The following is a 52611-nucleotide window of genomic DNA, read 5'->3' as shown; positions in this document are numbered from 1 at the left end:
TCATCCTCAAGCCTCGCCAGTCTTCCACACCTCATCCTCCCTCTCGACAACTTGTCTTGACCTTGGCGCCCCTTTGGTCTTCGACGCCATCAACCTGATTGAAGACACAAGTATCCTCCCAAATCTGTGGCGCACCATACATATCACCAGTAAAAGCTGAGTAAGACTACTTTGCATCATATGAATCCAATAAGATTGAAAGCTACTGACATACTTGCTCCTGAAAACACCAATGTCTTCTTCCCTTGAAAAACAAGAATTTGCCCTCTCCAGTGAACAAGCAACACTTGTGCTAGCTGTGTGAAGCTAGCCAAAAACTTATTTCGGCAGTTTACAATCGCGGCAGAAATAATGCAGCCTGCCATGACAAATATCAAAAATTTTGGGAAGGCACGACAGTGCCAGGGTGTCGAGCAAGTGCCGGGTGGCGTGTTTAGGGTCGTCGACACGGCAGTGCGGTCTCCTGACGGATCTGACCTTCTTCCTCGCGATTTTTCTGTCGGCGAAGAATTCGGCGAACTCACGTCGTGGCGAGCTTGAGCAGCGTTCCTCCTTCTTCCCCCTTGCAGCCACCACCTCCGCATGCCACGAAGGCCATGAGGCACAGGCTCTCATTTGCCCACTTCCTTCTTCTTGATCTTCACCAACACCATGGCGACATACCCAATGGTAGCTACAGCAATCGAGCAAGAACAGCGAGCAACAAACCAATCTGCAGGTGATCAACCTAGCAATCTGATACCACATGATACGGTTGGTTGTCCGATCTTTACGGTGCACCTTGTTGATCCATAGGACCGATGGGTGTAGAACTCCCTCGGCGGACAGGATACTCAGCACATATGATTACCTTGACAGACTCAAGCCGCTCACATCTTTATTGGACTACAAGTCTTCGAATAAGACCCGAACCCAAAACCTTCCATGTAGTAGGGAAACCTACCCAAGTGGGATTCTGATGTCTACGGGAGCTTCTATTCTTGTAGACAGTGTTGGGCCTCCAAGAGCAGAGGTTTGTAGAACAGCAGCAAGTTTCCCTTAAGTGGATACCCAAGGTTTATCGAACTCAGGGAGGAAGAGGTCAAAGATATCCCTCTCATGCAACCACTGCAACCACAAAGCAAGAAGTCTCTTGTGTCCCCAACACACCTAATAGGTGCACTAGTTCGGCGAAGAGATAGTGAAATACGGGTGGTATGAATAAGCAGTAGCAACGGCAACGACACCGAGAAAAGTGCTTTTCCCAGGACGAGTAAACAAGCGAGTAGTAATGTAGCGAGTAGTAACGCAGGTAAAACGAGTAAACAAGCGACGATAGCGATATTTAGGAACAAGGCCTAGGGAATAGACTTTCACTAGTGGACACTCTCAACATTGATCACATAACGGAATAGATAAATGCATACTCTACACTTTTGTTGGATGATGAACACATTGCGTAGGATTACACGAACCCTCAATGCCGGAGTTAACAAGCTCCACAATAATGCTCATATTTTAGTAACCTTTAGTGTAAGATAGATCAAAAGACTAAACCAAGTACTAGCATAGCATGCACACTTGTCACCTTCATGCATATGTAGGAGGAATAGATCACATCAATATTATCATAGCAATAGTTAACTCCGCAATCTACAAGAGATCATGATCATAGCATAAACCAAGTACTAACACGGTGCACACACTTGTCACCTTTGCACACGTGCAGGGAGGAATAAAACTACTTTAATAACACATCACTAGAGTAGCACATAGATAAATTGTGATACAAACACATTGCAATCATAAAGAGATATAAATAAGCACCTCACTATGCCATTCAACGAGTGAATAAGTATTCGTGAAATATGGCCTAAGAGACCCACACGGTGCACACTCTGTCACCTTTACACACGTGGGACAAGGAGTCTCCGGAGATCACATAAGTAAAACTCACTTGACTAGCATAATGACATCTAGATTACAAGCATCATCATATGAATCTCAATCATGTAAGGCAGCTCATGAGATTATTGTATTGAAGCACATAGGAGAGAGATGAACCACATAGCTACCGGTACAGCCCCGAGCCTCGATGGAGAACTACTCCTCCTCATGGGAGCGACGGCGGTGATGAAGATGGCGGTGGAGATGGCAGCGGTGTCGATGGAGAAGCCTTCCGGGGCACTTCCCCGCTCCGGCGGGGTGCCGGAACAGAGACTCCTGTCCCCCGGATCTTGGCTTCGCGATGGCGGCGGCTCCGGAAGGTTTTCCGTATCGTGGTTCTTCGCATCGGGGTTTTCGATCCGGGGGCTTTATATAGGCGAAGAGGCGGCGCGAGGAGGGCTGACGGGGGGCCACACCATAGGGCGGCGCGGCCCCTCTCGGCCGCGCCGGCCTATGGTTTGGTGGGCCCGTGGCCCCCCTCCGACCTCTCGGTGTGTTCTGGATGCTTCCGGGGATTCTAAGATCTTTGGCGTTGATTTCGTCCGATTCCGAGAATATTTCGTTACTAGGATTTCGAAACCAAAAACAGCGGAAAACGGAAGCGGCACTTCGGCATCTTGTTAATAGGTTAGTTCCGAGAAAATGCACAAATATGACATAAAGTGTGCATATAACATGTAGAAATCATCAATAATGTGGCATGGAACACAAGAAATTATCGATACGTCGGAGACGTATCAGCATCCCCAAGCTTAGTTACTGCTCGTCCGAGCGAGGTAAAACGATAACACGGATAATTTACGGAGTGACATGCCATCATAATCTTGATCATACTATTTTTAAAGCATATGTAGTGAATGCAGCGATCAAAACAATGTATATGACATGGGTAAACAATCGAATCATAAAGCAAAGACTTTTCATGAATAGCACTTCAAGACAAGCATCAATAAGTCTTGCATAAGAGTTAACTCATAAAGTAATAATTCAAAGTAAAGGTATTGAAGCAACACAAAGGAAGATGAAGTTTCAGCGGTTGCTTTCAACTTATAACATGTATATCTCATGGATAATTGTCAATGCAAAGCAATATAACAAATGCAATATGCAAATATGTAAGAATCAATGCACAGTTCACACAAGTGTTTGCTTCTTGAGATGGAGAGAAATAGGTGAACTGACTCAACAATGAAAGTAAAAGAAAGGTCCTTCAAAGAGGAAAGCATCGATTGCTATATTTGTGCTAGAGCTTTGGTTTTGAAAACATGAAACAATTTTGTCAACGGTAGTAATAAAGCATATGCATCATGTAAATTATATCTTATAAGTTGCAAGCCTCATGCATAGTGTACTAATAGTGCCCGCACCTTGTCCTAATTAGCTTGGGTTAACACCGATCATCATTGCATAACATATGTTTCAACCAAGTGTCACAAAGGGGTACCTCTATGCCGCTCTGTACAAGGGTCTAAGGAGAAAGTTCGCATTGGATTTCTCGCTTTTGATCATTCTTCAACTTAGACACCCATACCGGGACAACATAGACAACGAGATAATGGACTCCTCTTTAATGCATAAGCATGTAGCAACAATTATTATTCTCATATGAGATTGAGGATATATGTCCAAAACTGAAACTTCCACCATGAATCATGGCTTTAGTTAGCGGCCCAATGTTCTTCTCTAACAATATGCATACTCAAACCATTTGATTGTGAAAACCGCCCTTACTTCAGACAAGACGAACATGCATAGCAACTCACATGATATTCAACAAAGAGTAGATGGCGTCCCCGGGAACATGGTTATCGCACAACAAGCAACTTAATAAGAGATAAAGTGCATAAGTACATATTCAATACCACAATAGTTTTTAAGCTATTTGTCCCATGAGCTATATATTGCAAAGGTGAATGATGGAATTTTAAAGGTAGCACTCAAGCAATTTACTTTGGAATGGCGGGAAAATACCATGTAGTATAGGTAGGTATGGTGGACACAAATGGCATAGTGGTTGGCTCAAGTATTTTGGATGCATGAGAAGTATTCCCTCTCGATACAAGGTTTAGGCTAGCAAGGCTTATTTGAAACAAACACAAGGATGAACCGGTGCAGAAAAACTCACATAAAAGACATATTGAAAACATTATAAGACTCTACACCGTCTTCCTTGTTGTTCAAACTCAATACTAGAAATTATCTAGACCTTAGAGAAACCAAATATGCAAACCAAATTTTAGCATGCTCTATGTATTTCTTCATTAATGGGTGCAAAGCATATGATGCAAGAGCTTAAACATGAGCACAACAATTGCCAAGTATCACATTACCCAAGACATTTATAGCAATTACTACATGTATCATTTTCCAATTCCAACCATATAACAATTTAACGAAGAGGAAACTTCGCCATGAATATTATGAGCTAAGAACACATGTGTTCATATGAACCAGCGGAGCGTGTCTCTCTCCCACACAAGCATGATGTAATCCAATTTATTCAAACAAAAACAAAAACAAAAGCAACACGGACGCTCCAAGTAAAGCACATAAGATGTGACCGAATAAAAATATAGTTTCAAGAGAAGGAACCCGATAATTTATCGATGAAGAAGGGGATGCCTTGGGCATCCCCAAGCTTAGACGCTTGAGTCTTCTTGATATATGCAGGGATGAACCACCGGGCATCCCCAAGCTTAGACTTTTCACTCTTCTTGATCGTAGTATATCATCCTCCTCTCTTGACCCTTGAAAACTTCCTCCACACCAAACTCGAAACAACTCATTAGAGGGTTAGTGGACAATAAAAATTAACATGTTCAGAGGTGACACAATCATTCTTAACACTTCTGGACATTGCATAAAGCTACTGGACATTAATGGATCAAAGAAATTCATCCAACATAGCAAAAGAGGCAATGCGAAATAAAAGGCAGAATCTGTCAAAACAGAACAGTCCGTAAAGATGGATTTTATTAGGCCACCAGACTTGCTCAAATGAAAATGCTCAAATTGAATGAAAGTTGCGTACATATCTGAGGATCATTCACGTAAATTGGCATAATTTTCTGAGTTACCTACAGAGAATTAGACCCAGATTCGTTACAGCCAAGAAATCTGTTTCTGCGCAGTAATCCAAATCTAGTACTTACTTTACTATCAAAGACTTTACTTGGCACAACAAAACACAAAACTAAGATAAGGAGAGGTTGCTACAGTAGTAAACAACTTCCAAGACACAAATATAAAACAAAGTACTGTAGCAAAATAACACATGGGTTATCTCCCAAGAAGTTCTTTCTTTTTAGCCATTAAGATGGGCTCAGCGGTTTTAATGATGCACTCGCAAGAAATAGTATTTGAAGCAAAAGAGAGCATCAAGAGGCAAATTCAAAACACATTTAAGTCTAACATGCTTCCTATGCATAGGAATCTTGTAAATAAACAAGTTCATGAAGAGCAAAGTAACAAGCATAGGAAGATAAAACAAGTGTAGCTTCAAAAATTTCAGCACATAGAGAGGCATTTTAGTAACATGAAAATTTCTACAACCATATTTTCCTCTCTCATAATAACTTTCAGTAGCAACATGAGCAAACTCAACAATATGACTATCACATAAAGCATTCTTATCATGAGTCTCATGCATAAAATTATTACTCTCCACATAAGCATAATCAATTTTATTAGTTGTAGTGGGAGCAAATTCAACAAAGTAGCTATCATTATTATTCTCATCAAGTGTAGGAGGCATAGTATAATCACAACAAAATTTACTCTCCATAGTAGGTGGCACCAAAAGACCACTATCATTATAATCATCATAAATAGGAGGCAAAGTATCATCAAAGAAAATTTTCTCCTCAATGCTTGGGGGACTAAAAAGATCATGAAAACCAGCTTCCCCAAGCTTAGAACTTTCTATATTATTGTCAACAATGGTGTTCAAAGCGTTCATACTAATATTACTACCAGTATGCAAATAAGATTTCATAGGTTTTTTAATTTTCGCATCAAACAATCCATGTTTTAAATCAGGAAATAGAATAAGAAGCTCATTGTTGTCCATTATGCCAAACTAGTGTAAACAAGAAACAAAAAGATGCAATTGCAGGATCTAAAGGAAATAGCTTCGAGCACACACACAATGGCGCCAGAAAAGTACTTTACCTGGGACCGGAGTGTGAGTGCCTTTTACCTTTCCTCCCCGGCAACGGCGCCAGAAAAGTGCTTGGCGCGTAGTTGACGAGGGAGGAAAAGTGCTTAGTTGCCGGGCTTGCCAATGTGTGAGTGCCGTTTACCTTCCCTCCCCGGCAACGGTGCCGGAAAAGTGCTTGATGTCTACGGGAGCTTCTATTCTTGTAGACGAGTGTTGGGCCTCCAAGAGCGAGAGGTTTGTAGAACAGCAGCAAGTTTCCCTTAAGTGGATACCCAAGGTTTATCGAACTCGGGAGGAAGAGGTCAAAGATATCCCTCTCATGCAACCCCGCAACCACAAAGCAAGAAGTCTCTTGTGTCCCCAACACACCTAATAGGTGCACTAGTTCGGCGAAGAGATAGTGAAATACAGGTGGTATGAATAAGCAGTAGCAACGGCAACGACACCGGAAAAGTGCTTTGCCCGAGGACAAGTAAACAAGCAGTAGTAATGTAGCAGTAGTAACGCAGTAGAAACAAGTAAACAAGCAGCGATAGCGATATTTAGGAACAAGGCCTAGGGAATAGACTTTCACTAGTGGACACTCTCAACATTGATCACATAACAGAATAGATAAATGCATACTCTACACTTTTGTTGGATGATGAACACATTGCGTAGGATTACACGAACCCTCAATGCCGGAGTTAACAAGCTCCACAATAATGCTCATATTTTAGTAACCTTTAGTGTAAGATAGATCAAAAGACTAAACCAAGTACTAGCATAGCATGCACACTGTCACCTTCATGCATATGTAGGAGGAATAGATCACATCAATATTATCATAGCAATAGTTAACTCCGCAATCTACAAGAGATCATGATCATAGCATAAACCAAGTACTAACACGGTGCACACACTGTCACCTTTGCACACGTGCAGGAGGAATAAAACTACTTTAATAACACATCACTAGAGTAGCACATAGATAAATTGTGATACAAACACATTGCAATCATAAAGAGATATAAATAAGCACCTCACTATGCCATTCAACAGTGAATAAGTATTCTGTGAAATATGGCCTAAGAGACCCACACGGTGCACACACCGTCACCTTTACACACGTGGGACAAGGAGTCTCCGGAGATCACATAAGCAAAACTCACTTGACTAGCATAATGACATCTAGATTACAAGCATCATCATATGAATCTCAATCATGTAAGGCAGCTCATGAGATTATTGTATTGAAGCACATAGGAGAGAGATGAACCACATAGCTACCGGTACAGCCCCGAGCCTCGATGGAGAACTACTCCTCCTCATGGGAGCAGCAGCGGTGATGAAGATGGCGGTGGAGATGGCAGCGGTGTCGATGGAGAAGCCTTCCGGGGCACTTCCCCGCTCCGGCGAGGTGCCGGAACGGAGACTCCGTCCCCCGGATCTTGGCTTCGCGATGGCGGCGGCTGCGGAAGGTTTTCCGTATCGTGGTTCTTCGCATCGGGGTTTTCGATCCAGGGGCTTTATATAGGCGAAGAGGCGGCGCAGGAGGGCCGACGGGGGGCCACACCATAGGCGGCGCGGCCCCCCTCCGGCCGCGCCAGCCTATGGTTTGGTGGGCCCGTGGCCCCCTCTCGACCTCTCCGGTGTGTTCTGGATGCTTCCGGGGATTCTAAGATCTTTGGCGTTGATTTCGTCCGATTCCGAGAATATTTCGTTACTAGGATTTCGAAACCAAAAACAGCAGAAAACAGGAACTGGCACTTCGGCATCTTGTTAATAGGTTAGTTCCAGAAAATGCACAAATATGACATAAAGTGTGCATATAACATGTAGAAATCATCAATAATGTGGCATGGAACACAAGAAATTATCGATACGTCGGAGACGTATCAGATTCCCACCCTTCCATGTGGGGGGGGGTGGCCGGCCCCTATGGTGGAGTCCACTTGGGACTCCACCCCTCTTAGGGTTGGCCGGCCATGGTGGTGGAGTCCCTCCGGGACTCCGCCTTCCAAAGTGATTTCTTCCGGACTTTTCTAGAACCTTCTAGAACCTTCCATAAATACACCGGATCATTTCCAAACTTGGAATATGACTTCCTATATATGAATCTTATTCTCCGGACCATTCCGGAACTCCTCGTGATGTCCGGGATCCCATCCGAGACTTCAAACAATACTTCGAACTCCATTCCATATTCAAGTTCTACTATTACAACATCAAACTTTAAGTGTGTCACCCTACGGTTCGTGAACTATGTAGACATGGTTGAGAACTCTCTCCGACCAATAACCAATAGCGGGATCTGGAGATCCATAATGGCTCCCACATATTCAACGATGACTTAGTGATCGAATGAACCATTCACATACGATACCAATTCCCTTTGTCACGCGATAATTTACTTGTCCGAGGTTTGATCATCGGTATCACTCTATACCTTGTTCAACCTCGTCTCCTGACAAGTACTCTTTACTCGTACCGTGCTATGTGGTCTCTTATGAACTTATTCATATGCTTGCAAGACATTAGACGACATTCCACCGAGAGGGCCCAGAGTATATCTATCCGTCATCGGGATGGACAAATCCCACTGTTGATCCATATGCCTCAACTCATACTTTCCGGATACTTAATCTCACCTTTATAACCACCCATTTACGTAGTGGCGTTTGATGTAATCAAAGTACCTTTCCAGTATAAGTGATTTATATGATCTCATGGTCATAAGGACTAGGTAACTATGTATCGAAAGCTTATAGCAAATAACTTAATGACGTGATCTTATGCTACGCTTAATTGGGTGTGTCCATTACATCATTCATATAATTATATAACCTTATTATTAATAACATCCAATGTTCATGATTATGAAACTAATCATCTATTAATCAACAAGCTAGTTAAGAGGCTTACTAGGGAATCATTGTTGTTTACATAACACACATGTATCAATGTTTTGGTTAATACAATTATAGCATGGTATATAAACATTTATCATAAACACAAAGATATATTATAATAACCATTTTATTATTGCCTCTTGGGCATATCTCCAACAGGTTGAAGACGCTAAGCGTCCCAATCCTCCAACTAGTTGGGCACTAACGATATTCGCATATCCATGAAGTGATTGTCCTTAGTATGAACCGTTGCTAAGACTCGTCGTTTCGAAGCATCACGTGATGATCGGGTGTTATAGATTTTACATGTGCATACAAGGGGTTCAAGCCAGGTTTGCACATGCGAATACTAAGGTTAAACTTTACGAGCCTAGCATGTACATACATGGTCTCAGAAAGTCGTCATGATTTGATGGATAAAATTATGAGTGAAATTGTTCATCACATTAAAAGGTTACTAATAGTGAAATCTGGAACACTTTTCATGTGATGATCAACTTCAAAGTAAGAACCTCAAGGTAATTGGTATTTGACCAACGGACCTAGAAGTTATTGAAGATGAAGTGTTTTCTGAAAATGAGAAAGCTAAAAGAGAAACTACAAAAGATTTTGGCAGAAAGAAAGAAAAGACTAGAAAGTCTAGCTCAGGTGTATATAGATGATATACATGTTATGAATGTATTCCTTGTTTGGTCACACAATGAAATTCTTGGGTATTTGTACCATATTGGTTGGTATGAGGTGTCATACAAAACAACGCAATACAAGAATACAATGGCCTAAGTGACTGACAAGGAATATGGTAGGAATGCACGTCTAGAACAAAATAAAGTGTTATTGTGTTTGTCGTTGGCATTCTACCTAGCCCTTCAGATTTATAATAAAGAAATTTGTAATTATTGTTTTGTTCTGGTCAAATGAAAACAATGAGTTGTTCAAATTATGACAGTATTCCATGTACGATGGATAAGTTATTATAAATCTTTATGGTGATCAAGCACACATGCATAACACTGAAGCTAAAATGCCATAAGGCAAATGATGTGAATTCCACTTGTTAGTGGAACCGCCACTTAGGTCATGTTAGAAAGGAACGCATGAAGGAACTCTATGCAAATGGATTTTTGGAGTCAGACGATTTTCTGAATCGTTTGGCGCTTGCAAATCTCTTCTAAACAGAATGACTGAAATACCGTTCATAGGCCAAGAGTTGAATGGGCAACTAACTTAGTGGAAACATACATGATGATTATGTGGTTCACTGGGCATAGTTGTGTGCGGGAGATTCTTCTACTTCATGAAAACTTCCAACAATGAATTGAGTATATATATGTGGATATATTTATTCGATAAGGAAGAAGTTTGAAACATTTGAATGGATTCAAATAAATTTAAGCATGAAGTGGAAATCATCGTAATAGAAAATGTCAAATATCTATGATTGGATCATGGTGGAAATATTTGAATTACGAGTTTTAGCGAACATCTAAGAGAGTTATGAAATTGTTCTACCACTCACATTTCTTGGAGTATCATAGTGATGATGGAGTATCCGAGAGACGTATGCAAACCTTGTTGGGTTAATGATGAGATAAAATAAAATGATGCCATTATATTTTTGTGGATTATGCTTTAGAGGCTACCGCTTTTACACTGAATAGAGCGTCATCAAAATCCGTTGGAATGAAACCATACGAGTTATGGCATAGGCATAAACCCTAATAGTCCTTTCTTAAATTTTGGTATGCGTAGCATAAGTAAATGAGTTTACAACCAAAACCGGATGAATGTCTTTGTTGTTGTTGTCCCAGAGAACAAATTGGAAATTCTTTTCACTATGAAGTAAAAGACAAAAGTGTTTGTTAATGTTACTTGCTTATTTCCAAGAAATTGTTTTCTAGCGAAGTATTTGAGTGGGAGGACAATGGAACTTGATAAGGTTCATGAACCTGAGCATGATGATCAGAGTAGCGCAGCATCAGAAATGGTTCGGGAAGCGGCCACGACGATGATGGCTCCCATGTCTACAAAGTGTTATAGTCATGGAGATCAAAGTACCTATTGAACCTTGTAGATGTGGTTTATTTTGTGATCAAATAAATGATTTGTGGATAAAGGATTGATTTTGAACAATGAAAAACCAACTACATACAAAGAAGTTATGATGGGCCTTGATTCCGTTAAAATGGCTATGCGCCATGAAATCCAAGATAGGTGCATACTTTTTGAAAGTAAATGGATCTATAAAATTGATGGACTTGGATGGAATATCCTTGAAGAAGCTCGACTTGTCAAAAAGTTGTTTACGACAAAGTTTAAAGAGTTGACTAAGATAAGATTAGATCTTACGTAGCGATGCTTATAGTCTATGTGGATTATTCTAGTAATCGCTACATATTTATTTTATGAGATATGATAGTAGGATGGCAGAAATACATTCCTTACCATAATTGTGTATAAAGGATGTATACTAGATATAAACCAAGAGTTTTGCTAGTCCGTGGAATACTAGAAAGGTATACAAACTTCACTGGATGAAGTAAGTATCACGGACTTGGAATCTTCACCGGATGAAATAATCAAAGAGTTTTGATTTCATCAGAAACGATGAAGATGCTTGCATTTGCAAGAAATTAAGTGGGAGCGCTGAGACATAGTTATAATATTATATGTGGATAACATATCAGTGATTATAAATGATGTAATTTGATTAAAAGGTTTCATTGAGAATTAACTTCAATGAAAGGATATGGACTGAAACATATTTAGTGTCAAGATCTATGAAGATAGATTGAAACACATAATAAGTTTAAGTCAAAGTAAATAGAATGAATATTGAAGTAGTTCAATATAAAAATATTAAGAAGGTGTTCTTTTCCATGTGAAGGTTTAACAAGTCTTGAGTGTAGTTGACACTCGATGAGTAAAAACACATGAGCGATTTTAGATCACGAATAATATGTACACAGTCAGATGCCATGTGCTCTAAAGAGTTCTGAGCAAATATCAAAATATCCTTGAGTATTTTGGAAGAGCCAAGGATATATAGTTTTGTATGAGGTAATAACAAACAAATCGATGTAAGGTGTTGCACCGATATTAGTTTGGTCACATATAAAAAAATCAATCTCAATTAGGCTAAGTGTTCATTAAAAGGTAGCACAATGAGCTAGAAGAAGTCTATGCTAGATTTAGATGAGTTCTAAATATTGTGACGGATTCTACAAACGAAGGCAGAGTATGTCATTGTTTTGACAATGACCGAGAGTGTTTGAGTCGAGTAGTTCTTTGATAACTTGGTGTAGTTTCGATAGTGTCAGAACTTTGAAGCTATATTGTGTGTGACAATATTAGTGACTTATTTCAGACTGCGGAATTAAGGTTCCATCAGAGGACTAAGCATATACGATTAATGCCGACTCATTTGGAAAATGAGTGATGCGTGGAGATGGAAATGAATTGCAAAATATATACGTTTCTGAGCGTGTCAAAATCGTTGACTGAAACCTCTCCCGTGAGAAAAACATGATAAGCACCAGAAGGCCAAGGTGTTATATCTTTGCAAATGTAAACTAGATTATTGACTCTACTGCAAGTGGGAGACTGTTGGAGATATGCCCGAGAGGCAATAATAAATTAGTTATTGTTATGTCTTAGTGTTCATGATAAATGTTTACACCGCATGCTATAATTGTATTAACCGGAAACATTAATACATGTGTGTTGTGTAAACAACCAGAGTCCAAAGTAAGCCTCTCGTAAAACTAGCTTGTTGATTAATAGATGATCATGGTTTCCTGATCATGAACATTGGATGTTGTTAATAACAAGGTTATGTCATTGGGTGAATGATATAATGAACATACACCCAAATATGCGTAGCATAAGATCAAGTCATTAAGTTCATCTTGCTATAAGCTTTCGATACATAGTAACCTAGTCCTTTGACCATTAGATCATGTAAATCACTTATACCGGAAGGGTACTTTGATTACATCAAACGCCACTGCGTAAATGGGTGGTTATAAAGATGTGATTAAGTATTCGGAAAGTATGAGTTGAGGCATATGGATCAAGAGTGGGATTTGTCCCTCCCGATGACAGATAGATATACTCTGGGCCCTCTCGGTGGAATGTCGTCTAATTAGCTTGCAAGCATGTGACAAGGTCACAAGAGATGACATACCACGGTACGAGTAAAGAGTACTTGTTGGTAACGAGGTTGAACTAGGTATGGAGATATCGATGATCAAACCTCGGACAAGTAAAGTATCGCGCGACAAAGGGAATTGGTATCGTATGTTAATGGTACAATCGATCACTAAGTTATCGTTGAATGTGTGTGAGCCATTATGGATCTCCAGGTCCCTCTATTGGTTATTTATTGGAGAGGAGTCTCGATCATGTCCGCATAGTTCACGAACCGTAGGGTGACGCGCTTAAGGTTCGATGTTGTATAGTAGATATGGAATATGAGTTGGAGACCGAATGTTGTTCGGAGTCTCGGATGGGATCCAAGACATCACGAGGAGGTCCGGAATGGTCCGGAGAATAAGATTCATATATTGGAAGTCATTTTCAAGGTTACCATAAAAGTTCAGGATTTTTCGGTATTGTACCCGAGGTTCTAGAAGGTTCCGGAGGGTACCATAGTGGGGCCCACGTATCTTGGACGACCAACATGGACCGGAGGGGTCGCATAGGCCCACATGGGCCAGGCACACCAGCCCCCAAGGCCCATGTGGCTGTACCAAGTGGATAAGATCAAATCCCTTGAAAATAGGGACTTAACTTGGGGGGAAGTACCCCCTTGTTTTGGCCGACCCTAGGGCTTGGAGGAGGGGCCAAGGCAGCCCCCCATGCCTATATAAGAGGGAGGGGAGGGTTAGGGCGCAGCACATCATCCCCCCAAACCCTAGCCGCCCTCTCTCCATCCTCCTTCCTCATGTGCAGGCTTGGCGAAGCCCTACAGGAATTTCTCCTCCACCACCACCACCACCACGCGTCGTGATGCTGGGATTCCGAGGAGATCTACCACACCTCCGCTGCCCGCTAGAACGGGGAGAGGACGGGCTTCATCGGCACCGTACGCCTGACCAGTACGGAAGTGCTGCCGGATTGCAGCACGGGACGATCGACTACATCAACAACGAGATCTAATCTGTAAGCTTTGGAATCTTCGAGGGTTAGTTTCACATACATATCGTTGCTTCGATCTTGGTAGATTAGATCTTGCTTCTTCCTAGAATGGATCTTGGTTTTTGTTCATGTTCACGGTAGAAATTTTTTGTTTTCCATGCAACGAACCCATCAGGAAGAACTACGACCCAAAGTCAAGTTCCCAAGACGACGCCTCCATGGAGGGTACGTCAAGGAGGTCATAGTCGCCCGATTTGGCAAGCCAGATCTGAGGTTTTCACCCAGAACATGAGACCCTAGGCGAGGGAGGTGTCGAAACTCCTCGGTGACGCCACAGAGGAAACATCGCCCTCAGGCGTCGCCATCACCGGCCCTGAAAGGCAGGGATTTCGTCCAGATTATGGTACCTCACCGCCACAAGCACTGTCTGTTCTTCACCTAGAGCTCTCGCGCTGACCCTTTCCACTCAAAGCACTAGCCTTGCCAGGGCAACCCATCAGTAGCACGTCCCGTGCGCCATGTCGGGGGCAGCCATGCCCACAAAGGGACAAGCCTCTTGATAAGAGCATCACCGAGCCGCAAGCCGCGCATGTGCATCCATGGGAGGAGTCGATGCATGTCTGCACACATCCACCTAAGAGAGCATCGTCGGCCACCCAACACCGCCCACCTTGACGCCAGCACCACACGGATGCCTCGAGCCGCCACGCCAATATGGCGTTGGGCTCTCCTCAAACCGTCCAGAGCAGCACCACCCATGCGCTCGGAGCCGAGGAAGAGGTGCCTGACCGCACCCAGGCGCAGGGGGCTAGAACGGCCAGGAGCCGCCCCTTTGGGTCTAGACCAGAGCCAGCAAACCCGCGCCGCCATGGCGCCATCTCCGTCCATCCAGCACCGCCTGCCGCCAACGCCATCACCCTCATCCCCAGCGTCATCCCCGCCCACCCTTCTCCCGGAGAGTGGGCGGGTGGTGGAGACGCCCGTCGTCAGCGGTAGTGCGTGGGCTTTGCCCGGTGGTTGCCTCTGTGTAAGCAATCTTTATATGTACTAGATGACCCGTTGCGCCCCGGCGCAAAAAGCCCGACACATCGAAACCGTAAGCACCTAATCTACGATAATATTTATTTGCACGCTAAGACTCATATTTTGTAACCTTAAGTTATAGTCTTTTGTAATTATGATGAAAACATTATTTTTTTGTGATTGGGGTGCATACTCTTGTTGGAATCCTGATTGTGCCATGTGTAGGGAAAACATAAACACAAGAAGGAACGATGGTCTTGGTACGTGCTCTCATTCTAAAACTGAAACACTCGAATTAAAGTGCAGGTTCTTATCAAATACCCTATACCAAACACAGAATATTCAAAAAAGAGCTAAAATTTACATGAAGACCTTACTAATCTTTAATCACATCCCAAGCAGCCAAGTCATAGGGACACATGAGAAAGTAGTGCTCAGACCTTTCCTCACATCTGCAAAAGTGAGCCAGTGCCCAATATTCAGGCAATCATGTGCCAAACGGCAAAGGTTTCATCTTGTGGGTTTGACAGCCGATAGCATCTGCCAGTGTTTCTCCTCGCACACAAAAGTTTGGAACCTGAAGTACTTTTGAACACGAAGGGAGGCTCGTGCCAGCCTGTCAGGTCATAGGTTGACTTGACTGAATCTGAATAAACGCCACCTTTAGTACGTGGCCATGTGGCAAATTGTAAAATCCCCCGAAAAAGGGTATCTGTGTGATCTTGGTTTCCATGCCGAGGAGAAGAATACACTGACAGTGTCCGATTCCCTTTTGCCTGATTCAGGATTAATTATGCATCCACCTTATGTCATTCTGGACTTAGAAGAATTAGAGACACCAGCCCCAGACGTTCGTCAGCAACCCACCTGTCACACAGATTCGCAGACTTGTCACGGAATTAGAAACAAGGACTAATTAAGTGTTATAATAAATATGACCAAAATTTATATCAACTTACAGTTCTATATGGTTCCAACAAGCTATGCAAACCTGACTTGCAAAAAATACAATATAAAATGAAGGATTGTACTGAAGCTACAAAAATATCTAACATGATCACAAAGGCACCATATTTCAGTTAACTACTCATATTTATTGGACAGTTTGAATCATACCACAAGAAAAGGAAGCTTGCATGCCTGATTTGTTGCCTCCAAAAATACTTGGCGCAATACATAGTATAACCCAAAAGTTGATCTGTGTCGTGCTATATATTGTGCGATTCAAAATAGAGTGGTCAAAACAAAATAGAAATCCTTAAGATTCATACATGGTCAAGCAAACAGGTTTTTATTGACAATTCATTGAACAACAGGAACTCGAGTGGTCGGAATTAGAGAGGGATGAAACATAGAAATATGGAAGCTTACCAGCAACTTAGTGTGTGTCTGCTGCATCTTTGAAACAGATATTGCAACCAATTCCTCCATGATAGGCACATGCTGCCGCCAAACCAGAGGGCCTCAAACCTCCATTCAGCATTGCCACTGTCTTAAACCCAATCTGGCCACCATCTTCCCTAAAACACACAGGGTGCTACCTTTTCAATGGTCTTGTGAGATACGAACATCATTAACAGCTCTCAAATAATTCAGATGAATTACATTAATCTAAACATTTATAGTTGATAACAAAACATCACCGGCCACAAGCTGCACCACGTTTAATATGCCATTAAATTAAATAGAGCAAACAAGTTAATTCCCAACAGTTTTAGGCATGTCAGTGAGCAGTGCATATCTAGCTAGACGCTACTACTATTCTTCACTTAGAACTGGATGGAGATGGTAACACCACAAGTAATCAGGGGAAAACCCTGGCATATCCAAAATCAACAAGTTTTCAATATTAAATGATCATTGATCCTAGGTGTCTACTCCCTAGACTTTTAGCACAGTAATTATAGACATAATTAAACCTCTCTGAATACTTGTGGTGTTACCCTGGCACAACTATCTGCTTCTGTGGGTGTTCCTTGCTCCCTATAAACCACTGCTCTTCCTAATTATAGACATAATTAAACCTCTCTGAATACTTGTGGTGTTACCCTGGCACAACTATCTGCTTCTGTGGGTGTTCCTTGCTCCCTATAAACCACTACTCTTCCTAATTATAGACATAATTAAACCTCTCTGAATACTTGTGGTGTTACCCTGGCACAACTCGGTGCTTCTGTGGGTGTTCCTTGCTCCCTATAAACCACTGCTCTTCCTCCTACCAAAGAAAATCTATAGACATATAAATAGAGAGCAAACGTGGTGATGTACCTTGCTGCCTTGCCATGCCTGACATGGAGGGGGGTATAGAGGTGCTTGAAAGTTTGCAGAAAGAAGTAGCTATGGTAATCAACCGAGAGCAGCAACAATCACACCCGAAAAAAGGGAAAAATGCTCATCTGTTATAGCTTTATCAACGCTTCCAGCTTGCTCCCTTCCTGTTCACAAAGCAGAGAGAGCCAATCCTAAGGGGAAAACATAGAAGGATGATTTATATAATTCTAATTTGATTTGTTAAATATAGATTTAACAATGACAGATTATACTTTCAGCATGAATTATGCGCTGTAAGAATCTCAATCGGCCATGCCATTCTCTGCATGGAAATTCACCAATCAACTTGACTTAAATGTAGCATACAGTGCGATATATGGCACGTGCGTACTATCTGCAAATTATTTTGAAAAATATTTACAACAAGGAGATGCTGTCAGCACGCAATAATGTCAAATAAAGGTATGTCCGTAACATTATGTGACATATGGCACGCTTCAAACAAATATTGGCCGGCCGCTAGGAATCGGATGCCGATATTTTGCTTCCGATCGGACCTGTGCTTGGCCGTAGGATTGGAAGCAGCTCGGTCGTACGATTTTCAACAGGCCCCGCTTCGCTCTTTCCGCGATTCGTTGCCGACCGTGATTCCAGGAAACAGGAAACAGCTTGCATGCTTTCCGTCTGAACTGCCACCGTGATGCACGTCCGGTTTATCCAAAACAATAGCTTATTTTCAGCGGAACGATTTGGGAAATTATGAGTTGTAACCAATTACGATTTTTTCCAATGACAACAGCATAGTTTTGTACCTGGGAAGCATTTGTATTCAGCACTAGAAGCCCCCCTTTGTTGGGAAAAAATCCTTGTTATTTTTTTTTGAATAAGCATGGCATATCCAACTCTTATTTCTCAGAGTTGACAATTTATTTTCAACAACTTAATATAGCTTCCTAGGAAGAATGTTTTGCTTCTCTTGGCCAACTTGATTGCTTCCAAGACAATTGTTACTTCCTAGTATTTCATTTCCGCCATATAGAAAAGATGCAACAAATATTCATTTATTTTTTTCATTTATATTAACATTGCTTCCAGCCAATAACATAATTTTGTTACGAAGGACATAGTGTTTGCTTACAATGTGACACCATTTGTTTCTATCAACATTGGTTTCAAGAGAACATATAACTGCTTCCAGAAGAAGTAGTATAAGCTTGAATGAAACAAATGTGTGCTTCCATCATCATTGCTTCCTAGGGCACAATTGCTTCCAAAAGGAGGACATATTTTCTTGCAACTAAAATAACTTTTGCTTCAAGTAATATTAAAATTTGCTTCTATATATAATACGAATCAGTCAGAGGGTTTATATCGTCCGGCACAAGGCCCGCCGTCCACCTCTCATAGCAATGGAACATGCGCATCCACGAGAACATAAGAGGGTCGTTGATGACATGTAACAACGACCGAGGGCTCTGAGGTACTAAGAGTAGCACATTAGTATGCTTCCAATAGCGTGAAGAAGTCGCTCGCCCCACTGGTGGTGCTTCACAAAAGAAACGTTGACCAACGCAATCTCGTGCTCAAGTTGTAGCCGGAGGATGGCAGCCATTCAGAAAGAAAGCTAATCTGAAATGTGTTCACTTCAACCATGAGCAACATATATGATAAAAAAGGAAGCATGGGGCAATGTTTAAAATACAATGCTATTGACAATTTGAAAAACAAATTAAAAAGGTAGAAGCATGGTACTATTTATGCAAACTTTCAGGAAGAAACACATAAATGGTTTGGAAGCATCAATGTTGTAACTAGTATCATGAGGATAATATTTAAATTACAATGGTAACGAAGATGACATACCAAAAATCAACAAGCGTGAAGCATGGTTATATGAAGCAAACTATCCAGACTAAAGAAAGAATATAATGTACATATGAAGCATGGTTATTTTGAAGCATGATATTAGTGCCATCCCATGCCAAATCATAAATATTGGAAGAACAGAAATTTCATATACCCTTTCACATGCAGCACATAGCAAGAGATTAGTGCCATCTAAACATAATCTCAACATGAAGATCTAAATCGGAAGCACAAAAATTTCATATACACTATCCCAATAGTATAAATTTCATATTAGCACTATCTCAACGGACTGGTCTTGTGGATGCGTAATTATATGATAATTACCAGTATAACTTCAGAAAGATCTAAGCCCAAGATTGGGACATAGGTCAGTTGCAAATACCTACGTTAGTTGTTCAAGGAAGTAGCCTCCCAGTCCAGCCTGCTCCGTGCGGTCTACATACGGTCGTCCCTCCGGCCTGCAGCTTCGTGCGGTGTGTAGCCTCTAGACCTTCGGCCGGCCGCGGCCAGGGACGCCTCAACGACGACTCCCCGCGACGGAGCGGCGCCGATGCAGGGCTTGAACCAGGTGAAGGCGCAGGTCACCACATAGATGGGAGATGGTTGCGCCGTTGGGAGAGGAGTGGCGGCGCGATGAGGTGGGGGGTGGAGCTGGGGCACGGTGGGAGAGCAGAGGCGGCGGCATCAGATCGATTTTGGGAGGAGCTCACCGATGGAGAATTTTGGGAAGGTGCCAACTGCCGGAAATTTCGGGCGTGACGGTGGTCAACATGCGAGATTAATGGTCTCGTTTTTTTTCTTTGAGAAGGCTTGATGCATGCGGGTCGTGCGATGAAATTGGAATGGGTGGCATCGGATCAGTCCGACGTTTTCCTTTACATCGGACTACGATAGATAGTGTTTACCATAAAAAATCGTAGAGTGTTGACAGAGAACGAACTGAAAGGCATAATCACCTCAACATCGCTACCAAGGTCGACGGAATCCATCATAGCACGAGGCACCACAAACACGTATGAAAACGCTACGGAGAAGAAAACGGCAGTCGTGTAGACCATGCTGGGATCCGCCTCCTCTACCCGTTGAGGCGTCAAACCGCCGCGCTCCCTCCTCTGAAGTATCCGGCCGCCGTTCCCTACAGTTGTGCCCTCATCCGTGAGATAGAAACGAGAGTGAAAGATGAGAGGAGGGAGAAGCAAACCTGGACGAACATCAGCCCCGTGCTGTCGCCTCACGTCGACCCCTCCTGCTGCCCCTCCACGGCCGCCTCAGGTTGGTGATGTCGCAGAGCGTTTTCCTCCTCGCCGCCGGCAGCTTACGCATCGACGCCATCGCCGGGAAGCTCCCTGGTCTGCGTTCCCGCCGCCTATATCGGGTTCACGTGCTGGGGCACCAGAACGACGGCCTCCAGCCACGGGAGGAGGAGACCAGCCGCGGGAGAGACGAATGGCGGCGTGGAAGGCGGGGCTAAGGAGGATGCAAGCATGGGATTGGGGAGGAGGGCGAGGCGGCTGATTGGGGGGCGGGGTTGTCCCAAGCTCCGATCTAGGTTTTCACCCACGCGAATAAAGGGAAACGACTGGAATGAGCGCGCGTGGCTGCCTCCGACCGGCGGTCCCCGTAAGTAGCTGGCCCTACACATCATTGACTTGCTGCGAAGATGAACAAGTGACAAAAAATTCACTGCATCGAACGGCTGTGAGTAAAAGTGGGTGAATTTTTTTACTGTGGCATGGCAAAGGGACGATCAGGATGGTTTTGCCCCTTTTGTTGCCTTGGTTGGCCGAGTAGCCTAGCGGCATTTAGAGATAGAATTAACCGATGGAAAAGCAGAGGCTCCCCCATGTCGGAAAGAAATAACAAGTCTAAAACGAAAAGAAACTACATGTGCTAAATGGGATAAGACCGAAAACATATGCCATTGTCTTTCTCTTCTGCAATGATGACGACTTTCATTCACTTACTTTGTACCGGTCACAGTTAGTCAGAATCACTATAATAGGTCAAGATATTGTACTCAAAGTTAGGCATTGCTTTTCCACCTGAATTCAAACGCTCTGCCAACCCACGGGCGGACTCACGTATACACACCATTCACTGGCTAGGATTATCCTCCTTTTCACATAAAAATAGAGCACCATTCTTAATCCGAAGCGCTATTATACCAGGGTATATATGTGGTCAAACTTTCTCTAAGACTACCAATTGTGCGTATTATAAGGAGTATCATACATGCCACTTTGGCAAAAATCTGATGTGGGGCTATAATTAATGAGGAGAGATATGCTAGTGGTATCATAATATGATACTGTATCATAGCACATGAAACTAGACAATTTAATGTCAAATACATCCTATACACATAATTGCATTAAGATTCTACAAATAATTAAATATCATGAGAATATGATACTACTAGATGATACTAACCACTATAAGGGTAGTATCATAGACTGGTATCATATGGATGATACCACTCCATGATACTTTGCACTATGGTCAACCTAAGCGTTTTATGGCACATGCACCAAATATTACCAGCTCCGACTTTATCTAGATACGGGAAACATATCTTTTTACTAGAAAACATAACATTTTTCAGTGGTTGCGCCCCGTAGCCTAAGGAGTCATCAAGGAGGCGACCAAGGAGGTCTATGTGCTTCGTTGGTTTCGAGAACGCACCACTGCCCTGCCAATGATCATTGGTTTTGCTTTTCAGCTTCCGAGTCAATTGCTTTTAGCATTTGTATGACTGAAACCATAGACCTTTCCAAGACCCGGTAAACATTTCAGCGTCAGATCAGGTTCACATGCAACCATTGGTCTGTTTTTTTTTAAGTTTGCAAGTCGATTTATTTCCACACTTCTACCACTAAATACTGAAACCATAGACCTCGCTCTTCTTTTCGCTATTGATAATTAGGTACATTTACTTAAGAGCTAGTCACTCCGTCAAAATCACCAGAGCATTAGCTAATACAGATAGGAACGGGATGTCTTCTCTTTCTTTTTTCAGGATTCGCACAATTCCGAAAAAATGTTTACTTACCTACAAAATGTTGATAAGAAACTCTTTAGTATCTGAAATACGAAAAATAGACAAATTTATGGATTTATAAATCAACAAAATGTTGATAAGAAACACTTTAGTATGTGAAATACAAAAAATAGACAAATTTATTGATTTATAAGTTTGTGTATGTGCTAATAGTAGCCCTCAATTTTCCCCACAAAAAAATTAGCCATCATCAACTTAAAAGCTTTCTCCCAAAAAAAAAATTGTGGAGAAAGAGAGCCAAAGCAAAAGTTCATACAAGGGGAAATTAAGTAGAGTTACCAGCACAAGTATTTGAGCATAACAGAAAACACAGATCATCAGCAGCTGAAGCAAAATAGAATATATATATTACATGTTTCCGCATGGAAGTACACAAGGCTCAGCAAACACAGTAGATTATTTTATATACAGTACAACTACACCCATAATTGCACTTTTCTCACAAGTTAATGCATCATCTCGTGCATTACATCACCACATTCACTCATCCTCCTCGGAGATTGCAGTCACCTCGGATGACAAATGGTAAGAATCCTCAATATGGATGTGCTCTTCATCACAGAAGAATGGCCTAGAAGGCATTTGCAAGCTATCAACGCTACCTTCCAGCATCTCTATGACCGCGCTCATCATCGGGCGATCTTGAGACCTCATCTGAATGCACCACAGTCCAACAATGCATAGCTTCTTCTCCAGCTCATGCATGTCAGCAACAGGAGATATCTCATACCCCTCTGGGACAGTTAGCCTATCATACACCCAGGATGGGTAGTATGCCTGACTTGAGTTTGTTGTGCTCGGATCAGCGTTTTTTCTTCCTCCAGCCATCTCGAGCAGCAGCATTCCAAAGCTATAAACGTCGGACTTGCTAGATATGACGCCAAAGCTACGTGATATCATCTCAGGAGCTATGTACCCAACAGTTCCCCGCAAGGCACTCATTGGCACAAAACTATCGCCTCTTGGGTACAGTTTGGCGAGACCAAAATCAGCAACTTTTGGGACCAATTGCTATCAAGAAGGATGTTGTGGGGCTTGATGTCGAAGTGTAGAATTTGCATCTCGCACCCCTGGTGTAGGTAGTTAATCCCTTGGGCAATGCCCAAAGCAATCTCATTGAGCTTATCCCAGGAAAAACTCTTCTCAGCTGAGAAGATGTACTTGTCGAGAGAACCTCCAGGCATGTACTCGTATACTAGAGCCCTCCTCAGTTCTTCCGAGCAGAATCCCAAAAGATGAACCACATTGACATGATGGATCCTGCCGATGGTGGATACCTCACTGATGAAGTCATCTCCATTACAGTTGGAGTTAACCTCTAGCATCTTCACCGCGACATGAAAACTGCCTGGCAATAGCACACCCTTGAACACGGATCCATAGCCTCCTTGACCCAACTTATCTCTGAAATGGCCTGTGATTGCGGTGATGTCGGTGTAGGCGTACCTTGCTGGGCCAAGAATTTGTTGCATTTGGAGGAACTTCTCGACTGCATCGATTGTTATCCTTGTTTTCCAGTACTTGTAGGTGAGGAAAATCAACACAGCCAGGGGCGCCAAAACGAGCCTGCATAGTACTGTCAAACAAGGCAGCAGGTATGTATAGGTTACATTATATGGATGATGCCTAAAAAATATGGCTTACACAATGTAAGTTAAATCATGGTACAATAGAAAAACCCCTCCCGATTTCCATGACTAGAAAATGATTAAAAAAACTTACACAGAACAGACTAATAAAGAAAGCACATTGTGTTGTTGGTAGAAAATTTTCACGTACCAATATATAACTTGATGATGTTAATACCAGATTCGATGGCTTCCATTCTGAAAAATATCTTGGTTGGCTTGCAGTAACCGTAATTATTACGGTAATAACTTATGCAATTTAAGAAATGTATGTCACTCCAGAAAAAGGCAATAGGCCACTTCAGGATGTTTGCATCAGATATTTGCTCCTTGAAATAGCTGCAAGGCACACCATTATACAAACAGGATTTAAGAGGGGGACACAGTTCTTAGATAAGAGTAAACTGCCCCTCACCACCTAGTTTAAGTGTTCAGTAAAGCCTCCAAGTGTGATGTTTGTGGGTTGTGTTAGTTGTCTAAAAGGCAAAATCAGTACGTTTGATTTTCTGAGCACAGAGCACAATGTAATTCAAGCAGCTTGGCACTTTGGACTCGCTTTTATATTAAACATGATCCGATCTGCGCTCTGACAACTGGCCACACCTGCAGATGTTATGGGCTTTGAGTACAACGACTATGCGGCAAGCAGGCATCAGTAATAGAATTGTACATGCCTATTCGGAAAGGTATAGGATAAAGCATACAAGGAGATAGAATGTTGGATATGATTGTGAAGCAGCACAAGGTTGTGGAGGAACAGCTCCACTGTGTTGCTACAATGTGGACAGCACAAATGTTGAAGGAACCGCTTCAACGTGCTGCGCTAGATATCGCTCTAGGGGCGTAACCTAGATATCGCTCTAGGGGCGGGGCTGTCAAGAGTTTAGTTCGAACTCTCAACACACAAGATCTAATCCAAGATCTAAAAGAAGAACACAAAGTTCTCTTTATTGATAGGCAGATGGTACATAGTCTGGTTACATAGGTAGAGGTTGGACCTCTATTTATAGGCTGCATGAGCCTTCACTACTTAGCTCTACTTACAACTAGAACATTCTAGGGGACACTACTAAAGCTAGGAAAGAGATAAGTTACAACTCATACCTAGAACACTCTAGAAACCCCTATAATACATATGACTAAAGGATTATTTTATGTGGAATACTATAGAAGTGTGTAGAAGCCAGTACTAAAGTTTAGTTATGTTTATTTTCTTCTACTGTCCTCCATCATTCTCCCCTGGTTGTTTAGAACTCAACCTCGAGTTATCCTCATAAAGTGCTTGTTCTGGGTGATAAAGAGTCAAGTCTGCCACATTGAATGTGTTAGATATTCCCATCTCTGCTGGAAGTTCTATCACATAAGCGTTATCATTTATCTTCCTTAGGATAGAGAAGGGTTCATATTTCCGTTGCCTAAGCTTTCCTTTAACGCCTAAAGGAAGTCTTTCTTTTCGGAGGTATACCATCACTTTATCACCAACTTGGAATGAATTTAGTCTCTGTTTGCAATCAGCCAATTGTTTATATTTCTGATTTTATGCCTCCAAGACACTGCGAATTTCTTCAAATAGTTTTGTGTAGTTCTCAGCAAAGGACAATGCTGCCTTTGAGCTTCCTTTTGATGGTAGCTTGAGCAGATCCACCACATGTGTTGGAACTTTAGTGTAGACAATAGAGAAAGGACTCCTTCCTGTTGATCTATGGTTGGAGTTGTTGTAGGAGAATTCAGCAAGAGATAAAGCTAAATCCCATTGTCCCTTTTTATCACCACAAATGCAACGGATCAGATTACCCAAAGACTTGTTCACCACTTCTGTTTGGCCATCTGTTTGTGGATGAGCTGTAGTAGAAAATTTTAACTCGGTGTTGAATTGCTTCCACAAAGTCAACCAAAATGCAGCAAGAAACTTGTTATCACGGTCTGAAACAATGGACCGTGGAACCCCATGAAGTCTGACCACTTCTCGGAAGAATAAATTTGCAACATGACGAGCATCTGTTGTCTTGCGGCATGGGATGAAATGAGCCATTTTGGAGAATCTGTCCACCACCACAAACACGGCATCATTCCCGCGCCTTGTTCTTGGCAAACCCAAGACGAAGTCCATAGAGATATCCTCCCATGGAGCATAAGGAATAGGCAAAGGCATGTATAACCCTGAGTTTTGGACCTGGCCTTTGCATGTTTGACATGTGGGGCATCGCTGAACAAACTTTCCAGCATCTCTCTTCAATTGTGGCCAATAGTAACGAGCCTCTAGATTAGCGATAGTCTTGTCACGTCCCACATGGCCACTAAGATCACTTGAATGGAGCTCTCTAATCAACTTGTCACGTAGAGAACTTCTTGGGATGCATAACCGATCACCCTTGAAGAGATAACCATCTTGCACTAAATAGTCGTCGCCTAATGGTTGGTCTCTTAGGTGCTTTACCCAAACATGGTCAAAGTCTTCGTCCTCTTCATACAACTCTTTTATTTGATCCATGCCCGGAAGTTCAGCCTCAAAAGAAGTCAAGAGGCATGCACGACGACTCAAAGCATAGGCGACTCTGTTGGTTGTTCCAGATTTATGCACAATAAGGTAGTTAAACCTCTCTAAATATGCTGTCCATCTTGCTAGCATGCGATCCACATGCTTTTGATTTCTAAAATGCTTCAAGGATTGATGATCACTGTAAACAATGAACTCCTTAGGCAGCAAATAGACTTCCCAGGTCTTTAAAGCCCGGAAAACAGCATATAATTCTTGCTGATAGGAACTCCACTTTTGTCTTGCTTCACTTAGCTTCTCACTAAAGAATGCAATGGGTTTTCGTTCTTGAGATAGAACAGCCCCAATGCCTACTCCGCTTGCATCGCACTCAAGCTCAAAAGTTTTAGTGAAATCGGGTAGTACTAAGACGGGAGCTTGTGAGAGTTTTTCCTTTATCTCCTTGAAACTAGTTTCGACGGATTCGTTCCATTGGAACTTTCCTTTCTTTAGGCATTCGAGTAATTGGTGCCATGATGGTACCGAAATTTTTCACAAACCGCTCGTAGAAAGTTGCAAGACCATGGAAACTTCTCACCTCGTAAATAGTCTTTGGAGTTGGCCATTCTTTGATTGCTTTAACTTTAGAGTCATCAACGTGAATGCCCTCACTTGTTATGACAAAGCCCAAGAAAATAAGTTTTGTTTGAAGGAAAACACACTTCTTCAGGTTGACATAGAGTTCGTTCTCCTTTAGTACACATAGTACCTTACGGATGTGATGCAAGTGTTCATCTTCATCCTTGCTATATATCAGGATGTCATCAAAATAAACCACAACAAAGTGGGATAAGAAGGGCCGAAGTACCTGGTTCATCAAGTGCATAAAGGTACTTGGTGCATTAGAGAGTCCAAATGGCATCACCATTCACTCAAACAACCCTTCCTTTGTCTTAAAAGCTGTTTTCCATTCGTCCCCGGGTCTAATGCGAATTTGATGATATCCGCTCTTTAAATCGAGCTTTGTGAACACCCTTGCACCACTAAGCTGATCTAGCATATCATCCAAACGGGGTATAGAAAATCTGTACCTTATGGTGATCTTGTTGATAGCTCTACTATCTGTACACATGCGCATAGATCCATCTTTCTTTGGTGTGATCAAAGCTGGTACGGCGCATGGACTAATACTCTCTCGAATGTGCCCTTTATGCAACGAACTCCTCCACCTTTTCCTTGAGTATATCATGCTCTTTTGGGCTCATTCGGTAGTGTGGCAGATTAGGAAGACTTGCTCCCGGAATGAAGTCAATTCGATGTTGAATTTCTCTCATTGGTGGTAGGCCTTGTGGCTCTCCAAGTATGCTCTGAAATTCAGCTAGTAGGTCATGTACCTTTGCTGGAACTTCAACCTCCGGTTGCACTTCTCCTTTCTCAACAAGTGCAGCACACAAATTTGCCTCCTTCAAGTCTCCCATAAACTCATTAGAGGTGTGAGAAATAGTTAACATACTTTTCTCCTCCTCTTTAGAGCTATTACGATCTAGTTGGTTGGGTAGAATGATGATCTTTCGCTTGTTCCAAGTGAAGGAGTATGAATTTTCTTTCCCTCCATGTGTGGTATCCACATCAAACTGCCAAGGTCTTCCAAGAAGAACATGGCTGGCATCCATATCAACCACATCACATAATACATTTGAGCGGTAGTACTTGCCCAAAGAGAGTGGCAGGTTGCATTGTTTGGTGACCCTCATATTCACCCCTTTCTTGATCCATCCAATAGTGTATGGGTTTGGGTGATCATGAGTCTCAAGTTTTAAATGGTTCACCAAATTTTGGGAGATGAGATTCTCGCAATCGCAACTATCAATTACTAATTTGCATACCTTGCCATTCACCGTGCATTTGCTCTCAAATATTTTCTTCCTTTGTGTGTTGTCGGGCTGCGGTGTTGAGCACAAGAGGCGTTGAATCACACATACCACCTCTTCCCCCTCTTCTTCACAAATATCTTGTCCTTCTACATCTTCAGATTCATATTCTTCATCATCTTCACCATCATGGATTGTGGTGTTGACAAATTTCCTCAATGGGCATTTGCTAGATACATGTCCCTCTTCACCACATTTATAACACTTTATCACAGGCTTAGTCCTGCTCTTACCACCAGCTTGTTTTGGGGCAGGTTGTTTTTCCTTGGGTTGAGTGGTCTTTTTTTCCGCTTTATGGGAGTTACTTCTAGGTGAGGCTTCCGTATGAGAATATGGAGCCTTACTTGCCTTTCGTGTTTTTACCAACCTCTCGGCCTTTAAGGCTAAAGCTTGTGCTTGATCAAGGGACCAAATTTCGTCGCATCATTAAACGATCCTAGATAACATCACCGAGACCATTGATGTACCTTGCAACTTGTTGATCTTCTCGTTTCAGCAAGGTTGCACCTCACTTGTAGCCTTAGAAACTCCTCTGTATATTCTGAGACAGTCCTATTTCTTTGGGCACAATTCTGAAATTGAATAAATAGGATCTGATCATAATCTGCAGGCAAAAATCTCCCCTTTAAAAGATTCTTCATTTGCCGCAAAGATCGCACACGAGGCTTTCCTTTGAGTCTGCGGTCTTCTTGAAGACGATGCCACCATGCACCAGCGCCTCCTTTCAGCTTGTATGCGACCAAAGAGACTCTATGGTCTTCTGGAATATTCATGACCTCAAAGAAAGTCTCCACCTCGTACAACCAATCAAGGCACCCTTCAATATCAACATTTCCATTGAAAGTAGGGATCTCAGATTTCACCTTATATGTATCCCTCGCATACGTAGTGTTGGGTACTCTTGGAAGTGCATAGAGGTCAGGTTCTTCAAGGTCCTCATCATTTTCTTCATCTTCAGAAATTTCATCATAAGTTGGCCTTCTTGAGGTACGCTGAACAACATGTGGTTGAGGTGTTTTTGCTCCAAGATAACCTCCCTTTCTTCTCCGCCGAGCATCTTCACCATCCTTTGATGATTCTTCATCATTGGCGATAGGAGGAACACCCTTTCGATCATCTCAACTAGCTGATCAAATCTCCGGTTAAGATCTTCACGCAACGCTTGGATTTGTTGTTCTCGAAGCATCCATTCTCTTTCCCAACTCCTCCATTGCTTGTTGCAGCTTGCTCTCAATGAGGGAACCACAACTTGAACGGATCGAGCATGGTCGATACCACCGAAGCGACACAAAGTTGTGGAGGAACAGCTCCACCTGTGTTGCTACAATGTGGACAAGCACAAATGTTGAAGGAACCGCTTCAACGTGCTTGCGCTAGATATCGCTCTAGGGGCGTAACCTAGATATCGCTCTAGGGGCGGGGCCGTCAAGAGTTTAGTTCGAACTCTCAACACACAAGATCTAATCCAAGATCTAAAAGAAGAACACAAAGTTCTCTTTATTGATAGGCGAGATGGTACATAGTCTCGGTTACATAGGTAGAGGTTGGACCTCTATTTATAGGCTGCATGAGCCTTCACTACTTAGCTCTACTTACAACTACAACATTCTAGGGGACACTACTAAAGCTAGGAAAGAGATAAGTTACAACTCATACCTAGAACACTCTAGAAACCCCTATAATACATATGACTAAAGGATTATTTTATGTGGAATACTATAGAAGTGTGTAGAAGCCAGTACTAAAGTTTAGTTATGTTTATTTTCTTCTACTGTCCTCCATCAGATTGTGTACTCTGAAATCTAAATTAAGTAGTGTCCAATTGCTCCCTCCATATCAGAAATGAGTTGCATCTTGGACATGCCTTCAGTCAAACCTTTAGAACTTTTACTACAAATATCATTTTAATTACGGAAATACTTATGTACACCCACGCATGGGTGTGGGTGTTTCCGTCACCGTAATTTAAATAGATTTGTCTCGATTAGCATTTCTATAGTAATATAATATTATATATTTCTTGATTTTTGCACATATATATTCAGTATAAATCAGTGGTCAAAGTTACATCCTGAAGACCATATCAATGTCCAAAATGTCACTTAATTGTGACATGAAGGGAGTAAATTAGCAAATAGACTTGGAAGTTTAGTCTAAGAGTTCTGCTTCCGACTGGTAAATCGAGCTAGTTGTCATATATAAATATACCCCCATCTACCCATTTTATAGTCAACCAATGAAAAAAGCAGCAGTTCTCTAAGCCTCTGAGCCTCTCTTCCACGTCAGGGACGAGCCCTGTTGTCGGATTCTTGAGGGTAAGTTTCTTTTGTGTTTTCTTTTGGGCTTGCTTTGTGCTGTTTACCCCAGCAATGGATCCTATGTTGTATCGGTGGTGTGCTATATTAATATAGCGGGGCGAAAGCCTATTTCGAGGAGTCTTTGGAAATTTACTCTACCTAAATTATCTCGTGGATCAAGATTCATAACAGCATGTCACACAAGATGATGACGGGACGGGTCAGTGTGTCCCGGGCAACTAATCAGCTCAGATTAACAAAAATGAACTAGAGCTTAACTCTATATATGCTGATTGTACTTTTTTGAAGCTCGTGTGGTTTAACAGGCCACATTAATTCTTGTTGTTAAAAACATAAGAGATGAAGGAAACCAAATTCAGGAAGAAATAGAATGACATGTTGACATGGCCACACTCCACAGCGTAATCTCACCTGGTTGAATTCTTGAGGCATAAATTAATGCCCTCAGAGCAAGGGTGCTCCTGGACTTTGATACCCATAGGAAACTTAACAGAAAACCCCTTCCTGATAAATCCCATGATATCTTCATAACTTGCATTCCATAGCTGTTTCCGATAAGAAGAATCCCAGTTGTCACCAAAGGGAATCATGGCCAGGTAGCCGCATGACGATTGAAGATCTTGAAATGAACAATAGCCAGAATACCAAAGATAAACATGTGAATTCTTCGCACTAAGGCAAGCAATGGACTTGTACTGACTATTACTCGTTACCGCTCGCGAACAGTTAGCAAAACATGCCCAACTGTCGGTGTTAGTAACCAAGTCGTAAGGGCCATAATCTAGGTAGGGAAACTGATCCGAGCGAGGAAGAGGGCAGCTGCTGTTCATTTCCATGTTGGCATCCACAACCCAGAAGGATGAATCGGTATAGTTGATCTCAGTGACAAAGTACGTTCCCGTGTTGATGTCAATTCTGGCCTTGCTGTTGGTGCAAACTAGCTCGTATGCTTCAACACCGCACTCAGGTGGGTCGCCTGGACGACGGAAAGGATACTGAACGTCTTGGAGATCCCCACAGGAGAAACGTGGGCACAAATATCCTGCCTGGACGTCTGCCACAGGAACTCCAATCACATAGAAGACAGTTAGGGCTTGCAGGGCAATAGAACAATGATACACACTGGGTTTCGCCATGAAAGCTTTGCAGATGTGTGCATAAGTACACCCACTAGGGAATTGATGGCATAGTTCTGGAGAGGATTACTTGGTTATATAGAGAAGGCATGGTCAGGATACTACTGACTTTGGAATGGAAACAAGTGTCTCTATCTTACTATACAAGAATGCTACAGTTTTTTTAAAATAAAGAAAAACTCAGCCACCAGTTAATCCTGGACTTTCGTGATCTTTTCCTTATTTACTTGGTAAGGGTTCATTATTTCCAGAGGTGGAAATGACAGCATGCTAGAGTTTCCACGCAATGCCCCTTGACGCACGGCAGCAGTGCTTCTAGTCAAAAGAAACTCCTTTGCATGTACGTATAGCTATCAGTAAAGCATTAATCTGACCAGGATGGTGACAATCAGAGTACTAGAATTCCCACAAAGTGGCCCTCCGCACGGAACTAATGGAAGTACTCGAGTTTCCACTCAGCTCTAGAATCCTTGACTACAGCTAGTGCACAATCACTATCCAGTCACTAGAATATGGCATGAGGTTGAATTTGCAACACAGATTAACCCATGATAGTTAAGGCATACAACTATATATCAGAGCATTACAGCACGATTCTGGTTGCTGGTGTTGCTTTTTTATACTTGCAGCAGCTTGCTTTCCTTCATCCCCATTCCTCTTCCTCTGCATCGTACAGAAAGATGAGTGCATTTGCAGCTGTCCTACTATGCCTCGTCAATTATGGAGTTGACTTGGCCACAGCGTGGGAAGATAAAGATTTCTTCAAATACTGCCAACCGTCCAAGTGCAGCAAGCATGGCCCGGAGATCAGGTTTCCTTTTCGACTTGAATCCAACAATACATCATCATCATGCAGTACACCATGCATGGCATTAGCATGCTCTGGCCAGGACACCATCCTGGTTCACCCAGTCCTTGGCCCATGCAAAGTGACCACCATAGATTACAGGTATCCTGGCATCAAGATCATCCCGCTCGTAGACTCCTTGTCTCCCTGTCCGCTCCAGAAGCTCATCTCCAGAAGCATACCCTATGCACAGCACCAGGGCCACTGTGACGTATATTATCAGTACTATGCAACCTTAGTATGCTGCTCGAAAGAGTTCACGCGAAGCATTGATGATGCCGATAGCGTTGCTGGCCCAGTTTCCTGCCTTAGCAACGTAACCCACTTCTCGTATTTGGTGGATTCTTTTGCATCCATTTCCATTCTTCCATCAGACTGCAAGGTGTGCTTAGATGGTGTCATCCCGCTACCCATCAACTACGACATAGTCCCATTTTCTTTCAAGAGAAGTGCAGAAGGAATCCTCAGTTTTTCTGAGATGGCGATGGAATGGGAAAATTCGATGTATGAAATAGGCAATAGTTCCAAGGCAGGCATCAATTGCCCAGAATGTGAACGTCAAGGGAAACACTGTGCATTCAGCTCACAAAGGAATCAAACATTCTGCATGCGTCATGGTATTGTTTGAACTAACCCCATTTGTTTTCTCACTGAATTTCAAATTTAATAAGGTGTTGTAATTTTTATTTAATTTTGGATTTTCTCATTCTACAATTCGATGTGTTTGAAGTCCATAAAAGATTTCCTGTTATTAGAAATCATTTGGTTAGCTAGATTGAGCAACCACATTGAGGCTCCCCAATATCACAAATGCGATCTCATAGAAATAGTTTTGCAAGAAGAAATTACGTTTTATCTTCTATCTTATCAAGCACTGTCCTTTTAAAAATCAAAACTCTATTATTGTTATTTAGTCCAACACTTGAGTAGAGAATTACAGATACCACATTGGTACAGAATGGACCAAATAAAAAAAACATCTAAAGCTTAAACCTACAAGGCTACAACAACATCCTCTTCAAGGGAACAAAATATCAGCAACAACCCTGTGTTCTAGACACTCGCGACACAGGAAATATGAATAATCAAATAATACAAACCAGTAAACTGCACATACACATATACAGGGACATAAAAGGTTGTATGCATAACATCAAGATAAAGGTTACTTTTAGTTGGTAGCCACTATGTAGACCAGCAGGTTTTCGGTGCATTTCATTTTATTCATTATGCAGTACAACCTTGAGTCCTTGTCTAAGCCCAGTAAAAAGCCTATACATTATCTTTGAACATTCTTCTCGTTTGATATTACATCTCATTAGAACAATGTATTGTGACAACTGTCCTTTTACAAACATTATTGTCAATTGTTAGCACTGACAATGTGCTTGAGAAAAAAACTGGTGATAGTACAATTCTTTTTGGTTCACTAAACTCGTTTTTGTGGCAGGTGACCAAAAGTCCATATCTCATTCTTATCTTCTCAATTTGCAGGTTCGCGTATCAGAGTCATCGCTGGTACAGTCGCAACACTTCAACAATAATGAATGGAAAATAAATCTTTCCATTATGCATAAAACTCTTCTTATTTGTCATTTACAATCGTTATACCTGATATAAGTTAGCATACTTATTTCCTATTATCTATTGATTCAGCTACATCATCGGTGGCCGCATTCGTTGTTCTTTTGTTGACGGTGGCCACTGTGCTTTACCTTTCACTTAAGACAAGATATAACGAAGAGATACATTTGAAGGTTGAAATGTTTCTCAGGACATATGGCACATCAAAACCCACGAGGTACACTTTCTCTGAAGTTAAAAAGATGGCAAGACGGTTTAAGGAGAAAATAGGGCAAGGGGGATTTGGAAGTGTATACAAAGGCAAATTACCAAATGGAGTTCCCATGGCTGTCAAGATGCTAGAAAATTCTACAGCAGAGGGAGGAGAATTCATTAATGAAGTTGCAACCATTGGGAGAATCCACCATGCAAACATTGTCCAGCTCCTGGGCTTTTGCTCAGAAGGAACAAGGCGGGCACTTATTTATGAATTCATGCCTAACGAATCATTGGAGAGATATATATTCTCCGCTGATTCTAAGGCTTATCATCAACTCCTAGTTCCTGACAAAATGCTAGATGTTTCTCTAGGCATTGCCCGGGGAATGGAATACCTACATCAAGGATGCAACCAGCGCATTCTCCATTTTGACATCAAGCCTCACAACATCTTGTTGGACTACAACTTCAATCCAAAGATCTCAGACTTTGGCCTCGCAAAGTTGTGTGCAAGGGACCAGAGCATTGTCACGTTAACCGCAGCAAGAGGAACAATGGGTTATATTGCACCAGAGTTATATTCGCGGAACTTTGGGGGGATATCCTACAAATCAGATGTGTACAGTTTTGGCATGCTGGTGTTAGAAATGGTTAGTGGAAGGAGGAACTGTGACCCAAGTGTGGGTAGCCAGAACGATGTCTACCTCCCAGAGTGGATCTACGAGAAAATAATCACTGGGAAAGACTTGGTCCTTATTTCAGACATGGCAGAGGAGGAGAAAGAAAAGGTAAGACAGCTGGCCATTGTGGCATTATGGTGCATCCAGTGGAATCCAAAACATCGGCCCTCGATGACAAAGGTGGTCAACATGTTAACGGGAAGATTGCAGAACCTGCAGATTCCCCCTAAGCCGTTTGTTTCATCTGAAAATCAACGAATGGTGTAAAGCATGGAGAAGATGCTGCCACACTTCAGTAAATATACTTAGTCCATGAGCCACTGCAATAATGCACAGCACTAGCATCATGCAATATATATTTTTTCCGACCTTTTCAACCTTACTAGCACCTGATGCACGAATATTTGGTCGTCGCCATGTAATAGTACTATCAGGTATTCGCAACATATCAGAATCACATCGAAAATTATTTGGATTGTAACAGCTAATAATAATACTGTAATCTGTTGGTTACCTTATTCTGCTGTTCCGGTGATTTCTCTCCACTTCAATATTTTTCTGAAGGTGCATTCCTCCTCGCTGAACTCCTCAAGACACAGCACTAGGGGTTCTTTTTTTTTCTGGCAAAAGGCAAATCAATAGGCGCTAAAACTTCCCCTTTTATCTCACAGGATCATCCTACAGGTCGATTAATCATGCCATTTGTAATCCTGGGAATAAGAATTCAATGTGAATGGATGTATATATCCGGATTGGAGGGTACATTTCCTACTAAGATTCAGCAATGCAAAAAAAAAAAAGAACGGAAATCAAACTAATGGGTTGCTACCTTCGCCGACGCAAATGAGGAGACCGCGGATCTCGAAGGCCGCCGCACCCCGGTGGGTGGGGGGGCATGACGGCGTTAGGAGAGACCTGGAATTCCATAACTGGAAGCGCGATGTGGTGGGTTACTGGGATCCAGGATCGCCGCCGCCGCCGCCGGAGCGAGCACCGCCGGGGTCGAGGTTTTTTTTTAGGGAACGCCGGGGTCGATGTAGGAAGAACAGGTGCATCGGGGTCCATCTGCGGAAGAGATCCAGCCCAGTCAGTATTCTTATATGTCAGATTGATTATTTCCAGCGATGATTAAATTACGACCTCAGCACCGCTGCAGCTGTGCTTGTTTTTCTTTCGAAAAGGTCCATCGAATCTATTAATCATCATCAATACAAAAGATATTAATAGTAATAAGAATTACAAATAAATCATTAGATCACATAGCGAAGACTACAAGCACTAAAGCGAGCCGAAGACGCGCAGCCGTCCTAGCGCCTCCATTAGGGAAGTTGGGCAAAGCTTGCCGAAGTAGCCCCTCCGTACCATTTCTCCCTTGGCTGTTTGCGAAGTCTTCTCTCTATACTTCGCATTCGTTTTTCTAGGAAAAAAGATTTCTAACGAACTTACTTCTTCATGCTTAAAAAATGTTGAATCATATGTGAGAAGTAATAATGAATCTACTACTTTATAACTATTGTTTTCTAGCATTTTACACACAAAAAATATGTGATTTTTCTTACTCCTAAGCTCCATGGGGCTCTTTATTTATATAACTCAAAATAGAGTAAATAGTACAAACTAAAATTCAAAAAAAATCTGGCAAATACATTCTACTATAGTAGAGTGCACAATAAAGCTATCTATTTTATAAAATTCGAAAATTGAATTTAATGATCCAAAAATATTAAAACAATTATGGCAAGTCCATTATCCTACTCTACTAGATTGCACTATAAATTTGCTGGATTTCATCATATAACATTTTCAAACATGGGCCGTGGACAAATGGTAATGTAAATTGCAAAGAACATGGTAACACTATTTATAATTATGAATCCCTAGTACTGAGAGTGGATTTCGTACTTACATGCATGGGTGTGAGTGTTTTCTTCACCGTCCTTTTATTTCCCGAGATTCATGCTTACCATGATAGATGAAAAGATTCTTTTGTCTTCTCCTCTTTTTTATCCAAATTTTAAAGCATAATAGACGGTGACGAAAACATCCAATCCACATCCATGCGTGTAAGTACAAAACTCAAACATTTTCATATTAAGAACACATGTATATGTGTGTTTATTGAAAGCCCCGGTATATAAATAGGCTCTCATGGGGACACTTCATAGAGAGCACTATGTGTCAAGTTCGTTGTCTACCATGGAAAGCTTAAGTCAGAAACCTGGTATTTGGGTGTAGAAGAGCATGCTATCTACATTGTTTATTTAGTGCACCGGCTTCTTTCAATTCCAGTAGAATTTGTTGCTATCCATGCTCCTGAGAACTTTTTTATAGAAGATATAATACCGGCTATCTATTTGGTGAGAACAGTAAAACAATTTCTTTTAGATTTTAGTGCCTTTTCATATAATGATAAATATAGTTTTTGGATTTACATTTGAATGATGTATTTGATTGGGAGAAAGAAAGAAATAATAAGAATATTGATAGCGGATAATAGATGATGATGAATGTAACGCGGACTTTTGGCTCATGGGTGCTCCACTCCCCTATAGATCCTCCGTGTAGATTTGCTCCAAGATTGGTGCAGCGAAAGTAACGAATTTCTCTCACGCAAGCCAGGAAGTCGAATACGAGATGAATACCAGTCGCTCTACCTGACACGTTGTACTAACGCTGGGCTGATACAGTGTCACCTGCGGCAGCATTTATGAGAATAGTGTGGGTACATGTCAGTACAGGAATCCTAAGTCAAATGTGAAACAAATGCAACACCATGTATTCTGCCATGGCCTGCCATCCCACGCCTCCCCACCATTAAAACCAGCTTTTCCCCTTCGTCGCCTCTTACCTGAGCTCCGGCGAACAGTAGCTTAGGGCTTGCGGCTATTATTTCGGAGGACCAACGCCTCCGTAGAAATCCCTTGCCGGTGATGTATTCTTTTACCTCCGGCCAGCGTGGCGTCTCTTCGGCGGGAACCAAGACCACCAGATCTGGAGCTTGGTTTCATGAGGGATGTGACTCCCTGATCCAGCAAAGCATCTGCAGGCCATTCGCCGGGAAGGTTGGATGAGACCTTGCTGATGCTGTTGCCTGCTATCAGGGCTTGATTTAGCCACTGATTCAGAGAAGTAAGAGGATGGGGAAGAGAGGCGCTCGGGGCCAGAACTATAGCTACTCTATAACAGGATAAACTTGACAGGAAATGAAATTGATGTTTTTTATTGACGTGCCACCCTTCCGCCCTCTCTCCCAGGTTATATGGAGTACCCTGAGGAGCCAAGTCGATGTTTTGCTCATTACACAGGTAAAGCACTGAAGATGCTAACACTGGTTCTTAACTGAATAAACTAGGATACATAATGCCATTGACTGAAGAGAGGTAACAGCCTTAGCTGTTACATGTCGCTGAAGATCAAGGTCCTGACAGTACCCCCCCCCCCTGAAGACAAGACCTCATGGCTTGAAATCTGGGAAGGTGGTTTGAACAAAAGAGGCGTCTTCCCATGTTGCTTCTTCAAGCGTCAGCGTCTCCCATTGCACCAGCCATTGTGGTACCGCTATGTCATAATCGCCGTCGCTGCTACGTCTTGGGACCTGTCGACGTTGTAACACAGCAATAGGAAAAATTTTAAGCTTACCATCAGGAGTTACCGGAGGAAGTCCAGGATTTGGCACTGCGCGAGGACCCAGGTGCTTCTTGAGTTGGTTTACATGAAAAACGTCATGGATCAAGGTACCAGGTGGCAGCTGGAGCTTGTAAGCCCGAGTACCGACCGTTTGGAGGATCTTAAAGGGGCCATACCATTTTGATGCCAACTTTAGAGGGTTGCCAGATCCCAGGGCCGTTTCTCGAAACGGTTGCATTTTCAGGTACACCATGTCACCAGCTGCAAATGTTCTCGGAGTTCTCTTAAGGTCTGCATACTTTTTCATGGTGCTCTGAGCCTTGGCTAAATTCTGTTGCAGTATCTTCAGCATGTTTTCTTTCTCTGTGAGAGTAGTTTGAGCTTCATCAGAAAGGGAAGTTGGTACTGGAAGCTGAGCAAGGAATGGAGGAGGGTATTCATATAATGCTTCAAATGGAGACATTTTAATGGCAGTGTGATAACTACTGTTGTACCACCACTCGGCTGCTGGTAACCAATCACTCCACTTATTGGGTTCAGCAAATGCCATGCACCTCAGATATTGTTCAAGGCATTGGTTCACCCTCTCCGTTTGTCCATCGGTCTCCGGATGGTGAGCTGTAGAGAAGTTCAAGGAGATCTTCAAGGAATTGAAAATTTCTTGCCATAGTTTGCTGGTAAAGATAGTGTCCCGGTCACTTGTGATGACAGTTGGAGGCCCATGCAATTTGAATATATTGTCCATGAAGAGGGCTGCTACCTTCTGTATTGTGTAAGGGTGGGATAATGGCAGAAAGTGAGAGTATTTTGTCAATCTGTCCACAATGACTAGGATGACATTTTTGCCCTTGGATGTTGGTAGGCCTTCGATGAAATCCATACTGATTTCCGACCATTTTGCCTTAGGAATGGGAAGGGGTTCCAAAAGGCCTGGGTATGGCAAACGTTCTGTCTTTGAGATCTGGCAAACAGGGCATTCCGCTACACGTTGCTCTATGAACTGCTTAAATTTGGGCCAATAGAACAACTGTTTGATTCGGTAGTATGTTACCTTAGTTCCGGAATGTCCACCAAAAATTGAAGAGTGGAAGGAATCAAAGATTCTTGTTTTCAAATCTGTCGCTGGTCCAATGTACAGGCGCCCTTTGTATCTTATAATTCCGGCTTGGAGAGTATAGTTGGTGTGACTGTCTTTGCTAATTGCCAGTTCTTGTAATAGTTTGGTGCAAGTAGCATCATCTTTATAGGAAGAAGTGATATCAGCCGTCCAAGTAGGCACTGTTGTGCATGTAGCCAGGCATGTTTCTTGTTTCGACACTGGCTTGTTGCTAGTTTCCTCTGGCTGATACTTCCGAGATAAAGCATCAGCAGCTGTGTTATCACACCCTTTTTTGTACTGAATTGTGAAATCAAATTCAAGCAACTTGACCATCAACTTATGTTGGATTTCCTCCATGTTGGATTTCCTCCAATAGCTTCTGGCTACCCAAGTATTTCAAACTGCTCTGATCAGTCTTGATGATGAGTTTGTTGCCTAAGAAGTAGTGTCGCCACTTTTTGAGTGCTTGTAATATTGCCAATGCTTCTTTTTCATAAACTGATTTTGTCATAGTGTTTGGACCCAGGCATTTGCTGAAGTAAGCCAGGGGCTTTCCTTGCTGCATCAAGACAGCTCCTAAGCCAGTAACACAAGCGTCGGTCTCTAATGTAAAAGGCAAGGTGAAGTCAGGTAACCGGAGGAAAGGCGGTGTTGACATTGTTTGTTTTAGTAATTGAAAGGCAGCTTGCTGAGCTGGACCCCAGTGGAAGGCATTCTTTTTCAAAGCACTATACAGTGGTTGGCAAATAAGAGCATATTGAGGAATGAATCTCCTATAATATCCTGTGAGTCCAAGAAAACCTCTTAATTTCTTCAGGGATGCAGGAGTTTCCCAATTAACAATTTCTTGTATTTTGGAAGGGTCAGTTTGCACCCCTTGCCCGGATATAATGTGTCCAAGGTACTCTACTTGTTTCTGGCCAAATCTACACTTTGTCATCTTGGCTTTGAGCTGGTGAGTTCGGAAGATACTGAGTACCTGCTGCAAGTGCTGGATGTGGTCTTCCTCTGATTTGCTGTAGACTAAGACATCATCGAAAAATACCAGGATAAATTTTCTGAGATGAGGTGCAAATATGCTGTTCATTAACTCTTGGAATGTCGCCGGTGCATTACAGAGGCCAAAAGGCATAACCATGTATTCATAGTGACCCAAGTGAGTAGAGAAAGCTGTTTTTTCAATATCTTGATCTTTCATTCGGATTTGATGATAGCCGGATCGCAGATCAAACTTACTAAAGATAATAGCCCCATTCAACTCATCTAGCAGGTCTTCGATAACAGGGATCGGAAACTTGTTTTTAATAGTCATGTCATTTAATCCTCTAAAATCTACACACAGTCGCCATGACTTATCTTTCTTCCTAACCAGGATGGCTGGAGAAGAGTATGGTGACTTGCTAGGTCTGATTTCTGCATTTTTCAGCATTGCTTTGATCAGTAGCTCCACTGAGTTTTTCTGACTATGAGACATTCTGTATGGTCTGACATTATGTGGCTTGGACCCTGGTTTGAGTGGGATGTGGTGATCACAGCTTCTGTGAGGTGGTAGGCCTACTGGTTCCTGGAAAATATCTTGGAACTGATGTAGTAAGTTGCTTAGCTCATCAGATATAGGGGGTGAGTGTCTTCATCCATTTGTGCTTCAGCTTCAGTTGAACTGAATAATAGAAAGCCCATAGCACCATCTGCGATTAGCTTGCTGCATTGGTCTGAAGAAATAAGGAATTTCTCTCTTGGAAACAAGTGATCCTGGAATGTCTGAAGCTTCCCTTCGATGCCAATGGTGATCGATCGACCCACGAAATCAAATGTGACTGGGTTGTGGGTTTTAAACCAGTTGACGCCCAATATGATGTCAGCTCCTTGCAATTCAAGGATTCTGAAGTCGGTAGTGAATGTTCTGCCTTCAATGCTGAAGGGGCAGTTAAGAGCTACAGCTTGAGAGGATAATATCCCACCTCCAGCCACTTTTACAGTTCTGTGCGTGGTCGGAGTCATTGGAATTTTGTGCTTGACAGCGTAGGCATAATCCATAAAGGTATTAGTACTACCTGTATCAGCTAGAGCAACTGCCGTGGTTTTGTGTAGATGGAGGAGCAATGAAATTGTAGAATCACCCGGGCATCCAGTGTAGGCTGCTGCCGATATGTTCATAAGCTGTGCTTGTTCTTGTGGTACCAGTTGTAAGTTGTCCTTTGCTTGGACATTTTCTGGTAGGATTTCTTCCATCTTTGCGACTGGTATGACTGCAGCGTTGTCAGGTTCATCATCAGAATGATCTTGCATCTGTATTTGGTTGAGTGCTCGTTGCATGCCCAGGCATTTGTGGCCGATGGACCATTTATCCGGACAATACCAGCATTGTCGAGGTACTCGAGGTCGGGCGGCTGCAGGTACAGGTATTGGTTGAGCTGGCCGAGCTGGTTGGTTCTGGTAATTCCGCTGAACCGGTGCCGATGCAATAGGTTTTTTGTTGGAAGACAGGTAAGCCTTTTCATATTGCCTGGCGTACCAGTAAGCTGAGAGAAGGTTGACTGGTTTCTGGCACTGGACATTGTGCCTAATGCCTTCTTTTAATCCACTGATAAATCGATCCACAAAGAAATCCAGAGGGAGATAATCGCGTTCACGCTTCATTTGTGTCATCCAAGATTCATATGCATCGATGTACTGATTTACTGATGTCATTTGTTTGAGCTGTTGCAGCTGGTCCATAGGATCTGAAGAAGTAGAGTCTGGAAATCAGTCTATTAGTATTTGACTCAGATTGGCCCAAGATAATGTTTGTAAATTATATCCAGCTGTGTTCAACCATGTTTTTGCCTGTCCCCTTATATGAGCGAGGCCCCATCGAACTCTGTTTTCAGCTGGGATATTGACTAACTGAAATATGTCTTCACATTCCAAAAGCCAAGCTCTGGGTGCTTCACCAGCAAATGTAGGCAGTTCCACATGAGGTGCCCCGATGTGGATGTCAGCATTCCCTTGGTTTAGCTGTCCTTGGTGCCCATTCTGTGCCGGAGGACCGAGCTGTTGGGACTGCTGTTGCCTATGCTGTTGGTTTGGAATCTTTTGTGGTTGGCTCAGAGGTTGTGTGTACTGGATCATGTTGTGGTTTGGTTGATATGGTGGTTGGTAATGGGGTGGGTATGGGTTGTTGTATGGATGTTGATAGTATGGTGGTGGTGGATATGGGTTGTTGTATGGGTGTTGATAATAAGTAGGATTTGGGGAGCCGTAGGGTGGCTGGAATTGTTGGTAGGGTGGTGTTATCGCCAGAATTTGACCGCATTGGAGTTGGGCCGAGATGAAGATGGGCTTGGAAGATTTATATCTAAGAGGAGTTTCTGAATCGGCCTTGGGGCTAGAATTTGGGCTAGCGTGCCCGTGTATCCGTAAATAATAGTAGTGTACGTGTCGGTTAGGATTAAGAAACGAGTCTAGCTCGTACACGGTTGGGTTTATGCCCACGTTAAACGGTCTACGGACTATAAATATGTACCTAGGGTTATTGAGAAAGGAGGACAATCACGTTCACAACAAACACAACCAGGCGCATCGCCACCCCTTATTTCGAGGGTTTCTTCCGGTAAGCATCATGCTGCCTAGATCGCATCTTGCGATCTAGGCAAGATACGTTTATTCGTTACCTTGTGTTACTCGTGCTGAAGCGTTGTTGATGGCGAGTAGCACTATTTATCGTAGATGTTTTGGGGCTTGCATTGATGCTTTTCTTGTGCATATTTGCTTAGCAATGCCGTCCCTCGATATCTAGCTGTCCTTACATCTATTCAGGTGTAAGGGCAGCACCTTGCTTGTTCGTTTCTTAGTAGATCCAATCCGTTATAGTTGCTCCTTGTTTCAAGGATTAGTTTAATATCTGCATGATTAGGCCTTATGCTGGGGTTGGATGATCCGGTAGTGCGTGAGGTGTTGTTTTACCGTTCCTATAAGGGATGTTCCGGGAATTGACTTAACGTTGGTTTTTAGGCCTCTTTTAGGGATAGTTTCCATCATCTTTCGTATCCGCTAGGCCCAACTACGCGTAGGATGTTCCGATTATGCGGTGAAAACCCTAAACTCGTCGTAGATTGGTTTAGCTTTGTTTTGATCAAGCGGGATCCCCATGTCATCGTAAATCCAACGTGAACCATGGGGCGATCGGCTCTTTGAGCCGATCCACGAGGCAACCCGAGAGCCGATCGGGCTCGTATTTAATGTTTACGTGTCTACCATGCGGAGACTAGTTGAAGCAATCCAACACCTTCCCGATCGGGTATAGGTCAGGTGGCACGCCCTTGCAACCGCCAGGACGTGTGCTGGGACTTTGCGGGACGACGCGAGGCACCAGGGCCCACTTAGCAGTCTTGGGAGTCTCCCGGCTCTTCGTGTTGCTTAACCACTGCTCGCCGGTGGGTTTTGGCAGGCAACACATTCTGGCACGCCCGGTGGGACACTTTCTACAACAACCACGTCAACATCGGCAGCCAAGATGTCGGACGAACTGATCAAGTACGAGGATCTACTCACGAGCATAAGAAGAAATACGATGAGCCGAAGGCCGTCTTTGAAGCCGATCTCATCGGCTCTTTTGAGAAGACCCGTTCGCACGGCATCGGGTTCAAAGGATTCACACCCGAAGGCGCGTTCGAGGGATTAGATCCGTCTCTCCCTTCGGAGGAACGTACCGCAGCCCTGCGCCAAGAAATTAACTATGCTCGTGGCTCATTCTCTACATCGGCATTCCGAGAGCCCGGTGAATACGCTTGAACGAGTTGCGCTTCGTGTGGTGCAAGAAATCATGAAACATCGGTATTCTCCGTCGGGACCTGCTTTAGGGACTCACCGGGGAGAGATACCATTCCACTCCAGGCCACCACCGCCATTCGCGATGGCAGCTCCACAAGCAACAAGGTTCACCGGCATACGTTGTCTACAAGGTTGGAGGTGATCCCGGCGACTACCAATTCTTGTATGAGCCGCCCAAGGAAATCCCACATGGATACGTGTGCACATACGTGCCGGACCGCAACAACCGGACGCGCGCGATCCAAACTTCAGCGAGGAGGAATTGCCGGAGCAGGAGCGATTGTTACGGCAGGAGGGATTGCTGGAGCAGCGGGGAGTTTTGGAGCAGATGCTGAGAAACAGGCGTGGCTAACTAAATATGCCACTGCAACGAGTCATGAAAGCTCAACCCCTACAGCCCCTACGGTGGATCAGATCAGCGCAATCTTGAGAGACCAGTTCGGTATCCTGCCGAAGAAGAAAACAATCGGCTATTCCAAGCCGTATCCCAATGAGTTTGACCTGATCCCGCTGCCACCTAAGTATCGGCTCCCTGACTTCACAAAATTCAGTGGATCAGAAGGATCTAGCTCCATCGAGCACGTGAGACGATACTTGGCACAGCTGGGCATGGTTTCAGCATCAGAACCGCTACGTGTGAGGTTCTTTGCCCAATCTCTCACGGGTCCAGCCTTTGGGTGGTACACCTCGCTACCCCCAGATTCAGTTCGGACATGGAAGCAGCTGGAACAGCAGTTTCACATACAATATCATTCAGAAGCTACCGAAGCGGGCATTGCCGATCTGACGCAGGTTCGGCAAAGGCGAGGAGAGACGGTGTCTGAATACATTCAACGTTTCAGAACTATCAAGAACCGATGTTATTCGGCTCATTTATCTGAGAAAGAAGCAGTCGAGTGATGTCTACGGGTACTTCTATTCTTGTAGACAGTGTTGGGCCTCCAAGAGCAGAGGTTTGTAGAACAGCAGCAAGTTTCCCTTAAGTGAATCACCCAAAGTTTATCGAACTCAGGGAGGAAGAGGTCAAAGATATCCCTCTCAAGCAACCCTGCAATCACAAAGCAAGAAGTCTCTTGTGTCCCCAACACACCAAATACACTTGTCAGATGTATAGGTGCACTAGTTCGGCGAAGAGATAGTGAAATACAAGTAGTATGGATGTATATGAGTGGTAATAGCAATCTGAATAAAATATGGCAGCGAGTAAACATGCAACAAAACAGTAAACAAACGGGGATTCGATGCTTGGAAGCAAGGCCTAGGGATCCCGCTTTCACTAGTGGACACTCTCAACAATGATCACATAATAGGACTACTCTACACCCTCTTGTTGGATGATGAACACCACTAACCGTGTAGGATTACACGAACCCTCAATGCCGGAGTTAACAAGCTCCACAATATTCAATGTTCATATTTAAATAACCTTAGAGTGTAAGATAGATCAACACAATCACACCAAGAACTAACATAGCATGCACACTCGTCACCATCACACTATGAAGGTGGCATAGATCACATCAATTCTTATCATAGCAATAGTTAACTTCATAATCTACAAGAGATTACAATCATAACCCACGCCAAGTACTACACGATGCACACACTATCACCATTACACCGTGCAGGAGGAATAGACTATTTTAATAACATCACTAGAGTAGCACATAGATGATATTCAACTAGATCACATAAAGAGAGAGATGAACCACATAGCTACGACGGAGCCCTCAGCCTCGGGGGTGAATTACTCCCTCCTCATCATGGAGACAGCGATGGCGGTGGAGACGGCGGTGGAGATGACTCCGGGGGCAATTCCCCGTCCCGGCAAGGTGCCGGAACAGAGACTTCTGTCCCCCGAATTGGAGTTTCGCGATGTGGCGGCACCCCTGGAGTCTTTCTGGAGTTTCGTCAAGAGGTGCTGCGTTTTTAGATCGAAAGGGCTTAAATAGGCGAAGAGACGGAGTCGGAGGTCGAAGGGGCGACGACACCATAAGGCGGCGCGGCCAGGGCCTGGGCCGCGCCGGCCTATCATCTGGGGGCCCTGTGGCCCCCCTCTGGCGGCTCTCGGGTGTTCTGGATGCTTCCGGTGAAAATAGGAACCCGGGCGTTGATTTCGTCCAATTCCGAGAATATTTCGTTACTAGGATTTACGAAACCAAAAACAGCGAGTAAAACGAGAACTGGCACTTCGGCATCTTGTTAATAGGTTAGTTCAAGAAAATGCACGAATATGACATAAAGTGTGCATAAAACATGTAGATATCATCAATAATGTGGCATGGAACATAAGAAATTATCGATACGTCGGAGACGTATCAGCATCCCCAAGCTTAGTTCTGCTCGTCCCGAGCAAGTAAAACGATAACAAAGATAATTTCTGAAGTGACATGCCATCATAAACTTGATCATATTGTAAACATATGTAATGAATGCAGCGATCAAAACAATGGTAATGACATGAGTAAACAACTGAATCGTAAAGCAATGACTTTTCATGAATAGCACTTTCAAGACAGGCATCAATAAGTCTTGCATAAGAGTTAACTCATAAAGCAATAATTTAAAGTACAGACATTGAAGCAACACAATGGAAGATTAAATTTCAGCGGTTGCTTTCAACTTGTAACATGTATATCTCATGGATAATTGTCAACATAGAGTAATATAACAAATGCAATATGCAAGTATGTAAGAATCAATGCACAAGCTTCACACAAGTGTTTGCTTCTTGAGGTGGAGAGAGGATAGGTGAACTGACTCAACATAAAAGTAAAAGAAAGGCCCTTCGCAGAGGGAAGCATTGATTGCTATATTTGTGCTAGAGCTTTGGTTTTGAAAACATAAAGAGAGCATAAAAGTAAAATTTTGAGCGGTGTTTGTTGTTGTCAACGAATGGTAGTGGGCACTCTAACCCCCTTGCCAGACAAACCTTCAAAGAGCGGCTCCCATGAATTATTTTTATTTTCGGGTGGCACTCCTTCCAACCTTTCTTTCACAAACCATGGCTAACCGAATCCTCGGGTGCCTGCCAACAATCTCATACCATGAAGGAGTGCCTTTTTATTTTAGTTTTATTATGATGACACTCCTCCCCACCTTTGCTTTCTCAAGCCATGGCTAACCGAATCCTTCGGGTGCCGTCCAACAATCACATACCATGGAGGAGTGTCTATTTTTGATAATTAATTTGGGACTGGGAATCCCATTGCCAGCTCTTTTTGCAAAATTATTGGATAAGCGGATGAAGCCACTAGTCCATTGGTGAAAGTTGCCCAACAAGATTGAAAGATAAACACCACATACTTCCTCATGAGCTATAAAACATTGACACAAATAAGAGGTGATAAATTTTGAATTATTTAAAGGTAGCACTCAAGCAATTTACTTTGGAATGGCGGAGAAATACCATGTAGTAGGTAGGTATGGTGGACACAAATGGCATAGTGGTTGGCTCAAGGATTTTGGATGCATGAGAAGTATTCCCTCTCGATACAAGGTTTAGGCTAGCAAGGTTATTTGAAACAAACACAAGGATGAACCGGTGCAGCAAACCTCACATAAAAGACATATTGTAAACATTATAAGACTCTACACCGTCTTCCTTGTTGTTCAAACTCTTTACTAGAAATTATCTAGACCTTAGAGAGACCAATTATGCAAACCAAATTTTAGCAAGCTCTATGTATTTCTTCATTAATGGGTGCAAAGTATATGATGCAAGAGCTTAAACATGAGCACAACAATTGCCAAGTATCACATTATCCAAGATATTATAGCAAATACTACATGTATCATTTTCCAATTCCAACCATATAACAATTTAACGAAGCAGTTTCAACCTTCGCCATGAACATTAAAAGCTAAGAACACATGTATTCATATGAACCAGCGGAGCGTGTCTCTCTCCCACACAAGCATGTATTTATTCAGAGAATGAAAATAACAAAACAAAAATAAAAGCACACATACGCTCCAAGTAAAGTACATAAGATGTGACCGAATAAAAATATAGTTTCAAGGGAGGAACCTGATAAATTTGTCGATGAAGAAGGGGATGCCTTGGGCATCCCCAAGCTTAGATGCTTGAGTCTTCTTGAAATATGCAGGGATGAACCACGGGGGCATCCCCAAGCTTAGACTCTTCACTCTTCTTGATCATAGTATATCATCCTCCTCTCTTGACCCTTGAAAACTTCCTTCACACCAAACTCGAAACAAACTCATTAGAGGGTTAGTGCATAATCAAAAATTCACATGTTCAGAGGTGACACAATCATTTTTAACACTTCCGGACATTGCTCAAAGCTACCTGGAAGGTAATGGAACAAAGAAATCCACCCAACACAGCGAAAGAAGCAATGCGAAATAAAAGGCAGAATCTATCAAAACAGAACAGTCCGTAAAGACGAATTTTAAAAGGGCACCAGACTTGCTCAGATGAAAAAGCTCAAATTGAATGAAAGTTGCGTACATATCTGAGGATCACTCACGTAAATTGGCATAATTTTCTGAGTTACCTACAGAGAATTAGACCCAGATTCGTGACAGCAAAGAAATCATGTTTCACGCGCAGTAATCCAAATCTAGTATCAACCTTGCTATCAACGACTTTACTTGGCACAACAAAACATAAAACTAAGATAAGGAGAGGTTGCTACAGTAGTAAACAACTTCCAAGACACAAATATAAAACAAAGTACTGTAGCAAAATAAACACATGGGTTATCTCCCAAGAAGTTCTTTCTTTATAGCCATTAAGATGGGCTCAACAGTTTTAATGATGCATTCGCAAGAAATAGTAGTTGAAGCAAAAAAGAGCATCAAGAGGCAAATTCAAAACAAATTTAAGTCTAACATGCTTCCTATGCATAGGAATCTTGTAAATAAACAAGTTCATGAAGAGCAAAGTAGCAAGCATAGGAAGATAAAACCGAGTGTAACTTCAAAAATTTCAGCATATAGAGAGGTGTTTTAGTAACATGAAAATTTCTACAACCATATTTTCCTCTCTCATAATAATTTTCAGAGGCATCATGAACAAACTCAACAATATAAGTATCACATAAAGCATTCTTATTCACATGCATAAAAGTATCATTACTCTCCACATAAGCACAATCAATTTTATTAGTTGTAGTGGGAGCAAATTCAACAAAGTAGCTATCATTATTATTTTCATCATCAAATATAGGAGGCAAAGTATCATCAAAGTAAATTTTCTCCTCAATGCTTGGGGGACTAAAAATATCATGCTCATCCAAGCCAGCTTCCCCAAGCTTAGAATTTTCCATAGCATTAGCAACAATAGTGTTCAAAGCATTCATACTGACAACATTCCCATTAGCATGCATAAGTTCCATGGGTTTTTTAATTCTCTCTTCAAACACATCATGTCCTAATTCAAGATAAAGTTCATAAAGATCTCTCATTGTGTTGTTTTCCATTAGGCCTAACTAGTGTAAACAAGAAACAAAAAGATGCAATTGCAGGATCTAAAGGAAATAGCTTCGAGTACTTACAACGGCGAAAATAGCTTAGTAGCCGAGATCCGGAGTGTGAGTACCGTTTACCTTTCCTCCCCGGCAACGGCGCCAGAAAATAACTTGCTGTCCACAACTGGCGCGTGGTTGACGAGGGAGGAAATCCCTGTGTAGAAGCTTTTCGTTCCCCGGCAACGGCGCCGTGAAAATAGCTTGATGTCTACGGGTACTTCTATTCTTGTAGACAGTTGTTGGGCCTCCAAGAGCAGAGGTTTGTAGAACAGCTGAGCAAGTTTCCCTTAAGTGAATCACCCAAGGTTTATCGAACTCGGGGAGGAAGAGGTCAAAGATATCCCTCTCAAGCAACCCCGCAATCACAAAGCAAGAAGTCTCTTGTGTCCCCAACACACCAAATACACTTGTCGGATGTATAGGTGCACTAGTTCGGCGAAGAGATAGTGAAATACAAGTAGTATGGATGTATATGAGTGGTAATAGCAATCTGAATAAAATATGGCAGCGAGTAAACATGCAACAAAACAAGAAACAAACGGGGATTCGATGCTTGGAAGCAAGGCCTAGGGATCCCGCTTTCACTAGTGGACACTCTCAACAATGATCACATAATAGGACTACTCTACACCCTCTTGTTGGATGATGAACACCACTAAGCGTGTAGGATTACACGAACCCTCAATGCCGGAGTTAACAAGCTCCACAATATTCAATGTTCATATGTAAATAACCTTAGAGTGTAAGATAGATCAACACAATCACACCAAGAACTAACATAGCATGCACACTGTCACCATCACACTATGAAGGTGGCATAGATCACATCAATTCTTATCATAGCAATAGTTAACTTCATAATCTACAAGAGATTACAATCATAACCCACGCCAAGTACTACACGATGCACACACTATCACCATTACACCGTGCGGGAGGAATAGACTATTTTAATAACATCACTAGAGTAGCACATAGATGATATTCAACTAGATCACATAAAGAGAGAGATGAACCACATAGCTACGGCGGAGCCCTCAGCCCCGGGGTGAATTACTCCCTCCTCATCATGGAGACAGCGATGGCGGTGAAGATGGCGGTGGAGACGGCGGTGGAGATGACTCCGGGGGCAATTCCCCGTCCCGGCAGGGTGCCGGACAGAGACTTCTGTCCCCCGAATTGGAGTTTCGCGATGTGGCGGCGCCCCTGGAGTCTTTCTGGAGTTTCGTCAAGAGGTGCTGCGTTTTTAGGTCGAAAGGGCTTAAATAGGCGAAGAGACGGAGTCGGAGGTCGAAGGGGCGACGACACCATAAGGCGGCGCGGCCAGGGCCTGGGCCGCGCCGGCCTATCATCTGGGGGCCCTGTGGCCCCCCTCTGGCGGCTCTCGGGTGTTCTGGATGCTTCCGGTGAAAATAGGAACCTGGGCGTTGATTTCGTCCAATTCCGAGAATATTTCGTTACTAGGATTTCCGAAACAAAAAACAGCAGAAAACAGGAACTGGCACTTCGGCATCTTGTTAATAGGTTAGTTCCAGAAAATGCACGAATATGACATAAAGTGTGCATAAAACATGTAGATATCATCAATAATGTGGCATGGAACATCAGAAATTATCGATACGTCGGAGACGTATCATCGAGCTGGCCGTGGCAGGCCTCGCAGCGCCACTCAAGGATCTGACGTTCCAAGTGGAGTACAATTCGTTGGCGCACATGGTCCAGAGACTAACTTCGTATGAACAACGCCACCCAGAATTGTACCAAGACAAGTTCAAGCGCACGATAGGCTTGGTCGACGCTGAGGAGGATGAAGACCTTGCGGAAGATCAGGAAGTCGCCGTGGCTGAATGGACTCGGACGGCAGTTCCCGTGTCCTACAAATGGGTGAAGCAACCAGGGCCTCCAAAAGGGTTTGACTTTGATTTAAGCAAAACTGAGCAAATTTTTGATTTGCTGCTGAAGGAGAAACAGCTGAAGTTACCCGAAGGCCACAAAATTCCTACGTCACAAGAGATGAACGGTAGGCCATACTGCAAATGGCATCACACGTTCACCCACGCCACCAACGACTGCAAAGTGTTGCGCGCACGCATTCAAATGGCGATAGAGTCGGGCCGATTAATCTTCGGACAATTTGCCATGAAAGTAGACACACATCCGTTTCCCGGCGTCAACATGGTGGATCTCGAGTCACTCCCTAAGATGCGAGCCAGGTTCTCTTTTGGTGTCAACATGGCAGGGCTTGGGACCCGCCATGGCGAAGATAAAGCGTAGCGCAGTCACTCCCGTGGCAAGGAGAAAGAGGAGGCCGATCCACGCGACCGGCCCCAACATGATAACAGACGGTACCTGACGGAAAAAGAAGTGAGAAGCGTGCGGTATCAACGACCACTCTCCGCGCATCTCCTTAACAAATATGAGCAGCAGTATGACCGACGTCGGCG

General features: G+C 42.9%; 1 pseudogene; it reads right to left on the bottom strand.

Moving 5' to 3' along the window:
• Window positions 1-22738: 22738 nt before the first annotated feature.
• LOC124675827 lies at window positions 22739-35714 on the bottom strand (annotated as a pseudogene).
• Between the last annotated feature and the right edge of the window lie 16897 nt (window positions 35715-52611).

This window comes from Lolium rigidum, chromosome 7, assembly GCF_022539505.1.
Source record: "Lolium rigidum isolate FL_2022 chromosome 7, APGP_CSIRO_Lrig_0.1, whole genome shotgun sequence".
Lineage (NCBI taxonomy): Eukaryota > Viridiplantae > Streptophyta > Magnoliopsida > Poales > Poaceae > Lolium > Lolium rigidum.
Note: the sequence above shows the minus strand (reverse complement) of the source record. Positions and strands in the feature narration are given on the sequence as shown.